General features: G+C 39.8%; 2 protein-coding genes and 2 long non-coding RNA genes across 4 annotated transcripts; 3 read left to right on the plus strand and 1 right to left on the minus strand.

Moving 5' to 3' along the window:
* Nucleotides 1–3,913: 3,913 nt before the first annotated feature.
* LOC147633962 (uncharacterized) lies at nt 3,914–5,322 on the plus strand. Its single transcript, XM_086805610.1, has 2 exons — nt 3,914–4,423; nt 4,788–5,322. Exons 1-2 carry the CDS (start codon nt 3,914–3,916, stop codon nt 5,010–5,012), a joined length of 735 nt encoding a protein of 244 aa, XP_086661736.1. The 3' UTR covers nt 5,013–5,322.
* Nucleotides 5,323–9,759: 4,437 nt separating this feature from the next.
* Nucleotides 9,760–11,169, plus strand: LOC147633963 (uncharacterized). The gene is made up of 3 exons (XR_015266952.1): nt 9,760–10,143; nt 10,470–10,662; nt 10,827–11,169. It is a non-coding gene; the product is annotated as an uncharacterized LOC147633963 (long non-coding RNA).
* An 18,937-nt stretch (nt 11,170–30,106) lies between these two features.
* On the plus strand, nt 30,107–40,569 carry LOC147633964 (uncharacterized). The gene is made up of 4 exons (XR_015266951.1): nt 30,107–30,239; nt 38,573–39,486; nt 39,586–40,196; nt 40,361–40,569. It is a non-coding gene; the product is annotated as an uncharacterized LOC147633964 (long non-coding RNA).
* Nucleotides 40,570–49,145: 8,576 nt separating this feature from the next.
* LOC147633965 (uncharacterized) lies at nt 49,146–50,335 on the minus strand. The gene is made up of 2 exons (XM_086805043.1): nt 49,926–50,335; nt 49,146–49,571 (listed from the first exon to the last, which is right to left on the minus strand). Exons 1-2 carry the CDS (start codon nt 50,238–50,240, stop codon nt 49,329–49,331), a joined length of 558 nt encoding a protein of 185 aa, XP_086661169.1. The 5' UTR covers nt 50,241–50,335; the 3' UTR covers nt 49,146–49,328.
* Between the last annotated feature and the right edge of the window lie 21,754 nt (nt 50,336–72,089).

The following is a 72,089-nucleotide window of genomic DNA, read 5'->3' on the forward strand; positions in this document are numbered from 1 at the left end:
AAAAATTATGCATAAAATAATCTCATTCAAAGCATAAAAAGAGGACTTCCTACCATATTCTAGGAATTATCATCCTAGATTAATTGAAAGAATTTCATTACAATCATGGAGAAATGAAATTTTAATATCATGCATAAAGGATAAGTTTTTATATCAAAAGTGTTATTTTTACCATTTTTATTTCATGCATAAGAGTATGCATAATGATAAATTTTTATATCAAAAGTGTTACTTTTATCATTTTTATTTTCATGCATAGGAATATGCATAATGATAAATTTTTATATCAAAAGTGTTACTTTTATCATTTCTATTTTCATGCATAGGAATATGCATAATGATAAATTTTTATATCAAAAGTGTTACTTTTATCATTTTTATTTTCATGCATAGGAATATGCATAATGATAAATTTTTATATTAAAAGTGTTACTTTTATCATTTCTATTTTCATGCATAAGAGTATGCATAATGATAAATTTTTATATCAAAAGTGTTACTTTTATCATTTTTAATTTTCATGCATAGAAGTATGCATAAGAGTTGATTATTTTATTATAAAAGTGTGACTTATATCATAATTGAATTTCATGCATAGAGGTATGCATAAAAGTTGATTATTTTATTGTAAGAGTGTTACTTTTATCATATTGGATTTCATGCATATAGGTATGCATAAAAGATATTCTTTTTATACTAAAAGTGTGATTTTTCTCATAAATGGATTTTATGCTTAACTTAGATGCATAAGAGAAATTCTTTTATTCTAAAAGTGTAATTTTCTACCAAACTGAATTTATGCATAAGAAGATGCATAAAAGATTGATTTTAATTTCGAAAGTGCTAGTCTCCTTAAATGGAATTTATGTATAGAGAAATCTTATATCAAATATAAGAATTCTCTCTTTTTTTTTAAAAAAAGATATGAAATGTGATAAGATGTGATAAGAGGTGTATGAGATGTGATAAGAATTGATAAGATGCGTATGGAAAGTGATAGGATGTAATAAGATGTGTATGGGATGAGGTAAGAAGTGTATGTGATAGAATAGGATGTGTATGGGTTGTGATAGGGCGAGAATGGATGTGATGTAAAAGATTAGATGTGAAGACATATGGGGTTACATGAATGGGAATGTGGAAATGGATGTATGTATGTGGATGTGTGGATGTGGAGATGGGAGTATGGATGTATGAATGTGAAAGTGGATGTATGAATGTGAAAATGGATGTATGCATGAAGATGTATATGCATAGATGTGAATGTGGATGTATAGATGTGAATGGGAATGTGGATGTGGGTGTATGTATGTATGTGGATGTATAGATGTGAATGGGAATGTGGATGTGGATGTATGTATGTATGTGGATGTGGATGTATGTATGCATGTGGATGTGGATGTATGAATGAGGACGTGATAATGGATGTATGCATGTAGATGTGGATATATGGATGTGAATATGAATATGGATGTGGATGTGGATATGGATGTGTATGTATGAATGTAGATAAGGGATGTGGATGTATAAATGAGGATGTGAAAATGGAGATAAGCATGTAGATGTGGATGTATGGATGTGAATGTGGATGTGGATGTGGATGTATGGATGTGGATATGGATGTGAATATATGATATGTGACGTGAAGGAATCTGAAGTAAAGAGATGGAAAATGATGTGATTGGATGAGTACACATATAAATGAAATGTGGAATAAGTAATGTGGATTGTATGAGGGATAATGTGGAAAAATGAGAGTTAACATAGAAATTGTATTTGTAAACTGTTTGTAAATGCTGTTTGTAAATGGCTGTTTTATGTCAAGAATGCTGGGAAAGCATTTTGACCGTCTTGTGATTAAGGTCGTGGAGACCTAACTGATAAAGTTGCAACTGCTGACGGAGAGTCAATGGAGGACGTCTCACGTAGCAAGGTCGGCCGAGGTCTTGACCAGCCTCGGTTCGATTAAAATGGTGAGCTTCCGGTACGGTGGATGAGGGACCAAGGAAGCGGCCTATGAGTGAAGCGCTAGGTCACTTGCGAAGGATCCTAGAGGGTGCTGACCATACGGTGCTCGGGCTCTGGGTCGCCTAGGATACCCACGCGTGCGTCGAGGAAGATATTGGAACAAGGAGTAAGAGTTGTTTTGTGAAACCGGGCATGGATCTGGTTGACTGACCTTGCTGGTCCTCAACGGATGAGTCCATGGCTCTTTTATATGGATCTGTTGGTTGATCTTGCTGATCTTCAACGAGAGTCCATCTTGATAAGTGATTATATTGCCGAGTATTATGGGCTAGGAACTATGGAAACGGCCTCTGTGTGGACAGGTGGTGAGCGTTCTAGTTGCCAATGATGCCATAGATACTCTGATGAAGGAATGATGGGAAATTATGAATCAACTGGATAAATTGGGAGATTGTGATCAGTGGTACTATGGTTTCATTAAAGGATTGTTTTAAAGTTAGCTGATGCTAAGAAAAAGGCAATTTTCATATTGGGTGTGTAAGTGGTGTGGCTAGTTTTATGTTTGCATGAAATTCCGGCTAGGGGGCCTTGGAACTCTTTTCCTTGGTACCCGGGACAAAACCTAACCAAATTCCAAATTGGATCCCATCACTACAGTGGTTGGGCGGTTGGCTAACCCATGGGATCGGATGGGGTTAGGCTGGACTGATGGATCCGTAAACCGAGACTCAATTTCTGTTATTACGATAGATGAAGTAAGTCCCGGATAGTAATTGTTCTATGGATAGGAATCAACGGCTGTGCCTCTTGATGGGGAAAAAAGCGTTGATCCCAATGATCCAAGTGCAAGTTTCTTCCTTGATCCGACCGAGTATCTTTATAGGTGCAGTTGGATCAGCGTGATCAGTAATGATCTTGACTACGTTAGAGTAAAAAATTATCCTGGTGGAATCGCCCGTGCCTTCCGGGTAAGGAAAGTTTTTTCCGGGTTCGGTTTTGGAAAAACCGACGGATTAGTCTCTTGTCCGGATATCCGTGGACGAGGCCCCGAATGTGGGACCCCTGTCCCGTGCGAGAAGTGCTACTTCCGCTGCTAGTACCCGAATCCGTTGCTCGGTGGGAACAGGGGGATCTCACAGTACAGGACCTTTCACATCACAAATACCTGTGTGCTCCTATGTAGAGAGCTTTGATGGTTGATCTATATGCTAGTAGAAGCTAGGGAGTAAACTCATAGTGATGATGATGAATTGTGTGATGAGTTAAGCATAGAGTCATCGTTGGACACATCATTTCCAACAATGGGACGTCCATAGATGAGAATAGGATCCATGTGATCTTGGAACTACCACCACCCATAAACTATAAAGGTGTGGGGAGATTTATGGCGCATGTTAGGCATTACTACAGAGTTCATCTTCTTGTATGCTATATACATTAAACCTTTATACAAGTTGCTAATTATCTTCTTTGAATAGATATGAATAGATAGGTGACAAATGCCAATGTGCTTACAGAAAGTGGCAAGAACACCCATCTTGGGATCCCCCAACTAGATAGATGGCCATAAAAAAAGCTAAACAAGAAATTAGAAAGAACACCCATCTTGGTATCCTCCCAACTAGATAGATGAATATCAATGGCCATACAAAGAGCTAAAGCAAACCCATCTTGAGATTCCCCAATTGGGATCTAATTTTTTATATGCATAAAACAGCTCCGGTTCCCCTCAGGACTTCTGGAATGTATCCGAGGGAAGCCACGGAAATTATAGTATGGGGTTTGCCTTTGGCATGGATTAATTTTGGCCGACTCATGCTTATAATTTATAAAGAGAGGATACTCTAGCCACACACACAATTTTGGCGTGTGTTTATTTTGCGTGTTTTTGACTAGTCCGACTGAGCACAATGGCGTAAGCGCGTAAGCCTGCGAAAGCTATAAAATGAATGGGATTGCGTTGTATTTTCAAAGCAAAGAAAGTGAAACTCGCACAGACACTGACTCGGCGTCTTTCTTGTCCAATCCTCTGCCTTTTAACCCTCGCATTCCATTCTCACGGTTCCTCCTCGCTTCATTCAACACCAGTAGTAGTATGGGACACCATCACCACCACCACCACCATGAAGAACAGCACCATGGACACCATGGCTATGCCGCCCCTGCTGCTTACTATCCTCCTCCTCCCTCCGCATACCCCCCTCCAGCACCTCTGCCTTACGGCTACGCTGCCCCCGACCCTTACAACTACGCCATCCAGCCGTCTCCATACGGTGCCCCCGACCCTTACAACTACGCCATCCAGCAGCCGTCTCCATACGGCGCCCCCGCTTACCCTTCCTTTGATCCCTATCAGCAGCAGCAGTTGAATCACGCTATTGCCGACCAGCATCGTCATGCCCGGAACGAGCACGCCGCTGAAGTGGGCGCCCTAGCTGCAGGAGCTTTTGCTTTGGTATGTTCTTCCCCTTCTTCTAGGGTGTCTTGAATCTAGGTTCGGGGTTTCTGCTTTCTCCATGGCAACTCATCAGGATTAGCAGGGTCTTCTTCCTGTTTATTACCGCCCAAGGTCACGGTTAAATCTTGGATATTCGGATCCTGAATAGTTAATTGTCGTAGTTGAGTAACAAGCCATCAGGGTTAGGTTTCTACCTTCTTGATGTTATTGAATGTTGTCATCCTCTACTATGGACGTACTGCTGTGCATCATGTTAGGGTCGGCGTGTCTTGTTTTCGAAGCCTAGGGTTACTGTGCGTCATGTTTAGGGTTAGGCTTTCTCGTTGTTTGATGTAAATTAATGTTGTGATGTTTGTGGCAGTATGAAGCACATGAAGCCAAAGTGGATCCAGCCCACGCAGGCAGGCACAAGCTTGAAGCAGAGATGGCAGGGGCAGTAGGTGTGGGCTCTGCTGCATACGCCTTCCATGAACACAAAGAGAAGAAGAAGGATGAGCACATCATCGCCAGCCTCAGCGGCGAAAGTCATCATGGCCAAGGCCACCACAAGCATGAAGGCCACAAACACCGTCACCACTTCTGGTGATCATTTTCATGAACATTAGCACCACTCTCTTTGTGTTGGATTGTTTCCCGTTTTGGCTCGATGCAGATTTCTATCCTAGCAGGGATCTTTATCTCATCAAGACTGCAATTTTTTTTTATTTTTTATTTTTTATTTTGTAAATACATTTCCTTATCCTTCTCTCATGTATTATTTTGAACAAGCATGGGCATTACTTGTTCGAACATTTTGCAAGTTTGATGTGTTCATGGTATGCAGTCATGATGACTTTGTTTTTCTGTGTTGTGAAACTTGGGATGTCATGGTATATGTACAACAGTTGTTTTGCTATTTGTGAAACTTCCTAGTAATACTAATGTGTGTATTAGAGAGAATTTGTGAGGAAATCAATTTAATCCAAAGCTTTCCACATGGTGTACTGCAATCCAATCTCAATTCCTGGCTGTACTAGATACAATTTTTAGTTTGATGGAGAAACTCTCTCTAATTCGGCCTTGCATCTCAAACTCTTTCCTGATTGAGCAGCTTGCTCGATGGGCCGCCTTAGGGTAAACATAGTGTAGTGGAGCTTGTCGTGTTTTCCTTTGTGGACTAGGGCGCGACCCGGTTGACCACTGCAACTCCTATTTTTTTCCGATTGGAATTCCTTCTTTACGAGTTACCATTGTTTTTCACTGTGTCAGCCTGCCTACTACCGCTCGCATCCTTCTAGTGGTTTTTGGCTTCTCGTCTCGCGCAAGGAACTTTTGGTGGTTCCCTATATAGTGAACTTCACCATATATAGGAAATTTTGAGAGATTTCCTAGTTATGTTGATGGAAATTTCTTATATATATATAGACAATCGTATTTCCCATTTAATCAATCCTCTATATGTAGGAAATATGGGCTTATATCTAGGTAATTCAATTTCTTATATAGGAAATATGGGCCAATATCTAGGTAATCAAATTTCCTATATAGAGAGTATGAGCCAATATCTAAGTAATTCAATGTACTATATACATAATATGGACCAATATCTAGGTAATTCAATTTTCTATATAGAGAATGAATAAGAAATATAGGCTATTATCTAGATAATACAATTTCCTATATAGAGAATTGATTGCCTATGTGGAGAATTAAACCACAAATGAGTAAATGGTTATTTAAAAAAATTGGTTATTTTGAAAAAATTGGTTACTTTGAAACTTTTATACTTAATATTCAAGCATTAATAATATTACAAATTGAATTACTTAAATTCTCCTCTCTCTCTCTCTCTCACACACACACACACACACACACACACACACACACACACACACAAAAACTCAATGTAACATGCGTGAAAATGTAGGTATGTCCTTTGATCTTATATAAAAAAGTAAGAGAATGATTTTATCAATACTAGCATGCCCATATTCAAGCTAAACGGCCATCTACCTTAGAAACTAAGGTTTTCTCTTTCCTTATCAAACAGATAGATATTCTCTCTCTCTTCCTCTCATACGTAATCCAAAATCTTAGATTATTATCTCCCTCTAATGTGTCGCAGCACTAATTAATGATTATAGTAAGGTTTTACACCTTAGCTAAAACATCTCCCTCTCTCCCCCTCTTAGTGTGTTCATGTCCATCTCTTTTTCTTACTCCGTGTTAAACGTCTCTTAGAATGTAAATTAAAAAAAAAACAACGTATACAATAGCCTTTCTCTCTCTTTCACTAGGTCATTGCCCAACAAGAAAATACTACACATAGCGTATATAAAGCCTCTATCCAAACTCTCCGGAATACAAAAATCTCTAGAGCTTCGAACCTCCAGTCATCCACACGTCAAGATTTCATCTCTAAGGATCTCTAAGGTTACCTCTCACCATTTCAAATTAATTAATTGAAAACAAAATTGGAAAACCATATTAAGCTTGCACTAAGTTAAAATATATACAAATAGGACAAAAGATTTGTGTTGATATTGCGAAACAATGGGAAAGAACATTTTGCATGGGAATGGTGAGAAAGAGTGAGTGTTTTGATAGAATTTACCTACATAGCTTTCAAAGGGTAGCTGTAAAACCTCTTAAGATCTCATAATACCATATACATGAGTTCATGATCTTTCTTAAGATCTCATATAATTTCATAAAATCTTTTTAGAGATCTAATGAGATCATAAGATCTGTAAGACTCTCTGTGAGACACTTTGGGAGAGGGGCCTCGCAACCAGCGATTGGATAGCCCATTCGCCGCTAGTCGCATGAGGAGTCTAGGTGACTTGGAGTGCATGGTATGGGACATGCATAGTTTTGGGATGTGATTGGTCAGGTTTTGTTGTCTCTAGCATTATAAGGTGTACCACCGAGAGCCCATCAATCATGAGCTTTCGATTGCCTTCGCTCGTGGTTTTGTTTATGAGAATAGCACAACAGCCCCCTTTACTACTGTTCTTCTCTGTTCTTAGTAGGCAAGAGCAACATATAAGCATGGTTATCAATTAAAGTTTACCTTTTTGGGATCTGTCCCTTACCCTTCTGTGGCATCTTTCCTTTTACCAAAAGGCTGCAAACCATGCCCCAAGCTAAACTTTGTTTTTAATACGTATCTTAGATATGATCAGGATTTGATAATAATGGTTGTTTTTTGTTGGTATAAGCATAGTGATGCATGGCTAGGGAAGAGAACACGCAGAAATGGGCTAAAGATCCGAGTGTGATTCATTCAATTTCTTATTGGAAAACTGTCCCAAAATCTGAGGGTAATACAGGTTCGCATGGGAAACGTGCAACTCTCACCACACTCTCGCATGTACATCACAAGAATCTTGTCTCAGTTTCGTCAGAAGGGGATCAAATGCTTGTCTATGAATACATGGCACATGGCAGTCTCCGAGACTCTCGCACAGGTAAGATACTTCTTTAGGTGAAGCAAGCGCTTGTTTCCAATGTTTACAGTTGTGTGCTCTTAGAGCATGCATGCATACATACATACATACGGATATGCATGCATGCACACATACGTAAATACATAGACAAACATACATACTATATGCATGCATGCACGCACATGCCAGTACATACAAAGTCATACATACATGCATGCATATGTCCTTTCATACATGTAGATAGATGCATACTTGCCCTGCATACATACATCCAATGGAACTCACACAACAGTTAGGTTCGGATTTTGCTTAAATAAGAGCAGCAAATTCTTGTCGTTTAGTAGATAGAAAATGCTCTCCAATCACCAACCCACTGTCAAAACTAGGAATCTTAAGCATTGACATAGGAGATGCCAAGATAAGCCCACAACAAGGAGCACTTGTGCCTATTTATAGGCCCTTTGGACCATAGGAGTGCTAGCCGACTGCTGCTGTGGTCGGCTAGCCGACTGGTCATAAATGCCCTATATGATGATGCTCCTGCTGCAGCCGCCTCCAACCTGGTTCAGCCGACACACCTCTGGTACAGCCGACTCCCTTGTGTGCAACCAACAGCACCCGTCTTGTAGCAGCAGCAGTCGACAGCCCCTTTGGTACAGCCGACAGCCCCTGTGCTTCAAACAACTCATTAATGCCCATATCATTGTTGGACACATCCCCACATCAGTGCACCTCCCACCATATCAGCTCGTTTTAGCCCCCGTTTCCATTGCTGCCCAAGTTTACTCGTCTCATCAAGTTTACTTTTTTTAGATGGGTAGCCCAAATCCCCACCACGATAAGAAGCCTCGCTCCTCTGCCCTAGATCCCATCAGTTGGCTTCATTCAAAGGCACGTGCCACACAGTGAGGGGAATGTGCATTGCTGTGGGACTCAAGAGGATATGCAGTGAGAGACACATAGGCAACCAAAAGCTTCATCTATAGACACCAAGATGGATGATCCTTCAAGGGTCGACATCCCTTCACGTTTTTAGCAGGAAAAATAATTAGAGAATCCATTAGTATTTTTTCCCATTTTTTAAAAATAGTACCTGGCATTAAAAAAAACTAAACATTTCCTTGATCCCGGCGGTTGCCCCGCCATTTCTTGGAATAGAGGAGTTCAAAGCACCAAATTACGGCTATGGGCATGGACAAAGGTAGACGGAGATCATGCTGAGTTTCCTGGTAATGGTAGCATGAGAGTGGTTTAGTCGGCTGCAACATGATCCTACTCATCATTCAAAGGTAAAAACCCTCTCTACTAGGATCCTTTTGTTGTGTTTTTTTCTTTAATACATCATGTCTTGTGTGTACCACAAGGAGGAGCAGTCTGGCTTGACCAAAGTCAACATGCCTTCAACTCCCAGGTTTAAGAGGAGGGATCCAAGGGCTTTCATAGGTGGTCTACAAGCAAGACCCATTGAGAGTAAGGGGGCTATGTTGAATAAGAGTGAGAATGAGTAGCAGAGGGGGCTGGCCAACTGACCTCGCTGGTTGGGCTGCAACAATTGTAGCCAACCAATTTGGTTTGGGGAATGAGGAAGCCAGACAACCCATTCCCTTCTACTTGCCAAGCCTCAAAGGAGTTGCCTTGTGCCCAGATCTACCTTCCATGTTTAGAGGCTTTATTAATCTATAATAAGGACAATATCCACATGTCTAGATTATTATGCTACATGCCATGAAACCCATTCAACATCTGGGCCCATGCTATTGGTGGAAAATGGATCACACAAAGAACTTTACAGATGTGCTGATAAAGTTACATTCTTTTAAAAAAAATTTGATGGCCAAAAACCCGCTGAAAAGTAGTGTATTGAAGGCTTAGCTGTATAATAAGACCAGAACCATTCAAGAATCATTTGCACCTAGAAGAGAGGTTTTTGGAAAAATAACCTTGTATGTGTTATTCAACTTCTGTAACATTTTAGATGTGTGACTTGTGTTTGTTAACTCATGTTTTGCATGCAGGTTGTGTCGGAGGTGGTGACTCCATCCTAAAGGAGCTAATTGAACTATGTGAAACTGGGATACAGTCAAGTCATCACATTCACAAATTGACCTCATCAACATGTATGATCTTTTGACAATCTTTATTGCAGCATGACATGAGGCTTGCATGGTCTTGCAGGGGGAGGGCATGTTGGAAATAGAGGTGCTAACATTGGGCAAAACAGCTCTAAGCTTGACCAAAAAGGGACCTCTCATAAGATCGAAGGTCAGCACCTAATCCAACAGCCTACAGGTAAAATCATGGAAGATTTTTCAAGCCCTCCCAACCTTTGAATAGCTTCTATAGTAAATGTTTTTCTCTTTGAAAATTTTTAATAGTATGTATAACTGTGATGCAATAATTAGTATGTAAAGGCTGAGTGATGTGCCACTGTCAGCAAGTATGCTCCTTGCTTACAGCACAGAAAGAAAGGAACAATGGGAGATGCTTTTATCGATGTTCATCCAACAACTGTGACTTCTTTTTGTGTGTATTTGAACCTTGTAATTTGTAGTCTTCAATTTTTTTTGTAAAATTCTCAACGATTCATTTTCTTGATTAGATTAGATATGTTGTAGGTGGGAACCTCCAGCATCAGGCCATGTCAATGCATCTGACATTCCAACAAACACAAGCCACGCTAGCCAAGCCCAACAAAGAGGCAAATTATAGACAAGGGATTTTGATTGTGCTATAGTGATCACATGAGTACTTTTGGGCACCATTTTGGTCTCAAGACAGATCTTTGAATGCCCCATGTTGATGAAGAAGGTGGGATTTGGTTTGTTGTTGTAGATCAATAGTAGGCATGTGTCTCGATGGCTTGTTTTAATCAACATTAAATATGCTGGTATTGATTTGTTCATGGTTAAGGGTCTCACTATAAAAGAGTATGTTTATGATGGTGGAACATGGACGTTGGATGGTTTGTGTAGGCCGAGCCTATTGCTAACAGTGGGCATCATTTTATGGAGCATGAAAGGCATGATGACATTAGGGAAAATTTGGACTCAAAAAGGGGCCTTGTAAGAGATCCCTTGGGATGGTGATGTGGACAAAGCAAGCCAATAAACTCACATATAATATTGGAGGGTACGTGCGTCATTTTTGAGTTCTTTATTCCATTGACTGACATGTAGGGTGTTTTTTAATTCAAAACAATGCCTCTTAAGTATAGTTTTTTATTCCCACTATGGTGCCTTATTTTATTGAAAAAAGACACCACTCTCTTTCTTCATTACACTTTTGAATGTAACCAAGCCAACTTTGCTTACCAAACTTGAACCGAACTTCGTCCCTGCAACCCATCATCTTGCATTGTCTCCCTCATTGTCTTCCCGACTCCACAACCACAACCACTCCAAATCCGAATTGTTTTGAGCGGGAGGTTTTTGATTTTCTCTTCTTCTCAAGGCGGTAAATTTTGAAAAAGGATGGAAAAGTATTTGTTCTTTATGTGCCATACCTGCTTGTGCATGAATAACAATCCCATTTCTTACCTTTTTCAAGTGAGGGTTGTGCTTACAAGTATTCTGTACATTTTGGTGCATCCAGGATACCAACAAGTTTGTTGGATGGACAAGGAGGTATTATTTAGTGATGTTGTCTTTTGGTTTTAATGAAGCAATCTTCTTCACGGGAGATAAGTGTAATATCTTTGATAGTGTAAGATTCCCTTGAACTCATTCTCCAATGATAGTGCACAATACGACTTTCACAATGACCTCTTGCGTTACAATGCTTACATAAATAGAATTGATAATCTTTAGTGTGGTGATTCTTGTCGTGACACAACTCACACTTTGTTCCCATTTTTAGTGGTTGATTTGATCTAAGCCCCCGCAAACGAGTGCACCACACTAGCCCAAGACCGAGTGTGCTCTCAACAAGTAGAGCTTGGTACAATACCAAGGTTCTTGATGTTCACACACTGAGGCTGCTTGATCTTAACTTTTAGGGTTTTCCACAAAATTTCCTTGTGTAAAAAATTCTTCTATATGCAAATCCCTCTCAAACACTTAATTCGGGCGTTACTCCCCTCTCGGACACTTAATTGGGCATTACTCCCCAATAATCTCATAAGGATAGAGTTTAAAAACTCCTTTTAATTTCAGAGCACCCGGATAAGTGGTTGTTAAGAGTTTAAAAACTCTTTTTCAGCATTTGAATTGCCCAAATAAGCTGTTTGTTAGCTATCGTCGTTGCCCAGGTCGTAAGATTGTGGGAAATGAGTTACAGAGGCTCAGCAGGCCCACGATGCCCACCCATAGCGCACCTGCCAACCAGCAGCATCAACCTCGGCTTGAGCCTAGACTCACCCATCATCACCTGTCTGAAACATAGAAAGAGTAGAGCCTGCTGGCTGTGGCTGTGGCTATGGCTCCAATCGAGCGGATGAACATGAACTGGAAGGCAAGCGTGAGGCTTCCAAGCTCGCCGTGCCCGACTAAGCTGTATCATCTTTTTTATTGAGGCCAAGCTTATCCAAGATAGCTTCCAGCTCAAAGTAAGAAAAATAAGTAATTGATTCACTAGATTATAAATTTAAAAATAATTTTACTAAATTATCAATTTTACAATAGATAATGTAAGTTAGTAAATAATAATAAACTAAAGGTGAAATAACTACTTTATCAACTAAGTGCTAGAGCCTAGCACCCAACCATTCTCAAACTCCCCTCCCCCTCAATGAGTACTTCTCTTTATTTTCCATAAGTTTTCTTAATTCATTAACATAAACCCCAACATGTAATTATAACTTGAATTATTTTATTAACAAAATAGCTTACCCTATACTCACAATTATTTCCTTATCTATTGCCAATGGCATGGCTTTCCAATTTAGTATCCAAAGGAAAAGATATTAAATAGTGTTGCTCTCTATTATTCCTCTTTGGCTATTTGACAAGAGCTTAAGGCATACAATCAGGTTACTCATCTTGTTTGGAAAATAGTTAGGAAGGGAATAACAACTCATGTAATCTTTTTGAAGTAAAGACTCTCTCTCTCTCTCTCTCTCTCTCTCTCTCTCTCTCAAGCGTGGTCCAATTGAAACGTAACCATATTTTGTTCCATAATCGCGAATACCGACCACCCCACGTGGAATCTCCAAATTATCCGAACACGGACTTTGTTCTTCTTGTGATGAACTAACTTTCTTTAATACTTCTCTCTAACAAATAAAGTTATCTACCCCCTCATGAGAAGCGGTTACTGAAAAGTAAGGGTCAATTTGGTGTCCGGGCCCTGTTTTGGGCGCCCATTGTGGTTATTGCTACTATGTAAACCCCTATATGAGTTTCCTTACTATGACCCTCTTATACATTATCTAACATGGTTAAGTATAGAATAGAAATCGCTTAGAAATGTCAAATTTTGGTCAATTTTAGGGCTTTTTATGCTATTAATTTTAGATAGGAAGAGGCATCAATCTCCACTCTCAATAGAAATACATAAACATGAGAGGAAGCTCATATACTTTAGCAATGGTTTGAGCTACTACTTAAGAATTGTTTTTAGCTTACTACTTAAGAGATTAGAAATGGTTTAATAATTAAGAGATTCTATAAAGTATACATAAACATGAGAGGAAGCTCACAAGCTTAAGCAATGGTTTAAGCTACTACTTAAGAATTGTTTTGAGATTTCTACTTAAGAGATTAGAAATGGTTTAATAATTGAGTGATTCTATAAATTATATAAAAACTAGCACATTTATGATTAAGTGCTCCATAATATTGCATGCAAGCTAAACATTGGCTTCTGGTAACCTAAGTTATATGAAAACATTGCAATCATAGAAATCACAGTTTGCCTACAAATCTTCTCTTGATTAATAAATCATTAGCATTAAAATTTTAGGTGTAGCTCTCATAATCATATAAGCTTAGAGCATGTATGGCTTTTGATATAGATCATGGAAGGTTTAATAGACAACAATCAATGCATATTTGGAAAACTTTCTATGATTTATAAGTGATTATCATTAAAGAGTGAGGTTTAGTGCTCACAATCATATTGGATACAAGTTATTAACATTAAAGAGTGAAGTTTAGTGCTCATAATCATATTGGATGCAAGTTCTCATAATTGAGAGATTCCATAAAGTATATAAAGACTAGTACATTTATGAGTAAGTGCTCCATTATACTACATGCAAGTTAAACATTAGTTTTGATGAACAAGCTATGGCTTTTGGTAATCTAAGTTATATAAAAACATAGCAATCATAGTTTGCTTGCATATCTTCTCTTGATTAACAAATCATTAAAATTTAAGGTCTAGCTCTCATAATCATATAAGCTTAGAGCATGCATGGCTTTTGATAAAGTTCATGCAAGGTTTAGTAGACAACAGTCAATGCATATCTATAAAAATTTCTGTGATTTAGAAGTGATTAACATCAAAGAGTGAAGTTTAGTGCTCATAATCATATTGGATGGAAGTGATTAGCATTAAAGAGTGAGGTTTAGTGCTTATGATCATATTGGATGCAAGTGATTAGCATTAAAGAGTGAGGTTTAGTGCTCATGATCATATTGGATGTAAGTGATTAGCATTAAAGAGTGAGGTTTAGTGCTCATAATCATATTGGATACAAGTGCTCTCATAATTGAGAGATTCTATAAAGTGAGGTTTAGTGCTCATAATCATATTGGATACAAGTGCTCATAGTTGAGAGATTCTATAAAGTATATAAAGACTAACACATTTATGAGTAAGTGCTCCATAATACTGCATGCAAGTTAAACATTAGTTTTGATGATTAAGCTATGGCTTATGGTAATCTAAGTTATATAAAAACCTAACAATCATAGTTTGCTGTAATAGCAATCATAGTTTGCCTACATATCTTCTCTTGATTAACAAATCATTAGCATTAAAATTTAAGGTCTATCTCTCATATAATCATACAAGCTTAGAGCATGCATGGCTTTTGATATAGTTAATGGAAAGTTTAATAGACAATAATCAATGCATATCTATAAAACTTTCTGTGATTTAGAAGTAATTAGCATTAAAGAGTGAGATTTAGTGCTCATAATTATATTCCAGATGCAATAATAATGTATAAATGGGCACTAGATTGAGAAGTGATTAGCATTAAAGGGTGAGTTTATTTGATCATAGAGCCAACAATGTAAGCATGCATAATGGGGTTGAGGTAATACTTAATTAATAAGGGATTAATGTTAAAGAGTGAGGTTTCACATTCTTAATCATAGAGACCACCATGAATCAAATGTAAAAGGATAAAATATATGTACACTCATAAAAAGTAGGACCTTTCACATCACAAATACCTGTGTGCTCCTATGTAGTGAGCTTTGATGGTTGATCTATATGCTAGTAGCAGGGATTTCATATTCACGTGATCACAGCCTTTTTTCTTGTGATCACAGCTATTGTTCACAAATCTCAATGTTCACAAAATTCACAGTTCTCAAATCCTAGAGGGTGGGATGACCTGGTAACCCACAATTGGCCCGCCGGGCTACAAGTCTGGACCGCCGGGCCCGCCGGGCGCGCAGAAGCCCGCCGGGCCCGACTCCCGGCCCGGCGGGCCATATTGTGGTATAAAAGAGTGGTCCAGGGGGTCACTGTTCACAGAATCTTCCTTGTACTTGGTGTCAGTGGTGCTAGTGTGATCTATTTGAGGTAATTTTTAAGTTGAAAGTGTTGGTGTCATTTAATTTTTTGCATATGCTTAAGTTTAAGGTTGTTTGTGATGCATGTGCATGTGTCGTTAAATGTTAAGAGGCCCGCTGCAGATGGCCGAGCGATTGGCTAGGTCTACTGATGTGCACTCTTAATATTTAACTTATGTAGAAGTTTTCGTTGTGGCACGGTATCTGCAAATGGTCGGTTTACTGACTAGGTTTGCAGTTACCAAGTTACAATGCGGCTTTGTTTTTGTTAAATGCTTTGAGAGCCCGCTGCAGATGGCCGGTTTACTGGCTAGGTCTGCTGATGTGCGCTCGTAGCATTTGACATGTGTGATGCTTTGCTACTTAGTACTGTATCTGCAGATGGTCGGTTTACTGACTAGGTCTGCTGACACCAAGCTATGTGGTGAAGTTTGTTTTTGTTATTTGGTTTGATAGTCATCTGCAGATGGTCGGTATACTGACTAGGTCTGCTGACGATGTGTCAAAGCATTTAACTTGTGCCATAGTTTTCATCTTAATGCGATATCTGCAGATGGTCGGTATACTGACTAGGTCTGCTGACGTCAAGTTAAGTCGTAAACTTGTGTTTTGTGTTTGTTTTTGACGATGACTGTGATTATTTAGTTTGCATGACATGAGTCATAAGTGTGTTGGATGTAGAAATCTCTTAGTTAGCTTACAAATAGCATTTTTTGTGGTTATAAATGTTGCAACTATTTGTCAATTATATTGTGCAGATTGATGGCGACGCTTACTCCTGAAATCAAGAAATCAATTCGTATCAAACTCGTTACCCTCATTAGTTGCTTGTCACCTAATCACATCGAGGGTATTGTGTCTGATAGGAATCGATTTGAGCAAATATTAGGTGAGGTTGTCCGCGCAGTGAAAAATATCCATGAGGGTGCTGATGGAGCAGCCATCAAGCATTTTGTTACTAGCATTGTGGGCAACATGCCTAGATGCGCTGTTGACCTAGGTGACGACAGACCAGCGGAAACAAATGAATCCAAGCTGGAGCACTTCCACACAAAATGGAAGGTAGAGAAAGAGAGGTCCAAGCGTGCAAAGGCCATAGACACCCAAGCTATCCTGAGCAAGAGAGCTCGCAAAGAGCTGGACCGGCCTGCTGATGAACAAGAAGATTTATCATCTGGTGCACGTGAGGTCTCTAAAGGCACCCACTTGCAGCGCACAATGCATAATACTAACTGCAGCATGACAATTGGGTTGCCTGCAGAGGCCATCATCACAGAAAAGAAGATGGGCTCTGGATCGTACGGCGTTGTACATAAATGCCATATTCAAGGTGTCTCCTGGTTTCCAGAAGGCATTTCTTATTGTGCAAAGCAATTCCTTGGTAGCCGAAGGGCTCAATTGAAGTCTTTTGCTCAGGAGGCTTCAATCGACCTAACCCACAGGGGCATAGTGCGCGCCATTGGGCACACAAGGAAGGAGCCATGGATACTGCTCTTCCCCCTCTTTAATGGGGGAAGTCTTGGAGATATAATGGAGTGTGTTCCGCCTCCTAAGGGGACCCTCAGTTCCATGCTTGCTGCAGACAAAGGCAACAGATACAAGAAAAAACAAGTGGCTCCTCATGAAATGGAGCGATACAAGTCTTTGATTTTTCATGCTCCCGAGCTTATCTGTGCCCTTGTGAATACCATGGCCTTTGCACATGCTGAAGGGATCATCCACAATGATTGCCACCCCTGGAATATAATGATAGATTTCACCAAAGAAGGGGTGCCACGGGTAGGCATCATTGACTGGGGTCTTGCATTGAGGGATGGGATTGAGTTCAAACCCACAAATATCGCCAACAAAGCAGAGCACGATCAACGCCCCTGGAGAGCCCCTGAGCTCGCAGATGTAAGGTCCCCTTGTCCATGGAGCAAGGCATCAGATGTCTTCTGCTTGGCTTGGGTGATTGAAAAGTTTACATTATTTTGTGCTGAGTTTGCAGAAATGACCAAAGTGCCGTGGGTGGGTAAAACTGCCATCCACACAAATTTGATTAAGGAATGGACGGCTGCCTATATGACGCCATCAAAGGAAGATAGGAAGACCATGGCAGATTTTGAGGAGCAATTGAAGAATTTGGAAGTGTCACCTGCTGCATGCTTACGTCCACTATCTGAGATGACACCACACTTATTATAAAGCCTCTTGTAAATGATATGTTTTGGTTGGCTATCTATTCCATGACCTGCCTTTAATCGACTGACACTATTTTGGTCCCAATTGTTAAATATTGTTTTGATCCCAATTCTCTCTCTCTCTCTCTCTCTCTCTCTCTCTCTCTATGAGTATTTGAAAATAACAAGTTTGCAGTAAATAAACATTGATTTTATAAACTTATACCTAACATCTGAAAATAACTTTAAAGCTATTCCTAAATTAACATTGATTCTATAAACTTAAAGTGTACATACTTTTTCTCAGATGGCTGATAATAATGAAGCCGCAAAGAAGGCATTTGAACGCTTAAAGCAAATCTCGAGCAGTGGCACTGTGAATGATGCGGCACGTATTGCCGGACGCACCTCCAAATGGGCACCGGCCCATGGATTACAGTATGCCCAAGTAAACAAGAATGTGTCCAAAGAGATGGTCAAGAGCATCTGGCCTGACGTCTCCAATGATGCCATAAAAAAAGGGCGCTTGAAGCTGACACAATGTAGTGTTCCTTTAATTATCGAGCATGCGGAGCGCATTTTTGTGGATGTCATGGCCCAACCCATGCATCACGGTGACTGTCCCTTCTGGTTTGCTAAAATGCTATATGCACAATTTGTGCAGAATTCAGTTGTAGACTTTAGCTCTCGACCTCCTCATCTACATGTGGAAGACATTCGGAGTGAGTCAATCACTATGCCTCGAGATGAGTTGCAACTGGCCATTCTTGGAGCCTCAATGGAAGTTCATCACACGGTTGATGAGCTTCAAACTCAAATCAACCAAATTAGAGGCACCCAAGGCCCTCAACAGACGGAAGCAGCACCAGAGCGCGGGCAAGCACCTGAAAGTTCAAGCGCTAGAGATATACTAAGAGAGAACAAGCTCTTGAAGAGACGCATAACGCAAATGGAGGAGCAAGGCCATGCAAACTCTCCTATGACGGCATTTGAACACCCGAATAGTTTGGAGCAACCACCTCTACATGGGCACGAAAGTGGCGGACCATGCCCTATTTGTTATAGTTTCTTTCACTCATGGTCTGGCCACTACACTGTCCCATGTGGGCACATGTACCACTTGACCTGTCTTTTGCAACACATGGTCAACAGTACTACGTGTGCTTTGTGCGGCAAAGAATTTCACAAAAATTTGTATATATGTTTTAAATTGGGTGCCGACCATGATCGGTTGACCAATGCACGACACATGGACGAGTTAGAGCCGCATTTAAACTTATCTCTCTCTTAAATGCAACCCTGGAATTTAACAAGATTCGGCAACTTTGTTCAAAAGATTTCCAATGCTCTCTCTCTCTCTCTCTCTCTCTCTCTCTCTCTCTCTCTCTCGCACACACACAAACACATGCACACAGATTACTTTGGAGTGTGTCAAAACTAACATGATTTCGTATTCTAAGTTTAACATGACATGACTAAAAACCATACTCTCTAAATTGACACTAACATGTTTGATATCCAGTTGTTGCAAGACGGATTACATTGGAGTGTGTCAAAACTAACATGATTTCGTATTCTAAGTTTAACATGACATGACTAAAAACCATTCTCTCTAAAATGTTCACCAACATGTTTGATATCCAGTTGTTGCAAGACGGTTTACATTGGAGTGTGTCAAAACTAACATGATTTCGTATTCTAAGTTTAATTTGACATGACTAAAAACCATACTCTCTAAATTGATCACCAACATGTTTGATATCCAGTTGTTGCAAGACGGATTACATTGGAGTGTGTCAAAACTAACATGATTTCGTATTCTAAGTTTAACATGACAAGACTAAAAACCATTCTCTCTAAAATGTTCACCAACATGTTTGATATCCAGTTGTTGCAAGACAGATTACATTGGAGTGTGTCAAAACTAACATGATTTCGTATTCTAAGTTTAACATGACAAGACTAAAAACCATTCTCTCTAAATTGATCACCAACATGTTTGATATCCAGTTGTTGCAAGACGGATTACATTGGAGTGTGTCAAAACTAACATGATTTCGTATTCTAAGTTTAACATGACAAGACTAAAAACCATTCTCTCTAAAATGTTCACCAACATGTTTGATATCCAGTTGTTGCAAGACGGATTACATTGGAGTGTGTCAACTAACATGATTACATCAAACGTGACGAGCGTCTGCGGGTGGCTTTACTAACACCAAAATCGGGTTGCAAGTTTTCTTCTATCTCTTCAATAAAGCACAAGTTATCGCTCGTATGTGGGACATTAGGCTCTACATCTCCATTCTCTTCTGCATCATACTCATACTGAGTAATGTCATATGTCCACTTAGGCATCTCTTCGTTGTAATCATCTGACTCAATTGACTTCACCAATTTATCATTACAATACATATACACCAACTTCTCAGCTCTATCACTCAATAAACGATTTCTGCTAATAGAATGCACATACTTGTAACTGCTCCAATTACGTTCAGAACTAGAATTTGAAGCACATTGCGCAAGCACTCTCACAGCTAAGCGTCGCAAAGTTGGAACACTTCCCCCATTCAACATCCACCATTTCCAAGCAGGCTGTTCCTTAGCAAGCTTTTGCACAAACTCCAAGGCAAATCTACCTTCTTTCAATTTATACTTGGTTAGCTCAATTACCGCTGTTGCTTGCTCATCTGAACCTTCATAAAATCGCTCCACAACATCATAGAAATCATCGATTACCTCCTCATCTAGGGCATTCACGTCCATATGCCAGTATTCTGGGTCAAGACAATATGCAACACTATGCAATGGACTATGTGCTCCTACCCACCGAGCGCTTACATACTTGGCCAAGATATTTCTCCTTGCTCTGGTGAATGGAGGACTCCAATGCTTGACAACAGTTTTAGTGGGCTCCTCTGGGTTTGCGAGGCTTTCTTGAATGGACCACCACGCCATCCAAACCTTCCCGATATTTGGCAATCTAGAATCCAACTGGCGCAAAGCAAGCATAACTGGCATCATAACATGATAACAATCTGCTGCTTCCTCCCATAAACTACGATCCGATATCAAAGATCGCATGTACCTCACCTTTTCTTTAACCTTTTCGGACTGGTCAACCTCCCACTCAGAGAAGCCAGCACACACAAAGGTTTCCATCACTGCATTCCTATTTCTTAGGAGAGATTGAAGCATATAAAAATTAGTGCAAAATCTGGTTTCACAAGGCAACTTTAGCATAGTTTCCATGCGTTGACGATACATATCTAAAACACGTTGCCGTTTGAGCACAAATTTGACAATCTTACTTGCACTATCGATAATCTCCTTGAACCACTCTGTATCAGCATTTTTGTACCAATCTTGTAACACCAAGTTAAGGCTATGAGTGTTACAACCAAATGTATAGATATTGGAAAATCGAGATTCCAACATATGACCTGCTGCTCGACAATTAGCTGCATTATCCATAATCACTTGAAGTACATTTTCAGACCCAACTTGGTCGATAGCATCACCAATGATATCGGCGATAAATTGACCAGATTTAACTTCCCCGGAGGTATCAACAGCTTTGATAAAGCATTCCCCACGAGGACATACCAACATTACATTTATCAATGGACGTCTTTGGGCATTCGACCAACCATCACTGACAATTGTGCATCCAGACTGATTTGTGGTGTCAATTATGAGTCTTTGAACGCTTTCCCGTGTGTTGTCATAGCACTTGTCAAGTAATTGATTTCGCATGTGGTGATAAGTTGGTGGACAAAACCCAGGTCCATATTCTCCAATCTTCTTCCAAGCCATCTTCCATGAATCTTTCGTGACCATAGACAATGAAGAACCAGTAAAGAAGATCGCTTTCGCTAATGCAAGTTGAGCATCCTCTAAAGCAGTGGCACGAAAGCTGTCAACTAGATTAGTTTGTCTGGTACGAAACATACCCACCTGAAACTCAGGAGATGCATCCATCGGTATTGAGACATCTGGACCTTGGGTGTCATTTTGGCAAGTAGTATGTGTTGGAGTCACTCCTTGGTTGGAGATCCCTCCACTTGATGCTGCCAAATTCGGCGATTGGTGATTTCTTGCACAGAGATTGGGCCTCTTGTTTTGTGATACTTGTTTACTTATCAAAGCTCTAAGGCGCTTTGCAGCATCATCAGCTCCTGCACCCTTGCATTTACCTCCGGGATTTTTTGTGTTAGTGCCAAGCAAATGCTCCCTTATTCTGGGAGCACCCCCAGATTTTACCAAGCCACAAAAATTACACTTCCATTCGACAAATCTAGAAAGATTGGAAGCAAATTGCCATTCAGGTCCCGGTGATTTTCCTCCGCTCCTCCTCTTGCCACTTTGAGACGCAACATTCAAAGTTTGTGCTGTCATATCTCGTTGCAAGGAAACTCCACTAGTTTCTAATGGTCTGTTGCTTCGTTGGGTTGATGTGCCGCAATTAGAAGCAACCATTGTAACACCTAAACAACAATCATGCAAGATTTGAGATCCAAAACAGCCTGAGTAAAACCAAAATATGCAATTATAAAGTCTAAAACCCACTTCTTGCCAATGCAACCGAACGTTTGGTGAGATGCATTTGAGGCAATCCATCCCTAAATAGAGATGATGTCCCGAACATCTCACCACCTATATCCTCCTCTAGAGAAGCTCCTACCCAGACCAAATGGCACTCGAGTAGACCACCCAAGAGGAGGTAATTGCTAGTCGACCTAAAGAAATCAAACGTTTGGTGAGATGCATTTGAGGCAATCCATCCCTAAATAGAGATGATGTCCCGAACATCTCACCACCTATATCCTCCTCTAGAGAAGCTTCTACCCAGACCAAATGGCACTCGAGTAGACCACCCAAGAGGAGGTATTGCTAGTCGACCTAAAGAAACCAAACGTTTGGTGAGATGCATTTGAGGCAATCCATCCCTAGATAGAGATGATGTCCCGAACATCTCACCACCTATACCCTCCTCTAGGGAAGCTCCTACCCAGACCAATTGGCACTCGAGTAGACCACCCAAGAGGAGACATTGCTAGTCCACGTAACAAATACGATAAACCATTTACAGTCAAAATCTTATAAAATACAAAATATTATTAACAAGCTTCAAACAAAAATCCAGAATATTTATACTCACCTCTTGTGTCTTTTAGCCTGAGGTGAGCCACCCAAGTACGTTGGTAAAGTACATTTGGAAGTGAGGGGAAACCCTTTATATAGGTCTCTCCAAAACGGCGAAATTTTTGGCGCAAAAAAAGGCCCGCCGGGCTAGATAAGCAGCCCGCCGGGCTAAATAGTGGCCCGCCGGGCCAAGCTAGTAGCCCGCCGGGAAAACCGGGATAGCAGGTTTCTCCCGGTTGTGTGAATATCTATGATATTAACAAGTGTGTGAGAGTGTTATTAACTAGTGTTATTACCACTTCGCGGTTAACGTGATCACGTGAATGAAATCCCTGGCTAGTAGAAGCTAGGGAGTAAACTCATATGCTAGTAGAAGCTAGGGAGTAAACTCATAGTGATGATGATGAATTGTGTGATGAATTATGTGGAGAAGGGGCTAACCGTGTATCTATATAGGGAGTAAACTCACAATGATGATGATTGATGAGTTGTGTGATGAAATATGTGGAGAAGATCTAATCGTGTATCTATATGCTAGTAGAAGCTAGGGAGTAAACTCATAGTGATGATGATGAATTGTGTGATGAATTATGTGGAGAAGGGGCTAACCGTGTATCTATATAGGGAGTAAACTCACAATGATGATGATTGATGAGTTGTGTGATGAAATATGTGGAGAAGATCTAATCGTGTATCTATATAGGCCTCCATATGGGGACATCCATGACATGACCACATAGATCCTATTTTAATTTAGCATCTTGCTTATTTGAGACAAGTTTTTTGAGAGGTGTAGACTCTACCACATCATCTCATTGAACTCACTCAGATGCCAATTTTGGGGGGTTAAGCATAGAGTCATCCTTGGACACATCATTTCCAACAATGGGACATCCATAGATGAGAATAGGATCCATGTGATCTTGGAACTACCACCACCCATAAACTATAAAGGGGTGTGGAGATTTATGGCGCATGTCAGGAATTACTACAGAGTTCATCTTCTTGTATGCTATATACATGAAACCTTTATACAAGTTGCTAATTGTCTTCTTTGAATAGATATGAATAGATAGGTGACAAATGCCAATGTGCTTACAAAAAGTGGCAAGAACACCCATCTTGGGATCCCCCAACTAGATAGATGGTCATAAAAAAAGCTAAACAAGAAATTAGAAAGAACACCCATCTTGGTATCCTCCCAACTAGATAGATGAATATCAATGGCCATACAAAGAGCTAAAGCAAACCCATCTTGAGATTCCCCAATTGGGATCTAATTTTTTATATGCATATTGACATGTCAAAATTTTATTTTGGATGCATGTGAGCATAACAGAGAAGCACAATAGGACTAAGAAAATTGACATGTCGAAATTTTCTATTGGATGCAAGGAGACATGTTGAAAGAATAGGATTTCTAAGATCGAAAAGGTGTAATTACATGAGTTCGTCGCCTTTGCCGCACATGAGATGCCTCTCTTCCAGTTTACAAAATGTGTATGACTAGGCCGACAACTACACCTTCCTTAATCAATCGGATTAAACAACCGCACTTTTAAGTTACTCACAAGGTCTGACGGAACTACATTCTGCCAAAACAGCTCCGGTTCCCCTCAGGACTTCTGGAATGTATCCGAGGGAAGCCACGGAAATTATAGTATGGGGTTTGCCTTTGGCATGGATTAATTTTGGCCGACTCATGCTTATAATTTATAAAGAGAGGATACTCTAGCCACATACACAATTCTCTCTCTCTCTCTCTCTCTCTCTCTCTCTCTCCCAAAGAGAGAGAGAGATTTTGGGACACAATAACCCACAATGTTCTTCAAGTCGGCCTTATAGTGGCCTACACTCTTTGGACATTGCAATTGAAATTTTGAAGCATTGCAATTAATGCCAAATGTTTTTTGTGGTCCAAGAGAAGGATCAAATGCCCCTGGTCCCTATAATCTTGGAACAACCATTTGTAAATGGGACTTAGACTTTGTGGATCCCAATAGGGAAACTCGAACATGCTTTATCATAGTTGTCATTGACTAATTCATCAAGCCTGGCTAGTCCTAAGATGGATTGGGAGCACCATGCTTCTGAGATGAAAATGTAGGTTTAATTTTCATAAGCGTGAAAATCGTAGCTTATTTCACACATATGAAGTCTAATAATGTGTATCATTAGTTCATTCTGGGTGTAACTGAAAGGGTTATGCACACCCCTTTCCCATTAGTATTCTTCCCAATCAGAGTGTTAGTTAAATTTTTATGTGCATGAAAATCTGGGAGATTCTCATGGTGTGAGAATTGATTTTTTTAAAATTAGGGAGCTACCATGGTGTTAGTTGTTATTTCCTCTTTTGCTTGGCAAATTTATTGATATTTTCACGGACATGAAGATCATAACGATTCTCATGGATGTGAGAATTTCACCTTGTTTGAATTTTCTTGATAGAGAATAAGAATGCCCCTGGATGTTAATACTATCTATGTATTCGGATCCCTCTAGTAGCCTTTTGGGAAGGTAGCCTTGGCATGTTGGAGTAGAATGTTGGGGTTCCTATTGGATGCAACATTTGAGTTCTTATGTGTGTGTGTATATATGTCCATAAACATTGAAAGGTTTCTTGTGTATCCACCTCCTATTTGGAAGTGGGTTCTTTTTGTTGTGTCACCTTCTCTTTTGCCTTGGAGTAGGCTTTTAAAGAATTAGCTATTTTACCCTATCATTGGCCGCTTCTTGGTCATTAATGCCCTTGGTTCAAGAAGGTTTTTGTGCCTTAGGCCTCCGTACTTATCCAGGTTCTTGTGGCTTCTTGTTGGCACTACATTTTGGGGAGGATTTTGGCAAGGGTATCACCTTGGGCCACCATTCCTTGGTGCATGAAGGTTCTTGTGGCTTAGGCCTCCATACTTGTCTAGGTTCTTGTGCCTTCCTGCTCGCAATGTATTTTGGGGAGGGTATCACCTTAGGCCGCCACTCCATCCTAACATATTAGTTCTTTGATTTGCTAAACGGGTATGGTTTTCGACTTGTCACTTGTTTTGGACCCCATATCTTTTTAGTCTCTTTCAAAGTATCCATGTGCCCTATAGTACCATGGTAGGCACCCAACATCTTGTATATGATGATGGGTTATGTGATGAAAACTTCACCTAATCCAGCTCTCCTAATGTCGGTGATAAGATTTGGCTGCCACTCTTCTTTCCTTTCGAAGAGCTATAACTTCAGATACCCATACCCTCTTCTTGCCATCATAATAGGGTTTGGCATAGGCTTTGCACATAGATGTCAAATCCTTGGTTACATCATTTGATTGGATTGGCAATGTGGTGTCTGTAAGAATATGGCACAGTGGAAAAAGATACAACAAGAGAAATTACACTAGACAATGCAATAGAGAGAATGGAGAGAATTTTAAAATTTTGATTATACCAAAAAAGAGATAGGTACAATATGATGGGACTGTCCACCCGTGCGCTCTAGTGTAGAGCTTAGATGGCGATCTAGACATACTCTAGATGGAGAGCGTACTGAGAGTATAGGGAATATATGCTCACAAGCATTGGATGCCTTAGCTTGTGCCAACTATGCCCATTTATAGTGCTGCAGATAGTATGGTGGATGCGTCCGAATATTCTCTATATCTTTTCGGGCTAGCTAACGCTTGTACACCTCATCATCTCTTAATCATCCAACGGTCACAACCACGACCCCTTCCAGCATATAAGCTGGGGTTCCCACTAAAGATATGTGCACCAATGGCTTCTCCTCATAATGGGGGACCGTACAAATGTGTACCATACATCAATGTGATATACATGCTGAGAGGCGGGCACTGAACATATACTAGCCGTGTCCTCTTCAATGGGGTAATCTTGAGGATTGGGAAGGAGTTTTTATCTTGTGCAGCATAGGCTAGGTATCTCCTCCTGCTTTGGTTTTGGGTTGGCTCCATAGTGGCACCATAATAGTGTTTCCATCCTTCACCTAAGCTAATTGATTACCCCAGTTAATCATGCAATTCATGGCACAAGTTCAACTTCTCACCAGGCAATAACCTGATCTCCCATCATCTCAACATAGCGTAGGGTCACTCGTGAAGCACGAATGCAATGAAAAAAAGGACGAGGGGTTTTTGGCAGAGGGAGTTTGGAGTGCACCAAATTTTCAAACCCCTAGCTAATTTGAAAGCTAACCCGACATCGTAGCATGGCAAAAAGACGGTGGGTTCTAGAAGGTAGGCGCAGGGCCTTGTCAAAGTGCGTGTGAAGTGTCACGTGTGTTTATTTTGCGTGTTTTTGACTAGTCCGACCGAGGACAATGGCGTAAGCGCGAAAGCTATAAAATGAATGGGATCCTGCAGGAGCTTTTGCTTTGGTATGTTCTTCCCCTTCTTCTAGGGTGAATTTTTTTTATTTTTTATTTTATAAATACATTTCCTTATCCTTCTCTCATGTATTATTTTGAACAAGCATGGGCATTACTTGCTCGAACATTTTGGAAGTTTGATGTGTTCATGGTATGCAGTCATGATGACTTTGTTTTTCTGTGTTGTGAAACTTGGGATGTCATTTGATGTGTACAACAGTTGTTTTGCTATTTGTGAAACTTCCTAGTAACACTAATATGTGTATTAGAGAGAATTTGTGAGGAAATCAATTTAATCCAAAGCTTTCCACATGGTGTACTGCAATCCAATCTCAATTCCTGGCTGTACTAGATACAATTTTTAGTTTGATGGAGAAACTCTCTCTAATTTGGCCTTGCATCTCAAACTCCTTCCTGATTGAGCAGCTTGCTCGATGGGCCGCCTCAGGGTAAACGTAATGTAGTGGACCTTGTTGTGTTTTCCTCTGGGGACTAGGGCGCGACCCGGTTGACCACAGCAACTCCTATTTTTTCCCGATTGGAATTCCTCCTTTACGAGTTACCATTGTTTTTCACTGTGTCAACCTGACTACTACCGCTCGCATCCTTCTAGTGGTTTCTGGCTTCTCGTCTCTCGCAAGGAACTTTTGGTGGTTCCCTATATAGTGAACTTCACCATATATAGGAAATTTTGAGAGATTTCTTGGTTATGTTGATGGAAATTTCCTATATATATCTAGACAATCGTATTTCCCATTTAATCAAATTTTGAGAGATTTCTTGGTTATGTTGATGGAAATTTCCTATATATATCTAGACAATCGTATTTCCCATTTAATCAATCCTGTATATGTGTAGGAAATATGGGCTTATATCTAGGTAATTCAATTTCTTATATAGGAAATATGGGCCAATATCTAGGTAATTAAATTTCCTATATAGAGAGTATGAGCCAATATCTAGGTAATTCAATGTACTATATACACAATATGGGCCAATATCTAGGTAATTCAATTTTCTATATAGAGAATGAATAAGAAATATAGGCTATTATCTAGATAATACAATTTCCTATATAGAGAATTGATTGCCTATGTGGAGAATTGAACCACAAATGAGTAAATGGTTATTTAAAAAAATTGGTTATTTTGAAAAAATTGGTTATTTTGAAAAAATTGGTTACTTTGAAACTTTTATACTTAATATTCAAGCATCAATATTATTATAAATTGAATTACTTAAATTCTCCTCCTCTCTCTCTTTCTCTCTCTCTCTCTCTCTCTCTCTCTCTCTCTCTCTCTCTCTCACACACACACACACACACACACACACACACACACACACAAAACTCAATGTAACATACGTCAAAATGTAGGTATGTCCTCTCATCTTATATCAAAAAGTAAGAATGATTTTACCAATACTAGCATGCCCATATTCAAGCTAAACGGACATCTATCTTAGAAACTAAGGTTTTCTCTCTCCTTATCAAACAGATAGATGTTCTCTCTCTCTCCCTCTCCTACGTAATCCAAAATCTTAGATTATTATCTCCCTCTAATGTGTCGCAGCACTAATTAATGATTATAGTAAGGTTTTACACCTTAGCTAAAACATCTCCCTCTCTCCCCCTCTTAGTGTGTTCATGTCCATCTCTTTTTCTCACTCTGTGTTAAACGTCTCTTAGAATGTAAATTAAAAAAAAAACAACGTATACAATAGCCTTTCTCTCTCTTTCACTAGGTCATTGCCCAACGAGAAAATACTACACATAGCGTATATAAAGCCTCTCTCCGAACTCTCCGGAATACAAAAACCTCTAGAGCTTCGAACCTCCAGTCATCCACACGTCAAGATTTCATCTCTAAGGATCTCTAAGGTTACCTCTCACCACTTCAAATTAATTAATTGAAAACAAAATTGGGAAACCATATTAAGCTTGCACTAAGTTAAAATATATACAAATAGGACAAAAGATTTGTGTTGATATTGCGAAACAATGGGAAAGAACATTTTGCATGGGAATGGTGAGAAAGAGTGAGTGTTTTGATAGAATTTACCTACATAGCTTTCAAAGGGTAGCTGTAAAACCTCTTAAGATCTCATAATACCATATACATGAGTTCATGATCTTTCTTAAGATCTCATATAATTTCATAAAATCTTTTTAGAGATCTAATGAGATCTAATGAGATCATAAGATCCGTAAGACTTCCTCTATGAGTCCATAGGATCACATAAGGGTTGAGAAGGGCTCATCGAACTTAGCCTGGTACTAGTGCTTATAACATTTTGAGATGATCAAAGTTAAGTCTCTGTGAGACACTTTGGGAGAGGGGCCTCCCAACCAGTGATTGGATAGCCCATTTGCTAGTCGCATCAGGAGTCTACGTGACTTGGAGTGCATGGTATGGGACATGCATACTTTTGGGATGTGATTGGTCAGGGTTTTGTTGTCTCTAGCATTATAAGGTGTACCACCGAGAGCCCATCAATCATGAGCTTTCGATTGCCTTCACTCGTGGTTTTGTTTATGAGAATAGCACAACAGCCCCCTTTACTACTGTTCTTCTCTATTCTTAGTAGGCAAGAGCAACATATAAGCATGGTTATCAATTAAAGTTTACCTTTTTGGAATCTGTCCCTTACCCTTCTGTGGCATCTTTCCTTGCACCAAAAGGCTGCAAACCATGCCCCCCCAAGGTAAACTTTGTTTTTAATATGTATCTTAGATATGATCAGGATTTGATAATAATGGTTGTTTTTTGTTGGTATAAGCATAGTGATGCATGGCTAGGGAAGAGAACACGCAGAAACAGGCTAAAGATCCGAGTGCGATTCATTCAATTTCTTATTGGAAAACTATCCCAAAATTTGAGGGTGATATAGGTTCGCATGGGAAACGTGCAACTCTCACCACACTCGCGTGTACATCACAAGAATCTTGTCTCAGTTTGGTCAGAAGGGGATCAAATGCTTGTCTATGAGTACATGGCACATGGCAGTCTCCGAGACTCTCGCACAGGTAAGATACTTCTTTAGGTGAAGCAAGCGCTTGTTTCCAATGGTTACAGTTGTGTGCTCTTAGAGCATGCATGCATACATACATACATACGGATATGCATGCGTGCACACATGCGTAAATACATAGACAAACATACATACTATATGCATGCATGCACGCACATGCCAGTACATACAAAGTCATACTACATACATGCATGCATATGCCCTTTCATACATGTAGATAGATGCATACTTGCCCTGCATACATACATCCAATGGAGCTGACACAACAGTTAGGTCCGGATTTTGCTTAAATAAGAGCAGCAAATTCCATCGTTTAGCAGATAGAAAATGCTCCCCAATCACCAACCCACTGTCAAAACTAGGAATCTTAAGCACACTGACATAGGAGATGCCAAGATAGGCCCACAACAAGGAGCACTTGTGCCTATTTATAGGCCCTTTGGACCATAGGAGTGCTGGCCGAGGTCGGCTAGCCGACTGGTCATAAATGCCCTATATGATGATGCGCCTGTAGTGTCGCCTCCAACCTGGTTCAGCCGACACACCTCTGGTACAGCCGACTCCCTTGTGTGCAACCAACAGCACCCGTCTTGCAGCAGCAGCAGCAGTCGACAGCCCCTTTGGTACAGCCGACAGTCCTTGTGCTTCAAACAACTCATTAATGCCCATATCATCGTTGGACACATCCCCACATCAGTGTATCTCCCACCATATCAGCTCGTTAGCCCCCGTTTCCATTGGTGCCCTAGTTTACTCGTCTCATCAAGTTTACTTTTTTCAGATGGGTAGCCCAAATCCCCACCACGATAGGAACGCCTCGCTCCTCTGCCCTAGATCCCATCAGTTGGCTTCGTTCAAAGGCACGTGCCACATAGTGAGGGGAATGTGCATTGCTGTGGGACTCAAGAGGATATGCAGTGAGAGACACGTAGGCAACCAAAAGCTTCATCTATAGACACCAAGATGGATGATCCAGGGTCGACATCCCTTCATGTTTTTAGCAGGAAAAATAATTAGAGAATCCATTAGTTTTTTTCCCCATTTTTTTAAAATAGTACCTGGCATTAAAAAAAACTAAATGTTACATATCCGTAACGCCGCTACGGGCATTACCACAAGAGGGGACGGCCTCTGGCTCACCACCCAGCCATAGAGGAAGAATGAGGATTGCCCCTCATCCCCCAGGCTATATAGTGTGTGGCCTGCCGTCCACACTAGCCTGGCCGCCCATGACTCCGCATGGGCGTCCTCTCCCACTGAACCCCGGATATGGCCATCCGGTCTGCCGTCGGTCACAGGCATTACAGCCTACGTGACATTACCCCCCCCTTAAGAAGAGTTTTCGTCCTCGAAAACAAACTGGAGAAACCTTTTGGAAATTGCACTACGGCGTTCCCAGGTTGCCACTTCCTCATCCCTATCTGTCCATTTAACAAGTACCTCCTGGTACACTTTATGTTGGGTTTGTCTGTCTCGATACCCAAGAATCCTTTCTGGTTCATGTGGTATCTTTGGTGGAGTGATCAATTCCACCAAAATATCTAGAGAAACTACGTTCTCTAACCCGTGAACTGATTTCTTCAGTTTACTAACATGGAAGACAGGATGAACTTGAGAACTCTCCGGTAACTCAAGTTTGTAGGCTACGTCCCCAATCTTCTTAAGGATTTTAAAAGGACCGCAATATCTAGGAGAAAGTTTATCACACTTTCCCGTTTTCATGGTTGCTGACTGCGCAGGAACCTTTAAAAATACAAAGTCACCTTCTGCAAAGGTCACTTGTCTGCATCCTTTATCGGCAAATGTTTTAGCGCGATCCTGTGCGCTACTGATGCTCTCGCGTGCAGCTTTGAGCATATCATTCATATCTTCAAGGGAATCCTTGACAGATTGAATCTTCTCCTTTTCTAGGCCTACAGCCATCGGAGATCTCGGCTGGAATCCATACATTAACATAAATGGTGTAAATCCAGTCGTCGCTGAGTGTTTGGAGCTGTTATAGGCAAACTCCAATAAGGGCAAATACTCTTCCCAATTAGATTGCTTCTTACTGACATAAGAACGCAACATATCCTCGAGTATTTGATTAACCCTTTCTGTTTGACCATCAGACTACGGATGATCTACCGTACTCATACTCAGAGTAGTATCCAACTTCTTGAAGATTTTCCTCCAAAAATGACTGTTGAACTTTCTATCTCTATTTGACACTATATCTGCGGGCAGGCCATATAGCTTGTAGAGATGTTCAATAAAGAGTTTTGCCAACTCTGGCGTTTTTACAGTTTTCTTCGTGGTAATAAACTTTGCCAGTTTAGTTGTCCACTACTACCCACATTGAGTCATTCCGTCGACTCGTCTTGGGTAAACCGGTAATGAAATCTATGGAAATGCTTTCCCATTTCCCTTGAGGAATCTCCAGCGGATGGAGTAGTCCTCCACCTTAAGGCGTTCATGTTTATTGACCTGGCACTTACTGCATTTCAGCACGTAAGTCTGGACGTTCTTAAACAAACTAGATTAATAAAACTGTCTTTTTACTAGTGCATAGGTCTTATGAATCCCAGGATGACCCGCACTTGGACTATCAAAACTATACCCCGAAGGCTCGGCTAGCCTCTCCGGACTAACTCTCGCCTCGCTACCCGCCGCACCTACGGCCAGTCTCTCCGGACTAGCATTACGTGCCGGCGAGGAAGGTGGGCGCGGCTGTGACAAAGTGCGTACGCATACAGCACGCCAGACCTCTGTAAAGACAGGATCATGCTCACACAAGCCGATTTGGTATTTCAACCAAAAACTTAAGGCAAATTTCATGCCTTATTTTGCATCATGTCATTAGCACAGAAGCTAATGTACTGGAGAGCATTTTAGTAGCGTAAGTTCTTAGACTATACTACTAGATATTTGTAGACTACGCTACCATGTTGCATCACCAACTTGTTAAAACTTCTCCTTGGAAAGCTCTACGGCCAATCTAATCATGCATCACAAGGATCAGTTCCAAAGTTGAGAGATACTTTCTCTCTTAGAGTAACATCATTGCACAAGCATATGCTCTAGAATCTTGTTGAGTTTTTAACTACCATCAATCTACGGATGGTTAAACTCCACTCTAACTCAGAGTAAATGTAAGTTTTTTGAAGATTTCCCTTCAAATATAACAATCAAACTTCCTATCTCTTATGCCATACTACATCTGCGGGCAAATCATGTAGTATGTGGAGATGTTTGATAAAGATTCTTGCACCACTACGGGTGTCTGGAATTACATCCATTCACTTACAACTCTTTGTTGCTATTACCAGACATATCCCTTCAAGTATTGTCTGGACTCACACAACTATTCGAGTTTATGTGATATTTGAGGATATCCCTCCTTTTCCTCAAGAAAGGTTTTTTTCCTCAAAAACTGTACTCTCAAGCGGACTACGCGCTAGTGTCATAGGTCCAAGAACAAATCTAGACCATGTTTAATATCATATGTTATATTCTTGAGTCCTTCCAAGAAACTAATCATCTTGCAACGAAGATGTGATATAGTGTCTACGCACATATGGTGGTACTATTGATAAACTGCTTTGCAACAGATCAGTGGTTTCACACTTGTAACAAAGTGCTTCATTGTTGCATATTATTACCCTTCATAAGCGGTTACACACTTATGAATCATTTGGGTGGGTTGTACCATCTATCAAAAAAATTCCAAACTACTAATAACCACATTATCAATCCACAGATAATGACTGAGCTTGCTGCGAAGCCATAGGTTGCTAGATAATTGATGGTAATTACACAAGCCCAATGTCTCATTACATCATACATTCAATATAAATGCAAACATCACAGTACTTCGTGATGATGAACTTAGGAATATCATCCTATCCCTGTTTGGTGTTGGTATGAAGTATAACTATGAGAACATTATTTGCTGCCTCCTCATCATAGCGACAAAGCTACCTACCCATCACAGGTGGCAATGTCTACCAAGCTATAACCAATGACAAGCAAATAAATGAGTACTCTTGTAAGAACTTCATAACCATATCTCACACCCAACTCATAATCACTACGGATTAAATGCCTGGGCTTGCAAAATTGAATGTTATCTGATAGGTAGAGGGGATCATCAAACTACGGATGACCTCGACAACTCACTAGGACTAGTGATGTGTAACTTTTAAGTTACTCCACTCTCCTTGCTTATTCATACCATCGAACAAATCGGTTTCCGATTTGAGCAACGTCAACATATTTATGAGTACCTCGATACTCATGGATTGTGGTTCGGTAATTTAAAATGTTGATCTAGAGTATTTTTCACTCGAGGATCTTAATTTTATTAGCAGCTATGAATTAGTAGTGAGTAACTACGTACCCACTATCATCACACTAGTAGCTCCATACTAGTTTGTGAGTAACTCCGTACCCAATGGCGTACCTCCCCCGAGTGGGAGTACCATATACAACCATCTATAACAAGATGCTTAAGTCACTTGCTGCTAAGAAATGACTACACAAATTGACCCCTCCATTGCACATTGCAGTACAATTTCTGGTATTTGAACACGAATTTTTGGACGTCCTTATCATAGAGGTCAACTTAAAAACTAGTGCATAGGTCTTGTGGAGTCTCGGCTGACCTAACCACACCACTGGTGACTTCCTACAAAAAATGTGGCGCCGAAGTCACCACCTATGTACTTTAACTCCGTAAAGTACATGGTCTATTCTCATCTATGGAAAGTTGTAAAACATTCCTTTCGATGGATTTTTATCACCCTAAAATTATTGTGCACTATTTTAGTGTGAAGAGCTTTTTTCCTGGGTACCATGGTTCACCCCAAGCTCATCTTTTGCTAAATTCTCCGATTCAACAAAAGATATGTCTGCCTCCGAACACTCCGGTTCAACCCCAGACTTTGAGTTTACTTCTTAACACTCCGGTTAAGGCAAAACTCACCAGATACAGTAGGATTTACCGCTAAGCTCTCCGGCTTAGCCTCCTATCCTAACTTAGCCCGATTTTATGTACACTACATATGTCGGATCCGATACTAACAACAACCAGGCTCATCTGGAGTGAGATACTACTCACTAATGCCATGTAAAACCTTATTAAATCCTAGAAATGCTCCACTCATTTCCCAGGGGTCATACGACTTATAGGGTTTACACGCACATGAACTTTGTAAGCAAAATAGCCTGTCATGCAATATTACAATTGCTTATGTAGGAAAGTAATATATTTCCCAAATTCATATGGTAGCAACTAAAATGTGCTCACAATCGCACACTTATGTTGAACATAGGCAAGACTACACTTGCAAAATGCTATAGGGCATCCCCCATGCATGAAATTGTCCAACCAAACTAGTCTTACTGCTAACCTCTAGATTTAGATCACTCCGGAACTAAATCACTCTGTTAGCACTAGCACACCATCATGGTCTTGCTACCATCATGGTTTTATCCCAACTTATGGCTATATTTGGTAATTTTCAAAGTTCACATTTTATCTTGCACACTTTATCACTACGGACAAGTGTACATACAGACCTGCCAAAGAGTCAAGTTACATGCACAAGCCTTGGCGTCCCATTCCACCAAGACTACAATCGATTCCGTGAGAATTGGATGTCCCATACCATCAAATTACCACCAAACCAATTGATGTGACATATAAAAAAGCTCTTTCCCCCCTCGAAAGATCACCACAAACTCTCGAGCAGTGGGATGTCAACGCATGGCAATAAAAAGAAGAGAAAACCATGCTAGTAAGTTTAAGAACAGTTCTCTTCGATCAAATTGTATAAGGGCATTGAGCATTACATCTCAAGACTATACCCCTTCAGATTTGTTTGTCACTACAAAACAAACACAAATTTGTCCGAACAAAACTTTAACTCTAGCAAGACGACGCTCGCAAAAGTGGAAAATGAAATCTGGCGAGGCTACGCTCCCAGAGTCTAACACTAGTCATGTCTAGAGAGTACGTTGCTAATGGGTCATGTGATCAAGGCTACTACAAACGCGACCTCAATCCCAGCTATCTTAAATGCCATTGACCAATTTTAGAAGTCATGACCATGGCAAGACTGCGCTTGCAAAAGTGTCTCTACGGACTACATTTGTTCGTCACAATGGACCACATCCAAGTAGACATTTTTCATTGGGTCTAAGCACATTGGAGTCACGAACTTCTTCTTGTGGACTTTCAACAAGAACAATGTGTCTGATCTGCTCTCATATTACTTTGTGATAAACCACATGGTTAAACCACTAACAGAGAGAATTTATATCATGTATTTATGTATTGTCAACGAATACTTCTCGAACTACGCGAGAACATTACCATCGATTTCCCTCTTGCCACCTTAAAAAAAAATCTAGTGCACTACGGCACAATGTGGGTATGAGTGCACTTACGACGTGACACCAACATGTGCACGCCATGACATGACTTGTGTGTGCAAGACTGTCAATGGTTCAGCAGACATGGGCACGCTACGGCACCCTTAGACGTACGTGCACCGCACGAGCAAGTGCGTTATGCCACAAATGGCCAGGGTGCACTACGGCACGACTGTGCCACACTTCTCCCAAAGATATAACTCCAAGTGTTGGTGGGGGGTTAGTGTGCTACGGCACATATATTCGTCTACTACACCATGAATGCAAAGCATGTGCACTACGGCACGAATCAGACATGAGGGTATACGTACACTACGACACGATTGGGTTGGACTCTACCAATGCGTCCACAACTGGTACCAAACATTGGAGGATGCAGGCATTGCGCATATTCTCGCGGGCTACGGTCATAGACGTGTTCACTAGGCACAACGGACACAGAACGGCTTTGTCTCGAAGGACTCGGCACTATGGCCGTGGGATTTGTCTCTCTCTTAGCACGCGACTCTACGGTCGTGTGCGGTGGGTCTCTTTCGTGGAAAACAGGCACTACGACCATACGACACGACGGTCGTGTGGATTTGTTTCGGGGGGTGTGCCGTTGTTTTGTGTTTTTTTTAAAAAAAAATAAAATAAAATAAAATAAAATAACGAGCCGGGCCGGCCCTCGCCGCTTCGGGCATGGCCGCCCGCCCGTGGGAAGCCTGGCCACCGCCGTTTGGCATGGCCGCCCGCCGCTGGTCGGCCGCCTGCTTCATTTTTAATTTAAAAAATGAACAAATAAAATATTATTTTTTTTATTCTTTTTTTCTGCTGCTGTCGCTGGTGGTCGTTGATGGCCGCCTGGCCGCCCGTTCTGCTGGCCGCCCGCCTGGCCTTTGGCTGGCCGCCCGCTGGGCGCCTAAGGCTGGCCTGGCCGGCTGGCCGGCCGCCTCAGCTGGCCGCCGTGGGGCTGGCCGCCTGGCTGGCCTGGCTGGCCGCCTAGGCCGGCCGCCACCTGTTCGCTGGGGGCTGCTCTTCGCCCCCCCACAGGCTCTTCAACGTGGCGTTCGCTTCAGCTAAGCAGGTCTTGTCTTCGTTTGGGCTGGTTTTCGGCCCCCCTCAACAATGCTTGCGCTGCTAAGCAAGTCGCCTGACTTGGCTGGTTGCTGACTGTTCACCCCCTTCAAAAGACTGTTCACCCCCTTCAAAACACCTTAGAGACGGAGCTTCGTCTTCAAAGCGTGGGGCTGCACTCGCCCCCCCCAACCTCCCCCACACACAGTATAGAGCGACTTCGAAACCACTTCGTTCGCAGACATTGGGGCTGGTGTTGCCCCCCCCCACACACAATTGTTTTCCAGAAAAGCTCTACGATTTAAGCTTCAACGATTTCGAAACGAAAATTTATTCGCAGATAAGCTTCAACGCAGAAAAACAAACGAGAAGCTTACCTCCAATATGCTGTGTGTGACGGGGAGAGAGAGAGAGAGAGAGAGTTCTTCCCTTCCATTCTTCCATGGCTGCCTCCCTCCTCACCCTCCATTCGAGATAAGGATAAGGAGATTGTGGATGAAAACCATCGAGAGCTCCGGTCCCCCGTTCACGCGCGGACTCTCACGATTCCCTCGAACCACGCTCTGATACCAGTGTTACATATCCGTAACGTCGCTACGGGCATTACCACAAGAGGGGACGGCCTCTGGCTCACCACCCAGCCATAGAGGAAGAATGAGGATTGCCCCTCATCCCCCAGGCTATATAGTGTGTGGCCTGCCATCCACACTAGCCTGGCCGCCCATGACTCCGCATGGGCGTCCTCTCCAACTGAACCCCGGATATGGCCATCCGGTCTGCCGTCGGTCACAGGCATTACAGCCTACGTGACACTAAACATTTCCTTCGTCCGGCGGTTGCCGCCATTTCTTAGAATAGAGGAGTTCAAAGCACCAAATTACGGCTATGGGCATGGACAAAGGTAGACGGAGATCATGTTGAGTTTCCTGGCAATGGTAGCATGAGAGTGGTTCAGTCGGTTGCAACATGATCCTACTCATCATTCAAAGGTAAAAACCCTCTCTACTAGGGTCCTTTTGTTGTGTTTTTTTCTTTAATACATCATGTCTTGTGTGTACCACAAGGAGGAGCAGTCTGGCTTGACCAAAGTCAGCATGCCTTCAACTCCTAGGTTTAAGAGGAGGGATCCAAGGGCTTTCATAGGTGGTCTACGAGCAAGACCCATTGAGAGTAAGGGGCCTATGTTGAATAAGAGTGAGAATGAGTAGCAGAGGGGGCTGGCCAACCGACCTCGCTGGTTGGGCTGCATTGTAGCCAACCAATCTGGTTTGGGGAATGAGGAAGCCAGGCAGCCCATTCCCTTCTACTTGCCAAGCCTCAAAGGAGTTGCCTTGTGCCCAGATCTGCCTTCCATGTTTAGAGGCTTTATTAATATGTAATAAGGACAATATCCACGTCTAGATTATTATGCTACATGCCATGAAACCCATTCAACATTTGGGCCCATGTTATTGGTGGAAAATGGATCACACAAAGAACTTTACGGATGTACTGATAAAGTTACATTCTTAAAAAAAATTTTGATGGCCAGAAACCCGCTGAAAAGTAGTGTATTGAAGGTTTAGCTGTATAATAAGACCAGAACCATTCAAGAATCATTTGCACCTAGAAGAGAGGTTTTTGGAAAAATAACCTTGTATGTGTTATTCAACTCCTGTAACATTTTAGATGTGTGACGTGTTTGTTAACTCATGTTTTGCATGCAGGTTGTGTCGAAGGTGGTGACTCCATCCTAAAGGAGCTAATTGAACTATGTGAAACTGGGATACAGGGTTAGTCAAGTCATCACATTCACAAATTGACCTCATCAACATGTATGATCTTTTGACAATATTTATTGCAGCATGACTGAGGCTTGCATGGTCTTGCAGGGGGAGGGCATGTTGGAAATAGAGGTGCTAACATTGGGCAAAACAGCTCTAAGCTTGACCAAAAAGGGACCTCTCATAAGATCGAAGATCAGCACCTAATCCAACAGGTAAAATCATGGAAGATTTTTCAACCTTTGAATAGCTTCTAGTAAATGTTTTTCTCTTTGAATTTTTTTAATAGTATGTATAACTGTGATGCAATCATTAGTATGTAAAGGCTCAGTGATGTGCCACTGTCAGCAAGTATGCTCCTTGCTTACAGCACAGAAAGAAAGGAACTGTGGGAGATGCTTTTATCGATGTTCATCCAACAACTGCGACTTCTTTTTGTGCGTATTTGAACCTTGTAATTTGCAGTTTTCAAATTTTTTTGTAAAATTCTCAACAATTCATTTTCCTGATTAGATTGGATATGTTGGTGGGAACCTCCAGCATCAGGCCATGCCAATGCATCTGACATTCCAACAAACACAAGCCACGCTAGCCAAGCCCAACGAAGAGGCAAATTATAGACAATGGATTTTGATTGTGCTATAGTGATCACATGAGTACTTTTGGGCACCATTTTGGTCCTAAGACAGATCTTTGAATGCCCCATGTTGATGAAGAAGGTGGGATTTGGTTTGTTGCTATAGATCAATAGTAGGCATGTCTCTCGATGGCTTGTTTTAATCAACATTAAATATGCTGGTATTGATTTGTTCATGGTTAAGGGTCTCATTATAAAAGAGTATGTTTATGATGGTGGAACATGGACGTTGGATGGTTTGTGTAGGCCGAGCCTATTGCCAATAGTGGGCATCATTTTACGGAGCATGAAAGGCATGATGAAGGGGGCACTTTTGCTCGAGCAAGGTCCAGTCCTGCTCCTCTGAATGCCTATGTGAACGGAGTTGCCTAGGGCTCAATCCCCTCCTTGGTGTGAAGATGACAAAGATGGGCACTACATGTTTCATCTTGGAGAAAATATTACTTCCCGTTGTAATGACACTTGCTAATCCTACACCACATCTTGGCTTACAACTTGGCAGCTTGATTCACTTCTACATATGTGGTTTGATTTGCCATGCATTTCACTCATTCTCACTAAAGGCTTTTTCATGTTGGCTTGACCTTGAAGTTGAGTTGTATTCTCGCTTATGCTTTTATTAATTCCTCTCTAGTTTATGAGTTTTTCTGACCTCTAAATTTCATGTTAGATATATGTAACGCTGCTACGGGCATTACCACAGGAGGGGACGGCCTCTGGCTCACCACCCAGCCATAGAGGAAGAATGAGGATTGCCCCTCATCCCCTAGGCTATATAGTGTGTGGCCTGCCGTCCACACTAGCCTGGCCACCCATGACTCCGCATGGACGTCCTCTCCCACTAAACCCCGGACATGGCCATCCGGTCTGCCGTCTGTAACGCCGCTACGGGCGTTACCACAGGAGGGGACGGCCTTTGGCTGACCACCCAGCCATAGAGAAAGAATGAGGATTGCCCCTCATCCCCCAGGCTATATAGTGTGTGGTCTGCCGTCCACACTAGCCTGGCTGCCCATGACTCCGCATGGGCGTCCTCTCCCACTGAACCCCGAACATGGCCATCCGGTCTGCCGTCTGTAACGCCGCTACGGGCGTTACCACAGGAGGGGACGGCCTCTGGCTCACCACCCAGCGATAGAGGAAGAATGAGGATTGCCCCTCATCCCCCAGGCTATATAGTGTGTGGCCTGCCGTCCACACTAGCCTGGCCGCCCATGACTCCGCATGGACGTCCTCTCCCACTGAACCCCGGACATGGCCATCCGGTCTGCCATCGGTCATCACAAGCGTTACAGCCTACGTGACATTACCCCCCCTTAAGAAGAGTTTTCGTCCTCGAAAACAAACTGGGAAAACCTATTGGAAATTGCACTACGACGTTCCCAGGTAGCTACCTCCTCATCTTTATCTGTCCATTTAACAAGTACCTCCTGGTACACTTTGTGTCGGGTTTGTCTGTCACGATATCCTAGAATCTTTTCAGGTTCATGTGGTATCTTTGGTGGCTCTATCAAGTCCACCAAAATCTCTGGAGAAACTGCGTTCTCTAACCCGTGAACTGATTTCTTCAGTTTACTGACATGGAAGACAGGATGGACTTGAGAACTCTCCGGTAACTCAAGTTTATATGCTACGTCCCCAATCTTCTTAAGGATTTTAAAAGGACAACAATATCTCGGAGAAAGTTTATTACACTTTCCCGTTTTCATGGTTTCTGACTGCGCAGAAACCTTGAGGAATACAAAGTCACCTTCTGCAAAGGTCACCTTTCTACGTCCTTTATCCGCATAAGTTTTAACGCGATCCTGAGCGCTACGAATGCTCACGTGCGGCTCTGAGCATATCATTCATATCTTCAAGGAAATCCTTGACAGATTGAATCTTTTCCTTTTCTAGGCCTACAGCCATTGGAGATCTCGGTTGGAATCCATACATTAACATGAATGGTGTAAATCCAGTCTCGCTGAGTGTTTGGAGTTGTTACAGGCAAACTCCAATAAGGGCAAGTACTCTTCCCAATTAGATTGCTTCTTACTAACATAAGAACGCAACATATCCTCTAGAATTTGGTTAACTCTTTTAGTTTGACCATCAGACTCCGGATGATCTGCCGTACTCATACTCAGAGTAGTATCCAACTTTTTGAAGACTTCCCTCCAAAAATGACTGTTGAACTTTCTATCTCTATCCGACACTATATCTGCGGGCAAGCCATATAGCTTGTAGAGATGTTCAATAAAGAGTTTTGCCAACTCTGGCATTTTTACCATTTTCTTGGTGGCAATAAATTTTGCCATCTTGGTTAACCTATCCACCACCACCTAGACCGAGTCATTCCCTCGACTTGTCGTGGGTAAACCGGTGATGAAATCCATGGAAATGCTTTCCCATTTCCCTTGAGGAATGCTTAAAGGATGGAGCAAGCCCCCAACCTTTAGCCTTTCATGCTTATTGACCTGACACTTATTGCATTGCAACACATAAGTCTAGACGTCCTTGAACAAACTAGGCCAATAAAATTGTCGTTTGACTAGTGCATATGTCTTTTGTATCCCGGGATGACCAGCACTTGGACTATCGTGACTTTCTCTAAGAATGCATGCTCGAAAGTCACCAATAGTTGGTACACACACCCTACCCTTGTAGAGTAAGTACCCGTCGTCAATGGAGTAGTTAGCATACTTCTCCCCCTGACAAAGTTTAGCATCATCCTTTGAAACTGTGTCGGAAAACAAAGGTGATGAAGGGCCTACGTCTGAGCTCTCCGGCTCAAAACTATACCCCTAGACTCGGCTAGCCTCTCCGGACTAACTCTCGCTTCGCTACCCGCCGCACCTACGGCCAGTCTCTCTAGACTAGCATTACGTGCCGACGAGGAAGGTGGGCGCGGCTGTGACAAAGTGCGTACGCGTACAACGTGCCAGACCTCTGTAAAGACAGGATCATGTCACACAAGCCACGGAGTGATTCCTAGAATTCATTCTTGAAAACCGTAAAGCTTAACTCATTAATTTGTGGCATGCGGCTAAGCGCATCCGCCACAACATTATATTTACCCCTTTGGTAGCGAATCTGACGGTCAAACTCCTGTAGGAGCTCCGCCCACCGAGCTTTCCGACCTTTCAACTTGTTTTGACTCGAAAGCCATGTCAAGCTTTCGTGATCCGTTCGTACTTCAAAAGTGGCACCATATAAATAGTGTCTCCACTTTTTAAGTGCATGTACGATGGCCAGTAACTCCCGCTCGTAAGCCGAGTAGTTACACTGAGCCCTATCTAATTTTTGCTCTCAAATGCAACAGGGCGTCCCCTTTGCAAAAGCACGGCTCCGATGGCCTCACCACTAGCGTCTGTCTCCAAGACAAACGGCTCAGTAGGGTCAACTATAGTCAAAACAGGTGCAGCTGTTATGGCTACCTTAAGTTTGTTGGTCTCCCTCCCAACAATATTCTTTGTCTTTGTGCGCAATTGATCCGTTAACGGGACTGCGATCTTCGCGTAGTCCTTTAACATACTGTCGGTAAAACCCCGACATGCCAAGAAAAATCTGCAGTTTTTCAAGATTTTTCGGGGCTAGCCACTTGAGAATAGCTTCCACTTTCTCAGGTTCCATCCGCGTACCATGGGCGGATATAATGATGTCCAAATAGTGAATTTCTCTTTCAAAAAATTCACATTTGCTCTCCTTCGCAAATAGCTTGTGTTGTCGCAATAACTGGAACACTAATCGCAAATGTGCCAAGTGTTCTTTACGTGTTTTGCTGTACACAAGAATATCATCTAGGAAAACTACTACGAATTTTCCTTAGTATGGACGTAAAACACTGTCCATCAGCGTCATAAAAGTCGCTGGAGCATTGGTTAGCCCAAACGGCATAACCAAAAACTCAAAGTGACCGAATCGTGTCCTGAATGCTGTCTTCGCAATATCCTCAACCTTAATTCTAACCTGATGATACCCAGATCTCAGGTCTATCTTAGAGAAATATTTCGACCCATAGAGTTGATTAAACAACTCGTCCATACGTGGCATAGGGTACTTATTCTTAATCGTGACTTGATTAAGAGCCCGATAATCTATGCACATGCGCATAGAACCGTCTTTCTTCTTTACCAGAAGAATCGGTGATGCCCAAGGACTCGAACTAGGGCGAATAAACCCTTTCTCTAAGTATTCAGTCAACTGCTTTTCCACCTCCTGTGCCTCGGAGTGGCTCAACCTATCAGCAGGCTTGCTTATTGGTTTGGACCGAGGCATAACTTCGATGCCATGGTCTACTTCCCTTGATGGTGGTAAACCATCTGGAAGCTCTGTAGGAAAGATCTTGAAATTCTTGCAATAAACTTTTCAAAGCATCTACGTACTTTGTTTTTAGAGTCTCTTTTGCCTTGGACTTTGTTGTTTCATCATCACATGCATGCCAAACAGGGTTTTCAGAAAACAGTGGGTCTCTTCCAAGGCTTTGTTTTTCATGTTTGTCTACGCAAACATTACTTTCAGTTTCAGCTACTACGGAAACAAAATTTACAAGAGGGTAACAAGCGTATACTTGTGCTACCTGGCCACTGCGAACCGCGTGGCATAACTTGAGCGATGATATAAGTGGTGAAAAGGGGACACTACGGTCTCCCCCTGTAGGGTGATGATATTACCCCCAGACTCAAACTATAATGTGTTGTGTAAATAACTCCGAACTAGGCTAGGACCAAGGCTATACAGCCACTCCCTGCCTAAGTAAACATCTGCTCTAGCCAAATGCATGACCTGGAAGTCAAGCACGGCCTCATAGTCCTGCATGATCAAAGGGACTCCCAAGACCACGGAATTCCATACCTTTTTATCACAACCATTGGCCAAACCAACGGTATACTCATGATCACTTGCGGTCTCTTTTAATTTCAACTTCTTGACCAATGAATGGTTCAAAAAGTTATGGCTAGCCCCATCGTCTATAAAGACAGTGACTCTACGGCCACCTATGGTGCCATACATGCGCACCATGTCATGCGGACCAACACTAGGCTGCCACATAGCTGGTGTCACTGAACAAGCGTGACGCTCGTCACCATGACTCACCGTAACCTCTCTGAACTCTCCGGCACTGAGAGGTAGCGTCTGCACCGTGTGCAATTGCCTAGAGGATTTACCATCGCTCTTAGGCGCCTTGCCACTAGTGCTTGCTTTTAACTTTGGGCAATCAGCCTTGTTGTGCCCCACTTCATTGCAGTTGAAGCAACGATTTTCCTTTTGTGCTTGCAACAAGTACTGCTCCTTTTTGTGGGTTTCAGAACTTCGTTTTTTCTTGAAGGGTCTTGGTTTTTTAGACCAACGACCTCCTGACTCCCCTCCGTCCTCTCCCCTGTTTTTTCACTACGGAAACCCTTTCTTTTAAACCCCGACCCCTTTTTTTTTAAATCCACTGATCTCCTTGCCCCATCTCACACACCACGGTGCTTGATGTCATCATAGATTTGCGCATACTTGATGGCCTGAGAGAGGTCCTTAGGCTGCAAGGGCTCTACATACTCAAGATAATCATTTGTTATGCCTCGTTTGAAGCCCCTCAATGTTTGGAATGCATCGATTCCCTTCAAATTGAGTATGAGCTCTCTGTATAGTCAGAGATGTACTGGGTGAGGGTCTTGTGTTCTATCGAACACTTGTCCCACGCATCCCAACTTCTCTCTTCTTCATTGCCTAGCAAAAACTCCTTTCGAAACATTGTTTCGAAAGCTGTCCAAGTGGTAGGGCGAGTGGTAAGACTCATCTACCACTTGTATGCCTTGCCAGACAATAAGAAACTAGCCTCTAGGGCTGCACATGACTAGGCTGCTTACGCAGCTCATGAATGTCCGACCATTTCGCTAAGAACATATTAACAGAATCCTTGTTACGCTCTCGTTCCTCGCTGCCAAAACTAGGCAACTTAAAATCTTTAAGTAATGCCAAGGTTGCCTCTACGGGCGACCTCGCAGGCACTGCGGCCTGTCCTCCCGGGACCACGGGTGAGGCTACGTTGACGCGTGTCGCAGGCGAGCGTCTATCACGAGGAAGAGGAGAAGATGTCGAAATAGCGGACAACACGTCTAGGCGTGTGGAGATGCCCTGCAGCATCGTGACAACGTCATCCTAGACCCTCTGTAAGGTCGTCAATTGCGTGTTAACATATCTAAACATCCCACTAGAGCACTCCGTCTCCGTGAGGATGTCGGCAGGGTCAGTAAGGTACTAGTCAAAGTCGTGGTCTACCAAGAGGTCATCGTCCCCCTCGGCTTGAGGATTGCCCCTCATCCCCCAGGCTATATAGTGTGTGGCCTGCCGTCCACACTAGCTTGGCCGCCCATGACTCCGCATGGGCGTCCTCTCCCACTGAACCCCAGACATGGCCATCCGGTTTGCCGTCTATAACGCCGGGCGTTACCACAGGAGGGGACGGCCTCTGGCTCACCACCCAGCCATAGAGGAAGAATGAGGATTGCCCCTCATCCCCCAGGCTATATAGTGTGTGGCCTGCCGTCCACACTAGCCTGGCCGCCCATGACTCCGCATGGGCGTCCTCTCCCACTGAACCCCGAACATGGCCATCCGGTCTGCCGTTGGTCACAGGCGTTACAGCCTACGTGACATTTCATGTGGCATTTTTTCGTGCTTTCGACATGCAGACAAAATTCTTAGCAGGATGGGGAAAGGTATGTTACTTCCTTTTTCTAAGCTTACAGCTGCCGTCTTTTCTACCTTGTCTTTTTCTAAGCTTACACCTGCCATCTTTTCTGCCTTGTTTTTTGACACATGGAAAGATGGAGTCTGTCTCCTACATTGTTTTGGATACATTTTTGTCTACCTATAGACTGTAAGCCATTGTGTGGATAACTCAATCAAGCTATGGGCATGATGGATGCTAAATGCCCTTAGCCTCCAGCATGACAAGAGCGTTCATAACTTTCTTCACATTCGGCACAACATGACCACAGTCATCATGAAAGATCATTACCATTGATCTCTTACAGAGTTTAACATGCAGTACCAGCTATGAATGAACATTTAAATCGTGTTAGCATGGTTGCTTCCACCTTCATTAAGAAAACCTCACTTAATTGGGCACCTCACCTTTCATTCACTCGCATAACCTATCTAGAGGATAAGCTAATAAGCATTCTCTAGACAGAGATACAATGGATTAACTATATAATTTCCTAGATCAAATAAGGATATCTAGGAAAAGTGCAAACTAGGGAAAATGAAACAGTTTCCTAGATAGGCTACCTATAGAAAATACAATGCATGGATTTCTCTACATAGATAAATTTACATATATAGGAAAATTTTTCCTATGTAAGCAAATTTTTCTATATAGAGAAAATCTTCCTACATAGGAGATTTTTTCCTTGTAGGAAAATATTTTATATAGGAAATTTTTACTATATAAATAAATTTTCCTATATAAAAAATCCATGCATTTTATTTCCTAGTTAGCTATCTAGGAAAGTGTTTCATTTTCTCTAGTTTGCACTTTTCCTAGATATGCTCATTTATATCTAGGAAATTATCTAGTGAATGGTCTTTTTTTACTATATAGAGAATGAACAAAAGTGCCTTGTGTTTGTTTGCCGCCTGTCGTGCCTTTTAATGGTGAAGAAGCCGAGCAACCCGTGGCAATATTTCTCGTTTGCGTACAATCGTATATCTCTATGGAGTCTTTGTTTTGAGTAAAGAAATCGAAGAAGGTCCTTTGTTGCAACTCTCTCAACGCTACTGTACTTCTTGGTCCTATTTTGTTGTTGCAACCATTTTGACTCAGCTTTCTTGGAGCAAGAATACCTCAATGTTTTTGGATTACTAATCCGTTGTTGCCACATGATTAGCATGCTTTACTTGAGTAGGGACTTGGTTCGAATTGGATTTTTGAAATTCATAGGTTAAGATAAGATTCTGAAAAAACATGTTTAAAAAATGTGTTTTTCATCATCATCCAAATTTTTGGTCCAGGACTACACAAATGTGCATTCCATGGTACATAAGGTCACAAATGGTGTGCACTATCAACAAATAGTTCACATTGAAAGTAAATTATCAAGCTAGCCTAATGGATTTTATATTCTAGTGTGGCAAATTTATATTCATGATAATATAATGATTAGTCTAGTCAAGACAATATAATGATTAGTTTTACATCGTATGGTAAAGGCATTCGCCAATTTTATTGTGTGAGTGAGTAACAGAATCTAGAAAGCACATTTTAAATGATAAAGAAGAAAACAAAAATGGATAACTAAAAAGACGCGCGAGTGCATAATTATGCAAGGAAAATGGTGAACTCTCAATCACATGCCACTTCCACTAGAAAATAAGGGATAGGTTTTCCTCCTCTTCCTCCTCCCCCCCACTCCCCTTGCAAAAGAAAGCACATGACATTTGAGTGAGAAGAATATCGAACCAAAGTTTTAATCTTAATTCATGAAATTAGAAAGAAATAATTGGAGGAAGATTTTGTGAATATAGTTGATGTGCAAAGCTTTTCTTCCATAGGATGTTCTTCCTTGTTACATTTAAAATCACTTGAAAGTGGCACTTGAAGGTCAGAGGAGGTTTATAAAGACGTTGAAAATTGAGATAGTTTACTTGAATGGGATTTTTAGAAATACAAATTGAAAATTTACTATAACATTTAGAGGGAAAAAAATTAGTATTTGTACAATGTTAGGATCAAACTCATCAGTTTCCTCATACTTAAGGTACTCGGTTGCAATCCTTTAAATCTTATGGCTGCAGAGCTAGTGTAATCACACAAATTTCTTCAATCTTGAGAACAGAATAGACACACCGTTTCATATACAAGCATGGCTGGTTTATCTCATCAACAATGTGTTACTTTCACAAGCTTGTCAAGTTGTTTCTCAAATACTGTACTCTTTGAAAACATATACTTCATGTAGAGAGAGCTTCGGAAATTTATTTCTTCTCTCTAATGCACAGTATCTCCCAAATTTCGCATCCACACAGCAAAACAAGTCATCATGACTGCATAACGTGAAGAAATCAAATTTAAAATATTTATACAAAAACCAAAAAAAAAAAGAAAAAGGATAGTCTTGATGAAATAACAATCCATATGCTGAGATAGAAATCCCAGCGTCAGAAATAATTAGAGACCCAAAACGTAAACAATCCAACAACACAAAGAAAGTGGTGGTGCTAATGTTCCATGACAATGATATCACCAGAAGTGGTGATGGCTTTTATGGCGATTTTCTTCATGCTTGTGGTGATGGCCATGGCCATGGCCATGATGACTTTGGCCGCCGCCAAGGCTGGCAATGAGGTGCTCATCCTTCTTCTTCTCTTTGTGTTCATGGAAGGCGTATGCTGCCGAGCCCACAGCTGCCGCCCCTGCTATCTCTGCTTCAAGCTTGTGCCTGCCTGCGTGGGCTGGATCCACTTTGGCTTCATGTGCTTCATACTGCCATAAGGATCACAACACTCATCCACATCACACAACAAGAACCTCTAACCCTAAACATGACACACAGTAACCCTAGGTTTTCATACTACTTCGAAACACCGACCTTAAAACGATGACAACATTCATTAACATCAAGAAGGTAGAAACCCTAACCCTAAGAGCGGTGCATGGCTTGCTATTGCAATAATTGACTACATCAAACTATTTAGACCATCGGGATCTTAATATCCAACTACAAGTAACAATCAGAAACCATGACCTTAGGAAAAGTCAGAAAACTCATTCGCCATTGAGAAAGCGTAAACCCTAACCCTACATTCAAGACACCCTAGAAGAAGGGGAAGAACATACCAGAGCAAATGCTCCCGCAGCCACTGCGCCCGCTTCTGCTGCGTGCTCATTTCGGGCATGACGATGCTGGTCGGCGATGGCGTGATTCAACTGCTGCTGCCGGTAAGGATCAAAGGAGGGGGCGCCGTATGGAGCCGGCTGAATGGCGTAGTTGTAAGGGTCGGGGGCGCCATGGCCGTAAGGCAGAGGTGCTGGTGGGGGGTGCGCGGAGGGAGGAGGGGGATAATAAACGGCAGGAGCGCCTGCATAGCCATGGTGTCCATGATGCTGCTGCTCTTCATGGTGGCCATGGTGATGGTGGTGATGGTGTCCCATAACTGAGGCAGAGTGATTGATTGATTAAGCGAGAAAGAAGACAACGAAGCGAGGATTATAAGATTATGAGCAGCTTTGTAACTTTCACAAGTTCGAACTTCGGATGTTAACGCCATTGTAGCAGCATGTATGTATGTATCTTTAAGTTTTAAAACAAAACAAATCATTTTTTAATTTAAAAAACCCAAAATCATTCTACACTCTGTCTCTCTCTCTCTCTCTCTATATATATATACATACATATATATATAATTTAAAACAAAATAAATCATTTTCTTATTAAAAAACCCAAAATCATTCTACTCTCTCTCTCTCTCTCTATATATATATATACTCAAAAATATTTTATTTAAAACAAAACAAATCATTCTACACTCTCCCCTCATCTTGTATACACTATAGAGGAAATATATATACATACATACATACATATATACATACATACATACATATATGCATACATACGTATATATGTATAGATATAATGACCTTGAGCAAAATAAACCACCTTGAGCAGTGAAGCAGCTAGAAGAGGCGAATGTTCTTGAGGAGCTCAAGGAGGCAAAGGAGTGCTGAGGTGAGGGGGGGCAGCTAGAGGAGGCAAAGGCACTTGAGGAGCTCGAGGAGGCGGAGGAAGACAACCCTCCCATCACTCATGATGATGCCTCCCTCACCTCAACACAACAACAAACAGGGCCACTACTCTCCCTCTGTGCTTGAGATGGCGTTACAAGAGGGTTGAGAACATGTGGAGCTAGCGATGGACATTGCAAGAGACACCTGAGCTGGCAAGCAAACGTGGAAGTGGACCCAGTAGACAACCGTGGGGGTAGAACACTAGAGCTGGAGCAGTAGGCGGAGGACAGACAATGCAATCATGCTGAGGAAATTAAAAATGATAAAAGTAACACTTTTGATATAAAAATTTTCTTTTATGCATACTTTTATGTATGAAATAAAAATGATAAAAGTAACACTTTTGATATAAAAATTTATCCATTATGCATACTTCTATGCATGAAAATAAAAATGGTAAAAATAACACTTTTGATATAAAAATTTATCCTTTATGCATACTTCTATGCATGAAAGTAAAAATGATAAAAGTAATACTTTTGATATAAAAATTTATCCATTATGCATACTTCTATGCATGAAAATAAAAATGGTAAAAATAACACTTTTGATATAAAAATTTATCCTTTATGCATAATATTAAAATTTAATTTCTCCATGATTATAATGAAATTCTTTCAATTAATCTAGGATGATGATTCCTAGAATATGGTAGGAAGTCCTCTTTTTATGCTTTGAATGAAAATTTTTTTATGCATAATTTTTATAAAAATTTTGCCATAGCTCCGCTGCTATGACTGATAAATCTCAATTTTTCTAAGGGATAAAGCTTATCATTAAGGAAATAATTAAAATGATTCTCTAATTAGATCCTTAATCCATAATGGATTGAATCATCAATATACATAAACTAAAAGCATAAGAAAAAGCCATTAATTTGGCCTCAAGCATAGCTTTATCTTGGGTTAAGGAAAAGCTTTATGAAAAGCTTGATTTGGATTGAGAATGGGTCATGAGTATGACCATTTCTTGAGTGAGAGAGAGAATTTACATAAGAATCATTAGAATTTAAACATAAATGAAAATTAACTTCAATAGCATTTATTAAATTATGTAACTCTTCACTACTATTCAAACTTCAATAGCATTTAAAAAAAACCATACCAATTAAACTTCTCAAGCTTGAGAGGGGTTGAGAAGAGAGAAACATTGAGAAATTATAGAAAGATGAATATTCACTAATTACCTTACAACTTGCTTGATTCTTTGTTCACGGTAGAGGCCCCCAACCAATCAATTGGTTAAATATGTTGATGGAGCCACTAATGGAGATTGAAGAAAGAGGGAAGCTCCAAAAACTAGTGAATTATTAAATGAATTCACAGTTCTTGGCTTAGGTGGAGTAGAGTAACGATGCATAAACACTAACTATTTTTCAACAAGGGGGAGGCTTCTATTTATAGGAAAAATTGAGCTCCTAACCAAACAAACTGATTCTAGAATTTTCTAAATCAGTTTGGTCAATATTTGACCATTTTTAGGTCAGTTAAGCTAACTTTTTGGAACTAGACTTGAATGAGGAGAGAGGAGAGATGAAATATCTCAATTTTTATGAGTTTAAAACTCATTCAAGCATGTGAAATATGCACCTCCTTTAAAGAATTCCCCTTCCTTACATATGTGTCATAATGGAATCATTTTAATATTGCTCATAGTTTTTTTACTAATAAACCTTGTACATTTTCAACTCTTCATCTTATGTGAAATATGCACCTCCTTTAAAGAATTCCCCTTCCTTACATATGTGTCATAATGGCATCATTTTAATATTGCTCATAGTTTTTTACTAATAAACCTTGTACATTTTCAACTCTTCATCTTATGTGAGCATTTACTCATTTTTGGATACCCAAAATATCTCATATTTTTAATATTGCTCATAGTTTTTTACTAATAAACCTTGTACATTTTCAACTCTTCACCTTATGTGAGCATTTACTCATTTTTGGGTATCTTCTTTTTACAAATTTGGATTTATCTCTTCCCTACACATGGATTGATGCTATTGGCCCATAGGAACCTTAATTGGACCATAGTCTAAAGATTTCTGAAAATCTAGACCCTTAGACTAAGGTTCTTTATACCTATTTCCAATTAATTCCAATTGCACATTGGAAAATTCTTTTTGAAATTCTGTTTCAGGGGAACTCATCTGAATTATAAGAGATATTTTTCTATCCAAAAATATTCAAAATCTGAATATTCTCTCTCTAGAATAATTTTTCTCTCTCTAGGCTAAAATAGTTAGCAAAACAGGGTCTTTATATTTCTGAAGAGGGTTGATTTCAGGGGAAGATACTAGACATCAAAAAGGGGGTGGGGGAGGAATCTTACATTCTACCCCACTTAAAAAAATGCGAGATGTCCTCATCTCGCAAACTGGGATAATTTCGCAAGATGCATGAATATGAGACTTAGAGAAAAATTTTAATCAAGATTAACCACCAAGATAAGTCTTAAAGAGAGCAAGATTCAAAATACGAACAAGATTTAAACTTTATTCATTCTCGGAACTTATACAGTAAAGATAGAGGAACTCTTTACACTTCCATAAGCCCGTCCATCATATGGTCACAAAAGCAGTCTTCACAAGCTGCACAAGTATAAGGTAACTCATCTATGGGAATGATTCTGTGGGTTATTGCTGCACCTATCTCAGTGGTATGAGGTGTTCTAAGAAAAGGACCTCTGAGAGGCAAGCCAAAAACGGGGTAAAGGCATATCTTCTCATGAGGAAGAAAACACGCCAGTAAGAAGACCCGCTCAGAAAACCCAGGATGCCTTGATCTCATGACGCAGTAGTATCGGGGACCCAAACCCAAAGCTTCAATAACCATGGCCAAGCGGACATTGTTACGAAAGTGCTGCTGACCCCAGGGTGTTACCCTAGTTATGTCTTGATAGGTCCGCCATTTTGTCTGCGCTACAGAAGTTCCCAAGTGAGGGAAAAGTGAGCGCTCATACTGCTCTATAAAATCTTTCTTCACAGACTCCCTTGCGTCTTGAAGGTGAGAAATCATCATGGATAAAACTAATTCTTGTTGCCAAGCCATGAAGGAGATTAAGAAAGAAAGGAGATCGATGGAAGTAAGATTACTGTGAACGAGTTACGACTTATATAAAGGAAGGAGCTAGCGTAACTTAGAAGCCAACGGTAACTTGCCACTGAAGTTTTACCGTCTTTCCATGATTTGGGTTTGGCACATTTTTCTATAGAAGGCATTCAAACTTTGAGATGAGGAGATAAAAGAAGCTCGTAAGCTAAATCACCTACTTTCTTTGGTCCACAATATCTAGGAGATAACTTCTTCCCAAGAGATAAAGAACTTCTTTTGGGCCGTACTCGAATGAAGACCAAAACCTTGATATCCAAACATCGATTCTCCTTCTGAACTCATTGTTCTGAATCTTAAAACAGGTGGGACTCTTGAGAAGTATTCAGGAAAAAGGTTCTTCCTTTTTTAAACAGAATCTTTCTTTTATTTTAGAGAGAGAATAATTATAAGATCAGAAAGGGAGATTCTTACTCCTGTATACCTCTAAGGCTGGGGGAGAATCTTACATTACTGTGAGATCCCTGTTCCCACCGTGCAACAGATTCGGGGTACTAGCAGCGGAAGTAGCATTTCATGCGCGGGGCAGGGACCCACACTCGGAGCCTCGTCCACGGATATCCGGACAAGAGACTAATCCGTCGGTTTTTCCAAAACCGAACCCGAAAAAACTTCCCTTACCCGGAAAGCATGGGCGATTCCACCAGGATAACTCTTTACTCTAACGCAGTCAAGATCATTACAGATCAACTGATCTGACTGCACCTTTAACGGTACTTGGTCAAATCAAGGAAGAAACTTGCACTTGGATCATTGGGATCAACGCTTTTTTCCCCATCAAGAGGCACAGCCGTTGATTCCTATCCATAGAACAATTTCTATCCGGGATTTACTTCATCTATCGTAATAATAGAAATTAAATCTCGATTTACGGATCCATCAGTCCAGCCTAACCCCATCCGATCCCATGGGTTAGCCAACCGCCCAACCACTGTAGTGATGGGATCCAATTTGGAATTTGGTTAGGTTTTGTCCCGGGTACCAAGGAAAAGAGTTCCAAGGCCCCCTAGCCGGAAGTTCATGCAAACATAAAACTAGCCACACCACTTATACACCCAATATGAAAATTGCCTTTTTCTTAGCATCAGCTAACTTTAAAACATTCCTTTAATGAAACCATAGTACCACTGATCACAATCTTCCAATTTATCCAGTTGATTCATAATTTCCCATCATTCCTTCATCAGAGTATCTATGGCATCATTGGCAACTAGAACGCTCACCACCTGTCCACACAGGGGCCTTTTCAATAGTTCCTAGCCCATAATACTTGGCAATATAATCACTTATAAAAATCAAGATGGACTCTCGTTGAAGATCAGCAAGATCAACCAACAGATCCATATAAAGAGCCATGGACTCATCCATTGAAGACCAGCAAGGTCAATCAACCAGATCCATGCCCGGTTTCACAAAACAACTCTTACTCCTTGTTCCAATATCTTCCTCGACGCACGCGTGGGTATCCTAGGCGACCCAGAGCCCGAGCACCGTATGGTCAGCACCCTCTAGGATCCTTCGCAGGTGACCTAGCGCTTCACTCATAGCCGCTTCCTTGGTCCCTCATCCACCGTACCGGAAGCTCACCATTTTAATCGAACCGAGGCTGGTCAAGACCTCGGTCGACCTTGCTACGCGAGACGTCCTCCATTGACTCCCCGTCAGCAGTTGCAACTTTATCAGTTAGGTCTCCACGACCTTAATCACAAGACGGTCAAAATGCTTCCCCAGCATTCTTGACATAAAACAGCCATTTACAAACAGCATTTACAAACAGTTTACAAATACAGTTCCTATATTAACTCTCATTTTTCCACATTATCCCTCATTAATCCACATTACTTATTCCACATTCCATGTATATGTGTACTCATCCAATCACCTCCTTTTCCATCTCTTCACTTCAGATTCCTTCACATCACATATCATATATTCACATCCATATCCACATCCATACATCCACATCCACATCCACATTCACATCCATACATCCACATCTATATGCTTATCTCCATTTTCACATCCTCATTTATACATCCACATCCCATATCCACATTCATACATACACATCCATATATCCACATCTACATCCACATACATACATACATCCACATCCACATTCCACATTCACATCTATACATCCACATCTACATTCACATTCACATACATCCACATCCACATTCCCATACATCCACATCTATACATCCACATTCCACATTCACATCTACATTCACATTCACATACATGCATCCACATCTACATGCTTACCTCCATTTTCACATCCTCATTTATACATCCACATCCCATATCCACATTCATACATACACATCCATACATCCACATCTACATCCACATACATACATACATCCACATCCACATTCCACATTCACATCTATACATCCACATCTACATTCACATTCACATACATCCACATCCACATTCCCATACATCCACATCTATACATCCACATTCCACATTCACATCTACATTCACATTCACATACATGCATCCACATCTACATGCTTACCTCCATTTTCACATCCTTATTTATACATCCACATCCCATATCCACATTCATACATACACATCCATACATCCACATCTACATCCACATACATACATACATCCACATCCACATTCCACATTCACATCTATACATCCACATCTACATTCACATTCACATACATCCACATCCACATTCCCATACATCCACATCTATACATCCACATTCCACATTCACATCTACATCCACATCTACATCCACATTTACATCTATGCATATACATCTTCATGCATATATCCATTTTCATGTTCATACATCCACACTCCCATCTCCATATCCACACATCCACATACATACATCCATTTTCACGTTCCCATTTATATAACCCCATATACTTTCACATCTAATCTTTTACATCACATCCATTCTCGCCCTATCACAACCCATATACATCTTATCCTATCACATACACTTCTTACCTCATCCCCCCATACACATCTTAATTCATCTTATCACATCCTAACTTATTTCATAAGCATCTTATCACCTCTTATCACACCTCTTATCACATCCTATCACTTTCCATACGCATCTTATCAATTCTTATCACATCTCATACACCTCTTATCACATCTTATCACATTTCATATCTTTTTAAAAAAAAAAAAGAGAATTCTTTTATTTGATATAAGATTTCTCTACACATTTATTTATACATAAATTCCATTTAAGGAGACTAACACTTTCGAAATTAAAATCAATCTTTTATGCATCTTCTTATGCATGATTTCAATTTGGTAGGGAATTATACTTTTAGAATAAAAGAATTTCTCTTATGCATCTAAGTTAAGCATAAAATCCATTTATGAGGAAAATCATACTTTTAGTATAAAAAGAATATCTTTTATGCATACTTTTATGTATGAAATAAAAATGATAAAAGTAACACTTTTGATATAAAAATTTATCCATTATGCATACTTCTATGCATGAAAATAAAAATGGTAAAAATAACACTTTTGATATAAAAATTTATCCTTTATGCATACTTCTATGCATGAAAGTAAAAATAATAAAAGTAACACTTTTGATATAAAAATTTATCCATTATGCATACTTCTATGCATGAAAATAAAAATGGTAAAAATAACACTTTTGATATAAAAATTTATCCTTTATGCATAATATTAAAATTTAATTTCTCCATGATTATAATGAAATTCTTTCAATTAATCTAGGATGATGATTCCTAGAATATGGTAGGAAGTCCTCTTTTTATGCTTTGAATGAAAATTTTTTTATGCATAATTTTTATAAAAATTTTGCCATAGCTCCGTTGCTATGACTGATAAATCTCAATTTTTCTAAGGGATAAAGCTTATCATTAAGGAAATAATTAAAATGATTCTCTAATTAGATCCTTAATCCATAATGGATTGAATCATCAATATACATAAACTAAAAGCATAAGAAAAAGCCATTAATTTGGCCTCAAGCATAGCTTTATCTTGGGTTAAGGAAAAGCTTTATGAAAATCTTGATTTGGATTGAGAATGGGTCATGAGTACGACCATTTCTTGAGTGAGAGAGAGAATTTACATAAGAATCATTAGAATTTAAACATAAATGAAAATTAACTTCAATAGCATTTATTAAATTATGTAACTCTTCACTACTATTCAAACTTCAATAGCATTTAAAAAAAACCATACCAATTAAACTTCTCAAGCTTGAGAGGGGTTGAGAAGAGAGAAACATTGAGAAATTATAGAAAGATGAATATTCACTAATTACCTTACAACTTGCTTGATTCTTTGTTCACGGTAGAGGCCCCCAACCAATCAATTGGTTAAGTATGTTGATGGAGCCACTAATGGGGATTGAAGAAAGAGGGAAGCTCCAAAAACTAGTGAATTATTAAATGAATTCACAGTTCTTGGCTTAGGTGGAGTAGAGTAACGATGCATAAACACTATATATTTTTCAACAAGGGTGAGGCTTCTATTTATAGGAAAAATTGAGCTCCTAACCAAACAAACTGATTCTAGAATTTTCTAAATCAGTTTGGTCAATATTTGACCATTTTTAGGTCAGTTAAGCTAACTTTTTGGAACTAGACTTGAATGAGGAGAGAGGAGAGATGAAATATCTCAATTTTTATGAGTTTAAAACTCATTCAAGCATGTGAAATATGCACCTCCTTTAAAGAACTCCCCTTCCTTACATATGTCATATTTTTAATATTGCTCATAGTTTTTTACTAATAAACCTTGTACATTTTCAACTCTTCATCTTATGTGAAATATGCACCTCCTTTAAAGAACTCCCCTTCCTTACATATGTCATACTTTTAATATTGCTCATAATTTTTTATTAATAAACCTTGTACATTTTCAACTCTTCATCTTATGTGAAATATGCACCTCCTTTAAAGAACTCCTCTTCCTTACATATGTCATACTTTTAATATTGCTCATAGTTTTTTTTACTAATAAACCTTGTACATTTTCAACTCTTCACCTCATGTGAGCATTTACTCATTTTTGGGTATTTTCTTTTTACAAGTTGGATTTATCTCCTCCCTACACATGGATTGATGCTATTGGTCCATAGGAACCTTAATTGGACCATAGTCTAAAGATTTCTGAAAATCTAGACCCTTAGGCTAAGGTTCTTTATAGCTATTTTCAATTAATTCCAATTGCACATTGAAAAATTCTTTTTGAATTTCTGTTTCAGGGGAACTCATCTGAATTAGAAGAGATATTTTTCTATCCAAAAATATTCAAAATCTGAATATTCTCTCTCTAGAATATTTTTCTCTCTCTAGGCTAAAACAGATAGAAACAAGGTCTTTATATTTCTGAAGAGGGATTGATTACAGGGAAAGATACTAGACATCAAAAAGGGGGTGGGGGAGGAATCTTACATTGTGTGACTGGACCAGACGTGCGATGGTGACTTGATGTCAGAGCGTGAAGTTCACATTTCTCCAACTCGCTCGAATTCAAAATGGCAAAAAACGCTTTTTTTTTCCTTTTTAATTTCAAGCCACCTCCTTTACCCACGTAGAGGGAGGGTCACTCTCCCTTTATCTTGTATAGATTTCTTCTCACATTTAGCAGCATATTTCTTCTTACATTCTTGATAACTAAGCTCGCCAGCTACATAAATAAGGTGTTAATATTAAGAAGATTTTTTAAAAAATTTAACAAACACATTCATCCACAAGAATAAATCCAAAGCATACCCTCGTTGATTAAACGCATAATCAACCGTGAGGATTCAGAGGGAAGTCCGACAATATCTTTCAACTCATCTAACTTGGAAAGTGCCTCGATGTTGGAGCTTAAGCAGATAAACCATGATGAATAGTGTTTTCAGCATGTAAGATCGCATCTACAAAAAAAGATCCATACATAGAATTAATATGCACATTGAGAAAATAATCAAACTTCTAATGTACAGATCACAACTTGTGTTAAATAAACTTACCGCCATGCACTTCATCACATTCAAAACCAAGTTTTTTTGAAGCTCCTCCAAAAGAAAAAAAACAATCTCAAGCAAACACTAAATATACTGTTTAGAATAGACCTTTTGGGTAGACCTTAGGCGGATTATTTTTCAAGTTATATGTATGGATTTTTAGTATTTTTGGAAGTTGGTTAGCTTTGGGATCTTGGAAGGTAGAGAGTCATGGGAAGTCTATATAGTATGGATTTTTAGTATTTTTGGAAGTTGGTTAGCTTTGGGATCTTGGAAGGTAGAGAGTCATGGGAAGTCTATATAGTTGGAGCCGTTTTGTTCAGTGGTACACGAATATGGTTCTTGGCGGATTTTATGTGTAGCTATGGCGGATTCTGTAATGACAATACAGTTGACAGATTTTGTGCTTCATCTCTTCTAGTCATTTCATTCTGTATTCTGTGTATTGAGAATGGTACAAGTGCAGCAGTGTTGTGTGAGACATGTGTGTAGAGTTGTAGTGAAATTCGGAGAGTGAAATTCGAAGTAAGATGAGACTGTGTTGGTTTGTTAGAGTGAGTGTCATTGTGAAATGTCAGACCTAGAAATGGAGAAAAACTGCTCTGCTCAGGCAACAATAAACACTGGCGATCACGGTGCTTATGATGGGTGTTCATGGTCGAGTTCGCTTTCTTCTGTTTAGAAGGACGGGTGCCAAGAAGATGCACAGCAGTAGTAGAAGTGATGGTTGTAGAGGTGGTTATGTTTTCTTGGAAGTCAGATGCTAGGCGGTAGTTCACGCTGGAGAATTCATAGCCATTTCTTCATTCGTATTTCACAAGGTGGGCAGCAAGACGGCAACGTTTGCAGCAAGCAGAAGATGATTGGAATCAAGAACGAGGTGATGAAATTGGAGTTAGAGGGTCGACAAATCTGATTTGCAGACAGAAGTCAAAATTTGTAGTTAGTTTTGCAGTCAAAATTCAAAAACAATATCTGAATCACAGATGACATTTGATTTGGAGACTGAATCTGCTTTGCAGCCAGAAGGTAACTTTTTATGGCAATTTTTACAAGGAGAAATCATAATATTATCAATTTAAAGTATTTTAATCAATTTTAAGCAGCCAATTAAATGAACTTTGCAGATCCCGGTACAGCATCCGTGGCTCTCTGTTTAGCAAATTTAATGGGTCTCGGATTGGTGTGGTGCATCTTTCTTGAGGGCTGAATATCATTGTTGTATTTTAATTATGTGAGTGTGTCATGGGGGGTAAGAAGAAGAAGAAAAAATGTGAGGTTTGCATGAGTCGAAAGCATGAGGTAGAGGATGTCCGTGTGCAATTGATGAGTGCTCAAAGGGAGATGCATGTAGGAAATGGTGTATGGTTGACCCATGCACACAAAGTTTCATAAAATTATGCATAAAGTGCATACAGCATCACCTTGGGAGGAAATGAAGAATGCATTCGGAAGGTTAGATGACTTTGAGGATGTCTTGGAGAGTGCATATGAATGGTTAGCTGATCACAAAGGAGACAGGCGAAAGTCATGTTCCAGTAGTAGGAAAAGCATTGGGAAGTTACAAAAAGCATGTGAGAAGTTGAGTGATGCATATGCGGATGAGTTTGAATGGGAGTCAAGTGATGATGATGACATTTGGATTAGCATGGAGTTTGAAAGTCATCAAGTGGGAGTACTAAAGATGGTGGAGAAGGAGGTGCAAAAGGAGCTTGGCCAAGAGAGCCTCAAAGAGCCCTTAGATACCCCTAATCTACCACTAGAGTATGCTCATGCAGTGACTGTGGAATTTCTGTCAAACATATCTACACAAGAGAATTTGTAGTTGGAAGATGTTGCGGGATCGATACACGAATCCCATAAACAGATTCAAATCAAATTTCACTGTTTCAGAGTCAAATTTCAAAGGATGTTGAGGAAATTTCGTCAGGTTCAGAAAAATTGCACAAAGGTGTGAAATATGTAGATGACACTTTGTATAGTTCAGAACTAATGTCAGATCATTTCAGACAGAAAAAACAGGTCTTGGAGGATTTTTTGATTGTCAAGGCGGACTTGTACCTAGTTTTGCAGAGGACAAAACAGCTGAAATATGCTATTTTAAAGGTGGAGGATAGACTGAGGATTGCTAATCCAATCTTAGATCATGCAAAAGTGTTAAATCGGATTCAGGAGGATTTTTAGAAAAAGATTTTACCGAATGATTCGACAAAAAATCTGCGAGGTGTTCAGAAAATTCCGCCCCATGTTTTGGAAGTATTTAGAAATTTCTTCTTTGAAAGGAGATTCAAATCAGAGACTGAGAAGTGCAGGGAGGAGGATTCAAAATTCAGATTTTCATGTGTTGCTGACTTTGAAGTTGCTGATTGGGCGAAGAATGCATTATAGGATGCATAGTGATCAATTTTTATGGTTTGTGGATCAGATCACATCTAAACAGGTTCAGAGGATTATATGCTGATTATTTTCTTGATTTTTATGGAATTTTCAGATTTCAGAGCAAACTTGGTTTGTATACATCTCAGTAGGTTTCTTGCATATTGGTGTCACATTTTCATAGCAGATGGCCAAATAAACCTACAAGAGCTAATTGAGGCTGATTTTGATGGTTGGAGGATTCAAGCAAAATGCCAAATTCATCAATGGGAAGTTACAAAAGTTGTTGAGGGTCAAAGTTTTGGTTTTGAAATGTCTCAATCTCTGATTTTGTTGTCAAAGGTTCAACCTAATCTTAAATATGTTTTCATTGTGAAGAAAGTTGGTGATCAAATTGACTATTTAGCAGATTTGGGTTCAGATTTATTTGACAAAGGTTGTTTTGATAGCATTCAACTTGGAGGATATCAAGTGCAGATATTTGATGGATGTGAAGCAAGTTTTACAAATCTGACTATGTCACAATAGGTGTGGAAGATTAGATCGGATTCAAGGTAGAATTATGTGGTGAAATTTTCAAGTTTTCCAAAAGTGTTGTCTAATTTGCTAATCAAGTTTCTTTCATTCAGCTTGACAAGGGAGTATGGTCCGATTTTCAAAATGCGGAGGAAGCAATATTTCAATGAACGGATAGGAAGTCAGATCAGCAAAAAGTTAGTAGTGCAGCAGATTAGTCAGAAATCAGTAGAGCATTATGTTTCAAATGGAAAGTCAGCAGATATGCAAAATTTCAAATAGGAGGCTATTTTGATGGAGTTTATGCTGATTTTGTTTTATCTTTGCAAGATTCTTTGCTTGTCTAGTTTACGGATCAAGTTATTGTGGGTCCGATGTCAGCCTTTGGCTCAAGCCAGCGAGCTGTGCCAAGTGTTTAGAATAGACCTTTTGGGTAGACCTAAGGTAGATTTTTTTTCTGCTCACGGTCCTAGGTAGTACGAGATTCTGGTTTATTATTGGCATAATTACAAATTTATATCTTTCTAAGAGAAAAAAAAATCTCTAGAAGATATACATACCTAGGTAAAATAATGACACACACATCTAAGCATGATATGGCTTCTATGGGTATGCGTCTTGCGATGACGCGATGCACAATATGCATGCCTTTGTTGTTTAGTGGTGGTGAAGATGATGATTGTGAGAATGATAATCGTAAGGATGAGGTGGTGTAGTACTTGCCTCCTGGCCGCATCCTTCTCTTCTCCTCCGCACAATCGCATGTCATGCTCCACTTTGCCACCATCCAAGAATGGTCTACCTCACTATTATTAAGCTTGTTCAATTCCTAATGCTGGAAGAAATGGCATAGAGGAGCCATGGGAACATGGGACATGAGGTGGTAATGAAGAGAACCAAGTGAGAATCATACAAAAAGATAAATTATAAAGATCTAAGTTGTTATTTTGAGGGCCATAAAGCCATGTGATATGTAGCGACTCATCTGAGATATACAAGATGAAAGTAATTCCTTTATGCATCTTTTTATGCATAAAATCGATTTTAATGAGAATAACACTTTTGAAATAAAAATAATTCCTTTATGCATCTTTCTTTGCATAAAATTAAATTAATGAAAACAACACTTTTATAATAAAAATTGAAAGATGCATAAAATCAATTTTAATGAGAATAACACTTTTGAAATAAAAATAATTCCTTTATGCATCTTTCTTTGCATAAAATTAAATTCAATGAAAACAACACTTTTATAATAAAAATTTCCATTATGCATCTTTCTATGCATAAAAATTAAATTCAATGAAAACAACACTTTTATAAAATAAAAATTTCCATTGTGCATCTTTCTATGCATAGAAATTAAATTCAATGAAAATAACACTTTTATAATAAAAATTTTCATTATGCACCATTCTATGCATAGAAATTAAATTCAATAATTAATATCAGTAATATCCATGCATATTCATAAGTGAATATATACATGGAGTAAATTAGAATATTTCTTTTAGAATGCACAAATGGTGGGAATTACTCTTTTGGAATAACATAAAAATAAACTTTCTTTTCCACAAAATTCTAGAAAATTTTACCATAACCTCCTTTGTATGGTTGACCATTTCTCATTTTTAACATTCTATTTTTAATTTAAATTAACCTCAATTAGATGTAAAGGACTCTAATCTACTCAATTTTCACTTTCCAAGAGAGTAAACAATAAGAAAAGTTTAATTAATATTTTTGTTAAACATTCTAGGATAAAGAAAGGCTGAATTGTAAGGAAAAGAAGGGGATGGCCTTTTCATCAAGGCATAGTATCAGAATTTATTTTAATAATTTATAAAAGAAAAAAATCAAGAAAACCATAGATTTAAATTTAAAAAGTAAGAAAAATTTAGCTTACATAGATTTGTAAGCTTTCCTTTTGCTTAAGGGATTGAGGGTTCTACTCTTGTTTGAAGCAAGAGTGGCCACCAATTACTTTGGAGAGGATTAAGCAAAAAATAATTGAATTATCAACAAAATTCAATGTAATTGGCTCTGGGTAGGAGTAGAGTAACAGTGCATAAACACCATTAACCTTTTACAAAGGGGGAGCCTTCTAGTTATAGGAAAAAATGAGCCTCTAACCAAGCAAACTGATTCTAGAATTTTCCATATAAGTTTGGTCAATTTTTTACCATTTTGGGTCAGTTAGTTTAGCTTACTTTTTGGATCTAGTTGAAATAGGAGAGAGGAGAGATAAAAATATCTCATTATTTATGAGTTTAAAACTCCTCTACACATGTGAAATAGGCGCCTCTTTCATAAGGGGGGATCCCCACACTGAGGTGTCAAAAATGCATCATTTCATCTTAATATCTCTTCTTTTTTAACTAATAAACCTTGTCCTTAATCAACTCTTCATCTTATGTGAGAATTTACTCATTTTTGGGAGTTTTTCTTTTATTCTTCAATTTATCTCCTCCCTACATTTAGATTAATCTTATTGGTCCATAGGAACCTTAATTGGACCATAATCCAAAAATTTCTGAAAATCTGGACCCTTAGGCTAAGGTCCTTTTTACCTATTTTCAATTAATTCCGATTGCACATTGGAAAGTTCTTTTTGAATTTCTATTTTAGGGAAAACCATTTTAGACACTAGGAAGATTTTATATCCAAAAATATCTCAATTTTGAATTACCTCCCCTCTAGATATTTTCTCTCTCTATGCCAAAATAGGGTAAAACATGATCTTTCTTTTATTTCAAAGAGGGGAATAATTATAAGATCAGAAGGGGAGGTTCTTACACCTGCACACCTCAAAAGCTGGAGGGAGGAATCTTACATCCTTCCCCACTTAAAAAACGCGAGATATCTTCATGTCACAACTAGAGGACAATTCTTTCCCTTAAGATCCAACTGATTCCGGGGTTCCTTAAAGTCTGGTGAACCCAACAGAATCCTGGGATAAAGATCCCTTATATAGAACTCATCATCAGATAACAATTCCCTCAAATCATAACATTCATATCCTTAACACAAATATGGTCCATTAGACCGAAATTTCCATCTGAACATTCCTCCCAAGGTAATTTCAATTATACACGTTTTTATGAATTTCAGTTAGAATATCAATTTGTATGAATTTCATGACACAATCACAACCTTTTACTGCTACATAAATTTTTGACATTTTTGGCTTCTCGGTTGATCCACATTAGCCAAATTTGCTCTGATACCAGCTGAAAGCTCCATGTCCCCACCGCGCAACGAATTCAGGGGTGCTAGCACAGCAGAAGTAGCACTTCTTGCGCGGGGTAGGGTCCCTCACTCGAGGCCTTGCCCACGGATATCCGGACAAGAGACTAATCCCTCGGTTCTCCCAAAACCGAACCTGGAAAAACTTCCCTCGTCCGAAAAGCACGGACGACTCCTCTAGGATATTTTTATTCTAACGTAGTCAAAATCCTTAACTTACTCAACTGATCTGACCAAACCCGTAAGTCCCATAGACAGATCAAGAAAAGATTGCACTTGGATCATAGAGGCCAACGCTTTTTTCCCCATAAAGAGGCACATTCGTTGATTCTTTTCCATAGAACAATTTTTATCTAGGATTTACTTCATCTATCGTACCATAACAGAATTGAGTCTCATTTTAGGGATTCATCAATCCAGCCTAACCCCATCTAGTCCCGTGGGTTAGCCAACGGCCCAACCACTATAGTGATGGGATCCAATTAGGAATTTTGTTAAGTTTTATCCCGGGTACCAGGGAAAAGAGTTCCCAGGCCCCCTAGAGCTGGATATTCATGTAAACTTAAAACTAGTCACACCACTTACACACCCAATATGAAATTGCCTTTTTCACAGATTCTGCTATCTTTAAAACAATCATTTAATGAAATCATAGTGTCACTCATCATAATCCTCAAAATCTCCGGTTGAATCCTAATTTCCAATCATTTCTTCATCAGTGTACCTATGGCATCATTGGCAACTAGAACGCTCACCACGTGTCCAGTTAGGGGTCTTTTTCGTGTTCCTAGCTCATAGTACTCGGCAATATATTCACATATCAAAATGGAATCTCCGTTGAAAATCAGCAAGATCAACCAACGGATCCATATAAAAGAGCCATGGACCGCCGTTGAGGACCAGCAAGGTCAATCAATCAGATTCACTCAGGGGCGATGGTTCCTAGCTAATAGTACTCGGTAATATATTCACATATCAAAATGGAATCTTCGTTGAGAATCAGCAAGATCAACCAACAGATCCATATAAAAGAGCCATGGACTCATCCGTCGTTGAGGACCAGCAAGATCAATCAACCAGATCCATGCCCAAATTCAGAAAACAACTCTTACTCCTTGTTCAAATATCTTCCTCAATGCATGCGTGGGTATCGTCTCGGCGACCCAGAGCCCAAGCGCCGTATGGTCAGCACCCTCTAGGATCCTTCGCAGAGCCAAGTGACCTAGCGCTTCACTCATAGGCCGCTTCCTTGGTCCCTCATCCACCGTACCGGAAGCTCACCATTTTAATCGAACCGAGGCTAGTCAAGACCTCGGCCGACCTTGCTACACGAGACGTCCTCCATTGACCCTCCATCAGGTGTTGCAACTTTAACAGTTAGGTCTCCACGATCTCATTCACAAGACGGTCAAAATGATTCCCCAGCATTCTTGACATAATACAGTCATTTAAAATATAGGTCATATATACAGTTTCTATAACAAACTCGCATTTTTCCACATTGTTCCATCATCAATCCACATTATTTAATTCCACAACCATTTCATAAGTATTCTTATTCTCATCTAGTCACATCATTTTCATCTGATCACATCTTTCCTTAATTTAACCTTATCAGATCTCATCCACTCACATCTACCCATATCCATGTCTTATCACATCACATTCATTCACATCTCATCCATTCAGACCACATCACATTCACTCACATCACGTCTGATTCATTTTACCTCACATTCACTCACATCACGTCTGATTCATTTTACCTCACATTCACTCACATCACATCTCATTCATTTTACCTCACATCTCATTCATTCATATCTATCCCGATTCACATCCCATCACATCACATTCATTCATATCCATCACATTCATTCTCATCACTATATCACATCACTTCTATCAACATCATATCTCATTCATACACACTCATCTCATTCATCCACATCCATCCAATCGTTCACTTGTACGACTACTCACATCTATCCATACATTCATATCTATCACTTCACATCCACATATATTCATGTCACATCACATCTCTTTACATCACATCACATTCTTTCACATACACATCTATATCCATTCTTTCACATACATCCACATCCATTCTCTCACATACGCATTCACATCCATTCTTCGCATACAAATTCACATCCATTCCTCACATACACATCCATATCCATTCTTCACATATACATTCACATCCATTCTTCACATACACATCCATATCCATTCTTCACATACACATCCACATCCATTATCATCACATACATTCACTCACATCCCATATCATTCATTTATATCCTGATTCACATGACATCACATCTCATCTATTCATTCACATTAATCTGATTCACATCACATCTATTCACCTCACATCTCATCACCTCTATTCACATCACAACTATCCATTCATTCACATCTATCTGATTCTCATCACATCTATTCACCTCACATCTTATCACCTCTATTCACATCACATCCATCCATCCATCCATTCATGTCCATCTAATTCACATCACATCTCATCACATATATTCACCTCACATCTCATCACCTCTATTCACATCGCATCCATCCATCCAGTCACATCTATCTGATTCATATCACATCTATTCACATCACATCTCATCACCTCTATTCACATCACATCCATCCATCCATTCACATCTATCTGATTCACTCTATTCACATCCATCCATCCATTCACATCTATCTGATTCACATCACATCTCATCACATCTATTCACCTCACATCTCATCACCTCTATTCACATCACATCCATCCATCTATTCACATCACATCCATCCATCCATTCACATCTACCTGATTCACATCGCATCTATTCATCTCACATCTCATCACCTCTATTCATATCACATCTCATCACCTCTAGTTATATCACATCCATCCATGTATTCACATCTATCTGACATCACATCTCATCAGATCTATTCACCTCACATCTCATCACCTCTATTCACATCACATCCATTCATAGAATTTAAACATAAATTTTAAGAGAATTCTAATTTTGATATAAAAATTCTTTATGCATTTATTTATGCATAAAAATCAACTTTTCATGTGAATAACACTTTTGAAATAAAAATAATTCCTTTAAGCATCTTTCAATGCATAAAATCAGTTTTAATAAGAATAACAGTTTTGAAATAAAAAATAATTCCTTTATGCATCTTTCTATGCATAAAATCAATTTTAATGAGAATAACACTTTTGAAATAAAAAATAAATCCTTTATGCATCTTTCTATGCATAAAATCAATTTTCACGAGAATAACACTTTTGAAAAAAAAATTCCTTTATGCATCTTTCTATGCATAAAATCAATTTTAATGAGAATAACACTTTTGAAATAAAAAATAATTCCTTTATGCATCTTTCTATGCATAAATTTAATTTTAATAAGAATAAGACTTTTGAAATAAAAAATAATCTCTTTATGCATCTTTCTATGCATAAAATCAATTTTAATGAGAATAACACTTTTGAAATTAAAATAATTCCTTTATGCATCTTTCTATGCATAAAATCAATTTTAAAGAGAATAACACTTTTGAAACAAGAATAATTACTTTATGCATCTTTCTATGCATAAAATTAAATTCAATGAAAATAACACTTTTATAATAAAAATTTTCATTATGCATCTTTCTATGCATAGAAATTAGATTCAATGAAAACAACACTTTTATAATAAAAATTTTCATTATGCATCTTTCTATGCATAGAAATTAGATTCAATGAAAACAACACTTTTATAATAAAAATTTTCATTATGCATCATTCTATGCATAAAAATTAAATTCAATAACTAATATCAGTAATATCCATGCATATTCATAAGTAAATATGTACATGGAGTAAATTAGAATATTTCTTTTAGAATGCACGAACGGTGGGAATTACTCTTTTGGAATAACATAAAAATAAACTTTCTTTTCCACAAAATTCTAGAAAATTTTACCATAACCTCCTTTGTATGGCTGACCATTTATCATTTTTAACATTCTATTTTCAATTTAAATTACCCTCAATTAGATGTAAAGGACTCTAATCTACTCAATTTTTACTTTCCAAGAGAGTAAACAATAAGAAAAGTTTAATTAATCTTTTTGTTAAACATTCTAGTTTAAAGAAAGGCTGAATTATAAGGAAGAGAAGGGGATGGCCTTTTCATCAAGGCATAGCATCAGAATTCACTTTAATCATTTATAAGAAAAATCAAGAAAACCATAGATTTAAATTTAAAAAGTAAGAAAAATTTAGCTTACATAGAGTCGTAAGCTTTCCTTTGTCTTGAGGGATTGAGGGTTCTACTCTTGTTTGAAGCAAGAGTGGCCACCAATTACTTTGGAGAGGATTAAGCCAAAAATAATTGAATTATCAAGAAAATTCAATGTAATTGGCTCTCGGTAGTAGAGTAATAGTGCATAAACACCATAAATCTTTTACAAAGGGGGAGCCTTCTATTTATAGGAAACAATGAGCCTCTAATCAAGCAAACTGATTCTAGAATTTTTCATATCAGTTTGGTCAATTTTTGACCATTTTTGGGTCAGCTTAACTTACTTTTTGGATCTAGTTGAAACAGGAGAGAGGAGAGATGAAAATATCTCATTATTTATGAGTTTAAAACTCCTTCACACATGTGAAATAGACGCCTCCTTCATGGGGGGATCCCACACTAAGGTGTCAAAAATGCTTCATTTTATCTAAATCTCTTCTTTTTTAACTAATAAACCTTGTCCTTAGTCAACTCTTCATCTTATGTGAGCATTTACTCATTTTTAGGGGTTTTTCTTTTATTCTTTAATTTATCTCCTTCCTACATTTGGATTAATCTTATTGGTTCAGGGCTTTATCTAGAATATCAAGCACCTAAGGTTTGTGACTTTCCATAAAATTTGAGCTCATTTTGGAAGCCAACACACAATATGAGTTAGAATAAACTATGACTTTTTGCTTCAATAAATTTATCACCCCCATTTGACACAAGGTCATCTAGACATGAATGGTCCACCCCTGAGCACTCTGTCTCAGTATATAACCCAAGAGACTCATCAGATCGCTCTGAATCAGCACTCACTCTTCTTCAGCTAATCTCTCTTGATCAGCACACCTTTCTGGTGAGGGAGGTGATGATTATTGGAAAGTGCATGCACATACAACAATACCATGCATGAGTATAAAAATAATAAAGGTAACTATTGGGTACATTGTACTACAAGTAGCAAGATGAAGATCAAGATTTGAGTGACACACTGAATTTCCTATGGTTTGACTCTAATCTCTTTGGATCAACTCTCAGCCTTGTGTTTACTCTACTGAACCACCTGTTTAGCTCTAAACTCAATATCCATGTTAAGAGATCCCTTTAATCACTTTGTATTAGTAGCCCCTCTAGACACAGCAAACCATGGCTACAACCACCAATGGTTAGAAATGTCATAACATAATCTAGGTAGTGACTATGCACCATGAAAACAAAAGCCAAGAAAGTGAACTTTTACATGTTTTCCTCGATGCCCCATACAACCAAGAGCCTGTGTAGAACATTTGATGTCCCATACCATCAAGAGCCTGTGTAGAACATTTGATGTCCCATACCATCAAGAGCCTGTGTAGAACATTTGATTTCCCATACCACCAAGAGCCTGTGTAGAACATTTAATGTCCCATACCACCAAGAGCCTGTGTAGAACGTTTAATGTCCCATACCACCAAGAGCGTGTGTAGAACATTTGATGTCCCATACCATCAAATGATTACGAGAACTATTGTGACACAAAAACTGAACCTTATTTCTTTTGGTTGCAAGAATCCATGTCCCCAAAACCCAAGAGTGAACTTTTACATGTTTTCCTTGGTGTCCCATACCACCAAGAGCCTGTGTAGAACATTTGATGTCCCATACCATCAAATGATTACGAGAACTATTG

This window comes from Cibotium barometz, chromosome 11 (genome assembly GCF_041138505.1).
Source record: "Cibotium barometz isolate CiBa-2024 chromosome 11, ASM4113850v1, whole genome shotgun sequence".
NCBI classification, from domain to species: Eukaryota; Viridiplantae; Streptophyta; class Polypodiopsida; order Cyatheales; family Cibotiaceae; genus Cibotium; species Cibotium barometz.

Excerpts from the sequence above, each read along its gene's own strand:
- LOC147633962 (XM_086805610.1), top strand. The coding sequence starts at position 3,914 with ATGAATGGGATTGCGTTGTATTTTCAAAGCAAAGAAAGTGAAACTCGC. Across the intron at positions 4,424-4,787 it reads CTGCAGGAGCTTTTGCTTTG|TATGAAGCACATGAAGCCAA; the intron begins GTATGTTCTTCC and ends TGTTTGTGGCAG.
- LOC147633965 (XM_086805043.1), bottom strand. The coding sequence starts at position 50,240 with ATGGGACACCATCACCACCATCACCATGGCCACCATGAAGAGCAGCAG. Across the intron at positions 49,572-49,925 it reads CTGCGGGAGCATTTGCTCTG|TATGAAGCACATGAAGCCAA; the intron begins GTATGTTCTTCC and ends TCCTTATGGCAG.